The sequence below is a fragment of the Musca domestica genome, unplaced genomic scaffold, assembly GCF_030504385.1.
Source record: "Musca domestica strain aabys unplaced genomic scaffold, Musca_domestica.polishedcontigs.V.1.1 17, whole genome shotgun sequence".
In the NCBI taxonomy this organism is placed as follows: Eukaryota; Metazoa; Arthropoda; class Insecta; order Diptera; family Muscidae; genus Musca; species Musca domestica.
The window spans coordinates 12182160-12254248 of NW_026712230.1; the positions used below are offsets into that span (position 1 = coordinate 12182160).

At 37.0% G+C, this 72089-nt stretch overlaps 2 protein-coding genes across 6 annotated transcripts; one reads left to right on the forward strand and one right to left on the reverse strand.

Moving 5' to 3' along the window:
- The first annotated feature begins 3778 nt into the window (after positions 1-3778).
- On the forward strand, positions 3779-12859 carry LOC101896347 (vesicular inhibitory amino acid transporter). Of its 2 annotated transcripts, none has more exons than XM_005183263.4 (4): positions 3779-4342; positions 4503-5366; positions 5428-5572; positions 10838-12859. In XM_005183263.4, exons 2-4 carry the CDS (start codon positions 5165-5167, stop codon positions 12132-12134), a joined length of 1644 nt encoding a protein of 547 aa, XP_005183320.1. In that variant the 5' UTR covers positions 3779-4342; positions 4503-5164; the 3' UTR covers positions 12135-12859. The 2 variants fall into 2 exon arrangements, with proteins under 2 accessions (XP_005183320.1, XP_019892217.1); XM_020036658.2 differs by having other exon boundaries at positions 5229-5366.
- A 9070-nt stretch (positions 12860-21929) lies between these two features.
- On the reverse strand, positions 21930-45022 carry LOC131801655 (titin-like). 4 transcript variants are annotated; one of them, XM_059120546.1, is made up of 6 exons: positions 44761-45022; positions 42254-44059; positions 33662-33937; positions 33517-33584; positions 33376-33443; positions 21930-33304 (listed from the first exon to the last, which is right to left on the reverse strand). In XM_059120546.1, the coding sequence occupies exons 2-6, from the start codon at positions 43811-43813 to the stop codon at positions 22647-22649; spliced, it is 12630 nt and encodes a 4209-aa protein (XP_058976529.1). In that variant the 5' UTR covers positions 43814-44059; positions 44761-45022; the 3' UTR covers positions 21930-22646. The 4 variants fall into 4 exon arrangements, with proteins under 4 accessions (XP_058976529.1, XP_058976528.1, XP_058976527.1 ...); XM_059120545.1 differs by having other exon boundaries at positions 44711-45022; XM_059120544.1 differs by having other exon boundaries at positions 44701-45022.
- Between the last annotated feature and the right edge of the window lie 27067 nt (positions 45023-72089).

Consider the following 72089-nt stretch of genomic DNA (forward strand, 5'->3'; position numbering starts at 1 on the left):
TGGAAGCTACAGCCTGTGACAGAAAATTGTCTATACAGGTCCAGGTCTTCGTATAGCTCCGATATATACGTAATTTGATGACTTTACCTACATTATTCACCGTATATTTTAAGTTTCGAATTTGAATATAGTAATGGCTAATGGCAAACAATGCCTATGTAGGTCCACGTCGTACAGGCCCTAATATAACGGCTATATTCCGTATTTTTAAGATGTTAACAGAATTTTTGGCGAATGTTATCTGTTTCGAAAATTTCCAAATGGTCGAGGGTATTCAAAGTTCGCCCCGGCCGAACATACTGCTTTTTTACTTGTTTATTTTATTACTGTTTTTTTGCTTTGAATTCTGAATGAAATATGAAGAAAAATAAATTAGTGTACAATACAAAGTTAAATGGTGATATTTCCTGACTAAAATTGACATCTAGCTTTCCAACCCCAGGACCAACACAAAACAAGCAAAAATGGCCGACTCGGCTGTATGGAGCTTATATCAAAAAGTGGACTCTCTTCTTTCAATAATCCGTCCAATGTGAACTCAAAATCAGTGAAATGCCGAATATAAAGAGGCATTGCAATATGCGGACTATACAAAATGTTGAGCCAATTGAAAACTTAGTAAGGAACAGGTTTAATATCCCCCGAAAATTCTTCCGAAACCTTCAAGGTACTTACATAGCAGGGACTATGCGTTGGGAAATTCTAAGTGGATAGTATTCGGTTAGTAGATCAAAATCCCAAAAAGGGTTTTGGGTTCCCAGACCAAACTTAGGTAAGGGGTCCTAGCCATACACAAAGGGCCTGAAATATTTTGATCTATACTTCGATAAATGTATGGGTTAGATGTAATATTTTAACAAAATCTAGGTCATGCCGGGTATACCCCGATTTCAAGTATTTTAATATTTTAGCCATATTTTTAAAACTTTTTTTCGGCCTTCTTTGGTAATTAGAGGTTTAAGAAAGAAGAAAACATCATTTCAAGAATATTCCTACTTTTTAGTATAAACCTCATATGATGGTATTTCTTCATATCTTCATTCGATTTTACGGTTATTGTCCACCATATATGTAATATCAGCCCAAATTGGATACCTTTTTTTACCCTTCACCATACATAGTATAAAGGGTATATACAGGGTGAGATAAAAAAACTGCAACAAAGTTAAACGCCATAATTTTTACTTTTTTTTTAAATTTATTGAATGAAAGCTAGAAATGTCGACAATATCATCAAATTTTAGAATAAGTTTAGATTTGTTCGAATTGGTCACCTCTGGCACGAATTATGACCTTCAAACCGTCACACACTGCCCGAATGTTGCTCATCGGTATTTTGGCCCATTCCCGGCAAAGCGCTTGCTTGATGTGATCGACACTTTCGTATTTTTAGTGTCAACCTTGCTTTCCAAAATACTTCAGACACAATAGTCCAACGGATTGGTATCCGGAGATTTTTATGGCCATTGTGCGCTGGAAATGAAGCGAGAAAACTAATTTTGTAAACATTCTTGGGCGCGTGCTTAGTGCGATGGTGCTGAGTCATGTTGGAATGTCCAAGGTCTGCGGCCAAATGTTTGCGTGCCCAAGCCTTTAATATACCCCGCAGAATATTTTCGCGATAATATTCGTCATTTATTCTGAAGCCACGGTCGATTAATACGAGCGGAGAGCGACCATCGGCGGTCACCATTGCCGACGCTTGAGTTCTGCTGGCGACCGAATGTGCACATTTTGAGCTGACCTCTTTGGCAAGTAAACACGATCATTTTGTTTGTTTACAAACTGCTGGACAACGAATGTTTTCTCATCGGAGAAAACCAAATTCGGCAGTTCACCACTTTCGGCCAAGCGAATCAACTCTTAACTCTTCTGAGTCTATTTTCTTTCCGTTACGGTGTAAGTTTTTGCACTTTTTGGAATTTTAATGGCTTTGGCCCGAGCTCCTTTTTCAATATTTGCCGAATGGAATATTGCTTACGAATTCGAATAACTTTTTTGCTGGGAAATTCTCACCAAAATGCGCTTGTAAACCATATAATGTGCTGTCACTGAAATAATTTTACCAGCTGTCGGACGAGTGGCTTAGAAAAGCCATCAGTCTGAAGTTGGTTTAAGTTATTTCATCTCACCCTTTACTTCTGTGCTGTATACCTTTATACACCTTTGTCAAATTTTATCGAGATCGGTTCAGATTTTGATATAGCTCCTATATATATCTTTGTCCGATTTCAGGATTTTTGTGCAGCAAATGCTAATATCAGCCCAAATGTACTGAATTTTGGGACTTCCGACGGAGTTCAGACTAAAAGCAAGTGCTTCAAATTTTGAACTCGGTTCCGGGCATCAGAAACAGATCTAAAATACCTCTGCCAAATTTCATCGAGGTCGGTTCAGATTCTTATATACCTTCGTATACATCTTCATCCGATTTTACGGTTATTGTGCACCATATATGTAATATCAGCCCAAATTGGATAAATATTTATGCCCTCCACCATACATAGTATGGAGGGTATATAAGTTGGTCATTCCGTTTGTAACTCTTCGAAATTATAATTTTAGAACCAATAAAGTATATATATTCTTTATCAATGTAAAATTCTATGTCGATTTAACTGTCCGTCCGTCTGTTGTAATCACGCTCCAATCAAAACGTCTTCTGCCTGCAAGCAGGTCAAGTCACATTTTTCAATGGAATTGTCTGAAAATGCTCACAAAAGTTCCTTGTGAGTATTTTATCCCCTAGATTTATTTTATTCTATATAGATCCACGATGTCGTATAGCCCCCTTATAAAGGTACACCCGATATTCGGTATTTTGATGATTTCAGCCAAATTTTTCAATAGAAAAATCCACAAAAGGAGTTTCTTGTGAGTACATTACCCTCTGGAAGAGAATTGTATATATAGGTCCACCATATCATATATTCCCTACATAACGGTTTTCCCCGATATTCGGTATTTTGATGATTTTTGCGACGATATTCACTGGAACTGTTTCAAATTTCGTATATAAAGTTCGGAACAGTTACTACAGTCTATGACACAAATTACTTATGCAGGACCACGTCTTCGTATAACATCCATATAACGGTTTTCATTTGAGCGGTGTTTCCCGATGGGTTTTTTTTGAACATTTTCCAATTTATTTCAAGGGTTTAGAAAGTTTGGCACGGCCGAACTTAGCTTTTTTACTTGTTCAATATTCAACCGAATTTTTCCATTTTATGAAACTCAGTCCGGTATATCTATTGTGAAAGTAAAAACAAGTAAAAAAAAATAATTTCGGCCGGTCCGAACTTTTAGTACCCTCTACTTTAGGGTAAAGAAAACATTAGAACCCATTATGACCCACAAATACCAATTTTTAGACATATTCATGGGAAAATGTGACAAAAAATCGTCAAAATACCGAATATCGAGAGGTACCGCTATATGGGGCTATACAAAAGCGTGAACCTATACATACAATGTTTCGCCAAAGGAGCTAGAACCCATTAGGATCCACAAGTACCATTTTTATAACAAATCCGTTAAAAAATGTGACAAATCCCATCAAAATACCGAATATCGGGAGGTACTGTTATATGGGAGCTATACCTGTCTATCTGTTGAAATCACGATACTACCCACATTATTTGACGTAGAGCATCAAAATTTAGCAGAACAAGTTGTATTGTGTCTAGGATGATTGGTATTGAAAATGATGAGATATACCACGTCATCATTTTCAATACCAATCATCCTAGACACAATACAACTTGTTCTGCTAAATTTTGATGCTCTACGTCAAATAATGTGGGTTGTATCGTGATTTCAACAGATAAGCAGACGGACATCGACAAATAAACTTAGAATTCTATTCTGATTATGAATATATATACTTTATGGGGTCTACGACGAATATTTAGGGATGTTACACACGGAATGGCAAAGTTAATATACCCTCCTTTCCAAGTTGGAGGGTATCATGATATATCTATACATTTAAAAGTTAGAGAATTTTTTGCAAGAAAAATTATTTTGAATCATTAAACTCCAAAAAATACTCACCACCAGATGTTCACCAACACCCTGTTACATATTTAACCACCACCATTGTAACGGAATTTCAACGCAATCAAAACACTTATACATCCCTGTTGACAAATGCCATTGTGAATGGTGCATCCTTAACGTTTCCATTAGGGATGTTCAAAGAGGAATTTCGGGAGCATGCGTTCAACGACAACTATGAAAATTTTTTTGGCAATGTAAGGCAAAACGAAGGATAGAAATCCACATTTTACACTAAATTTTGTTGGCGTTAGTTACTTGTTATAACGTTACATAAAAAAGAGTAAATATTCCATTGAAACATTTTATATTTTCAATCAAAAAATTCATAAAAATGTAGTTCAAGTTATTATCCTATCGAAAATATTGAATATTTTGTGTAGCATTTGAATATAAGCCGTAATTTTGACAACCTAAAAAAAACAATTTTACTACCATTTCAGTTTTTAGTGTTCACCAACCAAATCTCAAAATCCAAAAGAAAAAAATTATAATTTGTATCGATTTCTATCTGTATGTCTGCCTGTCCATCTCAGCACTCATTGTTTGCTGGTTACGGTGCTACAACGGTCATTGTGTTGGAGAAAATGTCGTTTTTATTAATGGGCCAAATGTAAGCAGGAAAAAAGTGGATCAAAGCCATCATTGCAAAGGAGGAAAAAAATGTATAACATTAGAAAAAAAATTGAAAATTTTTCGAATTGGGGAAAATCAACGGAACCACGAAGTTATAATTGAAAAAAAATCAACTCCCCTGGTATTGGTTTTGGGGATAAAAAAGTATCCCTTGCATTTTATCCAAAGAGGTTTCCTTAAAAAAACCCCAAGAAAATTACTTAAATTTGGCAATACCCCCACCCACAAAATTGGCCCCCTTTTGAAAGCATTATTCAACGCAACACAGTTGTCAGCATCGTATTTGTAGTAGAGTAGAGCAGCAGTCAAACGCCAACGAAAGAAACATACAAAAGAGAACCAAAGCCACCTTCACCCCTGTTATCGCAACCCACCCTGCTTTACATCCTTTCATTGTTGTACATCGTCGCCGTCATCCATCCTTACATCCAACCATTCGAACTTCGTCTAGCATTGGAATTATTTAATCATGGCCTTTTTAAATAAATTGAAATCGGCACCCTTACCACCTTTGAAAAATATCCTCAATGTAGCCGTTCAGACTGCTCGCCAACATATGCCCGATAAGAAGGACTATGAACAACCAGGTGGTGGTAGACCGACAATGCCACAACAGCCCGACAGTACACAGGCCATGTTCCAGGGCGATGAGAATACCTATGGAACTACCGGTAAGTTTTAGAAAATTGAAATATTTTTTCGGAATTTTGTATTATTTTCGTATGTTTTTAGATGATAGACCGACAGAATTAAATCCCTTTCGCAATCCAAACGGTTGGATGGATGAAGGCGATGGCGGAGAGGCAAAAGGTGAAGGCTATCAAACGACCTCATTCAATGAATATGATGGACGATATCAGCAAGCAGATGCTATACGGTGAGTAAATGATTATAAAATTTGCACGAAGATCCCTTATTTTGATTACTTTTGGGGAACAGAAAAAACTAATTTTTCAATAACTTGAGAAACCGCATTTTATCCCATGTATAGTGGCAGATTTCCTTGGACAATAGTCTATGTCTATGCATATAAAAGTGTAGTGAAATAACTGACTGACTGAGAATCAACGCCCAGACGAAACGGCTGAAGCTAGAATCTTGAAATTTTCCACGAGGGTTAGTTGTGGTTCATAAATCTGTGTGATAAGTCTTTGTTTTTGTAGAAATTCGTACTAAAAGGGTACGGGGATAGAAATTTGACACTGAGGCACTGGTGGAGTACAGGATAGATGTACCGAAGGGTTTCTAGAAATTCGTACTTTAAGATAATGAAAGTCATAAAATGGTACTAAATCACAGGTTGGAAAGTAAGTTTGATATACAGGGTTGCCCATATCCGACGGACCTATCTGGCAACGGCATAACTTTTGACAGAGATGTCTCATTGCTTAATGACATACCGCGTTTGAAGCGTCAGTCCAAGCAGATTTTTACCATGAACCAATACACGCCACGTGAAATAGTTGAAATTTACATTCAACAGAAGAAGTCTATTGTGAAAACTCAACGTGCTTTTAAAACATTAAAAAATGTGAGAAGTGCGCCTTCTAAGAACACCATTAAGCGTTTATACGAAAAATTTTCGACTGGTCTGGCTCTTTCTAATCCGAAGAGATCATATAAAAGTCGACCAAGGCGATCGGCCGAGAATATCGCTGCCGTACGAGCCAGTGTTGAGAGGTCCCCAAGAACAGCCCAAAAACGCCGTTCTCAGCAGTTGGGCATGGCTCGGTCCACTTTACAACGGATTATTCGCATTGATTTGCATTTGTTCCCGTACAAAATTCAATTGACGCAAAGAATGTTGCCTGCGGATAAGCCTCGTCGATTGGAATGGGCCAAAAAACATGGATCCGTCGAATATGGGCAACCCTGTATATACTTATGGAGAGTACGACGAATATTTAGGGATGTTACAAACGGAATGATAAAGTTTATATACCCTCTTTTCAAGGTAAAGGGTATAATAAATAAAATTGGCGTGCATTTTTATGAAATCTAGCTTGGAAATGTACTTGTTAATAAAAAAAATCTAAATCTAAATATCAGAATTGTACCTCTAACGTAACGTGTAACGGTACCTCCCGATATTGGGTACTTTGTTGATTTTAACGACATTATTCACCGGAATTGTTTCAAATTTGGTATTTGAAGTTCGTAATAGATACTACAGCCTAAAACAGAAAATTGTCTGTCCAGGTTCACGTCGTCGTATAGCCTCCATTTAACGGTACATCCCGATATTCGGTACATTGATGATTTTAGCGACCATATTCACCGGAATTGTTTCAAATTTGGTATTTGAAGTTCGTAATAGATACTACAGCCTATGACAGAAAATTGTCTGTCCAGGTCCACGTCTTCGTATAGCTTCCATTTAACGGTATATCCCGATATTCGGTACTTTGATGATTTTAGCTACATTATTCACCGATTTTTTTTAAGTTTCGCATTTGAATATTGTAATTGCTTATGACAAAAGCTACCTATACAGATTCATGTCGTCGTATAGACTCTAATATAACAGCTATATTCGGTATTTGTAAGATTTTAATATAATTTTTAACGGATTTTATAGTTTTATAGTATGGAGGGTATTCAAAGTTCGACCCGACCGAACTTACAGCTTTTTTACTTGTTTTTTTTTCACTTGTAGTACACATTTCCAAAACCACCTCATTATAACAAACCTACCACCAACAGGGACCCCAATACAAAATTTCAAAATTACAGCTTCATCCGTTCACTCTAAACCAAACTGTTCCAAATTTAGTTCTATTTAGTACAGAACGCACATTAAGTACACATTTCCAAAATCACCATCTTTTGTCAAACATAGTTTTCAAAATTGTTTCCTAATACCACATTTCAAGTTTTAAGTTCTAGCCGTTGACACATTCCCAAATGGTACCATTTTAGAAGTTTAGTATATTTTTTGAATTTTCTAGCTTACTCCGTTTGTCCAAAACAAAGTATTAAATTTTTAGTACAGTTTGATACCTTTTGTGCACTTTTAGCACGAAATCCCAAAAACCCAGCCTTTTAACACGCCTGCGCACCAAGACGGACGTTCGTGCAAAATTTCAAGATTTAACTTCAGCCCGTTTGGCCGTTATTCTAGGTCAGTCAGACAGTTATTTCACTTCACCAAATATTGGAAAGTCTACTTATATTGGGGTTATGTATAAAGCTGGGACTGTATACAAAATTGCCTACCATCCAAAACGAACTTCAGTGCAAACAATTCTATTTAAATATGACTTAAATCATTAAAATACCGAGATTCGATCTCTTCTGTTATAAGAGGGCTATACGAAAGAATGGTCCAGAAAGTGCGACCTATTTCAAACTCAAAATACCAATTTGGGAAATATTGCGTAAAATAATGTGTCTAATAATAATGTCGAGGGTAACCTTGTATGGAGTGGACCTACATTAACAATTATCTGCCATAAAAATTTTATCTATTGAGAACTCAAAATACTAAATTTGGGAAATTCCATTGAAAAATGTGTCTGTGTCCAAGGCATTTATGGCATCCACACCACCTATATGGACAGTTCTTTGTAACGATTTTTTTGTCCTCTGGGAATATACACTGCCGATCTACAGCCAATTAGATTTAAAAATACAACTAAAATCCCGTTATATGGCAATGAAAAATCGTGGAAATATATATGCAATTTTTAATATCACAAATTATACATGACTAAAGTATATGCGTGTGAATAATACCCCTCATAGTGGTATAGGGCCTTTAAAATATCTATAGATGGTCGGAACCGCTTTAAAGGGCCTATGCTAAGCTACAGTTCCACAGGGAACTTTCTATTCCCTGAGAACTAAAAATGCCGTCACAAACCAAAAATGTCAAACTACAGGCCCAAAATATAAAATTACAGGAGGAATTTTGAAATCAAAATGGCGCTCAGATAGACCTTGTTTGAAATGATTGGTATTTATAATGGGCAACATAGATCAGCACAGAGCTGAATTCATATATGTGATTTTCAGATCTTCAGCAAAATTTCCAAGAGAATCAGGTGCATTTTTTCATTTCTGGCTCCCTTCCAGCCGGAAATGATCAATATTAGTCCTATGTAAAGGTATTTTTTTACTATCCACCATACATAGTATGGAGGGAATATAAAGTTCGTCATTCCGTTTGTAACTCATCGAAATAATAATTGTACAGGGTGAGATGGAAAATATGCAACCAACTTCAGACTGCTGTTATTTGTAGGCACTCGTCCGACAGCTGTTAAAATTATTCCAGTGACAGTTTACAAGCGAATAAAAAATATTGAAAAATGAGCTCGGGGCAAAGCCATTGTAATTCCAAAAAGTGGAAGAACTTAAACCGCAACAGGAAGAAAATAGACTCAAAACAGCTAAGGAGTTGCTTCACTTGGCCGAAACTGGGAAACTGCCGAATTTGGTTTTCTCCGATGAGAAAACATTCGTTGTCCAGCATTTTGTACACAAACAAAGTGATCGTGTTGACTTTTCAAAGAGGTCAGCTGAAAATGTGAACCTTCGGTTGGCCACCAGAACTCAAGCGCAGTCATGGTGATGGTGTGGGTCGCCATAACGACCGATGGTCACTCTCCGCTCGCATTAATCGACCGTGGCTTCAGAATAAATGCCGAATATTATCGCGAAAATATTCTGGAGGGTGTTTTAAAGCCTTGGGCACGCAGCATTTTGGCCGCAGAACTTGGACATTCCAACAGGACTCAGCACCATCGCACTCAGCACGCGCCATCCAAGAATGGTTACAAAATGAGGTTCGTCGCTTCATTTCCACCGCACAATGGCCACCAAAACCGAAATCGGTTCAGATATAGCTATAGCTCCCATATATATTGTTCATCCGATTTGTTATTTTTGTCCTCCGCAGCCATAATATGCACTCTGTAACAACAATATTTGGGGAAATATATCAAATACAGCTCAGAAATACATTTGCTAGATTTTATCGAGATCGGTTCAGATTTGGATATAGCTCCCATATAAAACTTCCTCCGATTTACCTTATATTGTGCACCAAACATCTAATATTTGGCCAAATGGGATGGAAGAAGAAGCTAGTATGTCGAATTTGGTAAAGATCGGTTCAGATATAGCTATAGCTCCCATATATATTGTTCATCCGATTTGTTGTTTTAGTCCTCCGCAGCCATAATATGCACTCTGTAACAACAATATTTGGGGAAATATATCAAATATAGCTCAGAAATATCTTTGCTAAATTTTATCGAGATCGGTTCAGATATGGATATAGCACCCATATATAACTTCGTCCGATTTACATTTTATTGTGCACCAAACGTCTAATAGTATAGTATTTTGGAAAACAAGCGCTTCACCGGGAATGGGCCAAAATACCGCAGAGCAACAATCGGGCAGCGTGATACGGTTTCATTGGCCGATTGAGAGCCATAATTCGTGCAAACGTGACCAATTCGAACAAATCTAAACTTTTTCTTAAACACATTTTTGCTTTCATTCAATAAACTTAAAAATTAAAATTAAATTAGAAAAAAAATTTATGGAATTGTCTGAAATAATGCACAAGGAGTTTTTGTAACTACTTTACCCCTTGATGAAGAATTGTCTATATAGGTCCACGGTATCGTATATTCCCCCATACAACGGTACCTCTCGACATTTGGAATTTTGATGATTTTAGCCACATTTTTCAATGGCATTGTCTGAAAGTCTACACAAGAAGTTCTCTGTGAGTATTTTACACCCTAAAAGAGAATAGTGAAGGGTATAAAAAGTTCGGCCCCGCCGAACATAGCTGCTTGTTTGAATTCAAAGTTACACCACAGTTTATTTTAGCAGCATACAATGGTACTAATGGATTTCGGTATGTTTGTATTTGATAATTTAAATTCTCCGGGAATACGTTCCTCACAAACGTAATATGGAAATATGCCAAAATATTGACTTAAATCTCTTGTAGCTGCATCGATCGGGTATTTTTAAATCTGAATGGATGGCACACTTCTTTCTCAAATATATATAATAAATGTCAAGGTCTTCAACTACATTGCCTGAATGTAACGTTGTTTTTACCTCTTTTTCCATGACAATATTTACCAAATTTCCATTTCTCTCTCCCTCCCTCTTTTAGACAAGGCAGCATCGCTTCCGAAGGCAGTTCATTTGTGTGCGAAGGTGAAGGTGGCGGTGGTTCAAAAATCGATGAAATGCAAGCGGCCTGGAATGTCACCAATGCTATACAGGGTATGTTCATTGTATCGCTGCCATTTGCTGTACTCCATGGTGGCTATTGGGCCATCATTGCCATGGTGGGCATTGCCTACATTTGCTGTTATACGGGAAAAGTGTTAGTGCAATGCCTGTACGAGCCGGATCCAGCCACAGGACAATTGGTACGAGTACGCGACAGTTATGTATCCATTGCAAAGGTGTGTTTTGGTCCGCAGTTGGGAGCAAGAGCTGTAAGTATTGCCCAACTGATTGAGCTGCTGATGACATGTATTTTGTATGTGGTGGTGTGTGGCGATTTGTTGGCGGGCACTTACCCCCAGGGTTCATTGGATTCTAGATCCTGGATGATGTTAGTTGGTATCTTTCTACTGCCAATGGGTTTCCTGAAGTCTTTGAAGATGGTATCGCTTCTTTCCTTTTGGTGTACCATGTCCCACATTGTCATAAATGTGGTTATTTTGGGTTATTGCATTTTACAAATTGGCGATTGGGGTTGGTCCAAGGTCCGTTGGAGCATTGATTTTGAGAATTTCCCCATTTCGCTGGGTGTCATTGTATTCTCGTATACATCACAGATTTTTTTGCCCACACTGGAGGGCAATATGATTGATCGTTCCAAATTCAATTGGATGTTAGATTGGTCACATATTGCCGCGGCTGCCTTTAAGGCCGGCTTCGGGTACATATGTTTTTTGACCTTTCAAAATGATACCCAGCAGGTTATCACCAACAATCTGCATTCCCAGGGTTTCAAGGGATTGGTGAATTTCTTCTTAGTCATCAAGGCTATATTGAGTTATCCCTTGCCATATTATGCTGCCTGTGAGCTGTTGGAACGCAACTTCTTTCGTGGTCCACCAAAAACGAAATTTCCCACCATTTGGCATTTGGATGGAGAGTTAAAAGTTTGGGGCTTAGGCTTTCGTGTAGGGGTTATTGTCTCTACCATAATGATGGCATGTTTCATACCTCACTTTTCGATTCTGATGGGTTTCATTGGCAGCTTCACCGGCACAATGTTGAGTTTCATTTGGCCATGTTATTTCCATTTGAAAATCAAGGGCCATCTATTGGATCAAAAGGAAATGGCCAAGGATTACATAATTATTGGTTTGGGGGTATTGTTCGGGGTAATAGGCATATATGATTCAGGTAATGCGTTGATAAATGCATTCGAAATCGGTCTTCCATTTTAAAGAAGATGAAAAGGAAACGAGCAGGAGAAAGAAAATACAAAGATATCATACAAATTTCAATTAGAACAAAAGAAAAACCGAAAATTTAGTTTTAATTCGAGAAAAATATTGAGCAACATATATTATTTATAGCGAAATATATACATTAACCATTATATAAACACAAACATAACAATACAAAACTAATGCAACAAATGTCTTCCAACAAGAAATCAAAATAACAAAATTAATTATAATTAAATTTAAAAATCGAAAATTGTCTTCCAATAAATTGTAGAAAAAATTAAATAGTTTTAAGTGCGAAACGATAACAATAAACATATAATTTATAAATATATAAAAAAAACTATTTAAAGATAAATCATGTCTTCCTAAACAATATTAATTGTAACTGTATTTATCTAATTATACTATACACAAATATTTATAAAATAATTCACAAATTTAACAAAAAGAAAAATGTATAACAAAATTATGAAAATACTAATAATCATAAACGTTTTTTATTGTTTTAATTTTTCATCAAACAACCCAAGAAAAAAGACATTATGGTTTTTCCATCAAACAATTGTTCATTTTTCCCCCATTCGACATCTACAACTAATAAATGGATGTTTTTTTTTTTTAACAAAATCATAGTTAGTTAGTTTCCCTTAAATCACAAATGATTATTTGCTAATTTTTAACAAAAACAAATATACGAATATTGAAAGTTAAAAAACGTATTTCTTTTTATGATTTTCTTGTTTGGTTAAGGTAAAGCCTAAAGGTATGCAATACTTATTTTTATAAATTTGTTCTCTTCAATATCAGAGATGTAAATAACCGTATTAACTCGAGTGTAATGGTGACAGAAACAGTGTACGACGAATAGACACGCCACTTATCAGGTATTTGCACATGCAGTGTGAGATGAAAAAACTGCAACCAATTTCAGACTGCTGTCATTTCTAAGCCACTCGCCCGACAGCTCTTAGAATTATTCTAGTGACAGTCATTATATTGTTTAAAAGCGTAGAAAAGCAGAGAAGGTGAGAATTTTCCAGAAAAAAAGTTATTCGTAATGGAATTCCAGCATGATAGTGTGATTCCTATATATTTGGCTGGAAAACCACAAGTGGCTGTCGTTAGAGCATAATTTTTTTGTGTCTCGTACCATCATGATACTGGTAGCGTAACCCGACGTCAAGGAAGTGGAATGAAAAATACTTCAACATCAGCAGAAATGGTCCGAAAAGTAAAGACGTGACTTTATCGAAATCCGCGTCGCAGTGGCCGAAAAATGGCTCGTGAGCTGAACATATCGCAATATTAAATTTGGCAAATATTGAAAAATAGGCTCGGGGTAAAGCCATTGAACTTCCAAAAAGTGCAAGAACTTACACCGCAACAGAAAGAAGATAGACTTAAAAGAGCTAAAGATTTGCTTCGCTTAGCCGAAAGTGGTGAACTGCCGAATTTGGTTTTCTCCGATGGGAAAACATTCGTTGTCGAGCAGTTTGTAAGCAAACCAAATGATCGTGTTTACTTGCCAAAGGTCGCTCTCCGCTCGTATTAATCGACCGTGCCATCAGAATAAATGCCGAATATTATCCTGAAAATATTCTGGAGGGTGTATTAAAGCCTTGGGCACGCAAACATTTTGGCCGCAGACCTTGGACATTCTAACAGGACTCAGCATCATCGCACTCAGCACGCGCCACCCAAGAACGGCCAAAAAATGGCTACCAAAATCTCGGGAAACCAATCCGTTGGACTATTGTGTCTGGAAAATATAGGAAACAAGGTTGGCACTAAAAATACCAAAGTGTCGATCACCTCAAGCAAGCGCTTCTCCGGGAATGGGCAATAATAATGAAGAGCAACATTCGGGCTGCGTTGGCCGTTTGAAGGCCATAATTCATGGCAAAGCTGACCAATTCGAACAAATCTAAACTTATTCCAAAATTTGATGCTATTTTCGACTTTTCTTGCTTTCATTCAATAAAATTAAAAATAAAAATTATTGCGTTTGACTTTTTGCAGTTTTGTTATCTCACCTTGTGTGTGCACTAGAAAAAAACTTAATATTGAATATTCAACCATTATGAACCACATATACCAATTTTTAGAAAAATCCGTTTAAAAATGTGGCAAAAATCATTAAAATAACGAATATCGGGAGGTACAACTATATGGCGGCAATACCAAAACGTGGACCAACAAATACAATATTCCGCCACCGAAGCTAGAATCTATTATGAACTACAAATACTAATTTTTAGACAAATTCCCCGTTTATGGGGTGTACGATGAATATTTAGGGATGTTACAAACGGAATGACAAAGTTATAATACACTCCTTTTCAAGGTGGAGGGTATCATTAATGGAATTATGTCTATATCACTTTCAAAACCTCGAAAATAGACAATTTACAATCTGGCATCAACTCAGGGCCTTATGCCGAATTGTCAAAGATGCCATACTTTCTTTTCACCATTTCTTAACATTTCAACATAATCAAACCTTATATTATTATTGGCTCCAAACAAAAACTGTGTGCAATATGTTAATAACAAAAAGTGGGAAAGAATGTCATTTAAGATTATGATTATCGAGAAAAATATTGGCTGGCGTCCCTCAGGGTAGTATTTTAGGACCAATTCTGTACGTGTTATTTACTGCCGATATGCCCACAACCAATGAAACTCTAACCTCAACGTTTGCTGATGATACTCCTTTCATTAGCATACACAAGGATCTTCTGATTGCGTCGGAAAAACTACAATACCATGTATATCTTCTCGAAAATTGGCTGACAAAATGGAGAATATCGGTAAATGCAAGCAAGTGCATACACGTTACTTTTGCTCTAAGACGTGAACTTTGCCCCACGATAAAAATCTTTAATACTCAAGTTCCACAGAAAGATACCGTAAAATATCTCGGAATGCACCTGGACCGAAGACTTACATGGAAGCAACACATCGATGCAAAAATCTTAAAACTAAAAACGGCCAATCTTGAGTGGTTAATTGGTATACGTTCTTCTATTAAATTAGAATACAAAGTCCTATTATATAAGACTGTAATAAAGCCAATTTGGACGTATGGCATACAGTTCTCGGGCACAGCTAGTGCCTCTAACGAAAGTAAACTACAAAGAAGACAGTCGAATATTCTTCGATCTATTACAGGTGGACCATGGTACATAAGGAACGCAAACATCCACAAGGACCTAAATATACTTACTGTTGAAGAAGAAATAAAGAAGCTTTGCCGAAAGTACTTAAACAAACTATCCGAGCACCCAAATAGCTTGGACCGCCAACTCCTACTATTCGGAGGACACGATAGACTGCGCAGACGTGACACTCTTTCTATCATATACTTTATTTTTTTGTCATACTCTCTCATTATTTTTAGCTCTTGTCTGGCCAATTGAACGTCGCCCACTTTTATACTTCTACAGGTAGTAGATTGCTAAATTGGAAGCTGCTTCTGTGAAGAAATCGAAAAGACTATTACTGTAGTCCGCGGGAAGATTAGTGAAGAAATCGATAAGACTATTACTGTAGTCCTCGGGATGATTAGATATAACTGTATCTAAACAAAGCAACATTATATCCGTAAGACTATTTCTGTAGTTCGCGATTCACTTAGATATAACTGTATCTAAACTAATCTTAACTACCACTCAATTAATTCACGGATATAACTGTATCCACAAGCCCACAAAATAACGCACATCTATATCATAAAAAATATCAATAATTAATAATTAAAGCATGAAAAAATCTAGGGTGATTGTATTGACAACCTCCCTATAAAAATATTAGTATATAAGATATGAAACCTTATTGTTATTTTCATTAAATATATGAAAGATTCAATAAATTAAACAATAAAAAAAAGATTATCATTAAAAATAAGTAGTATTGTTAGATGTTGTAAATTTTCTATTGGGCGAATGTGTGGGGTCTTTTAATCTAGTTTTTGTTTTCGTCCGTGTATCATTTGGAGAAGATCTTTCGGTTTTGGGGCGTATTTGTGAAACAATATACATGTGGTGAAAGGTATTAAATTGTTATATCATATTTAAAAAAAAAGTTTGCAACAATTTGCCCCTTATAAAAAATCCATTTTGAAGTAGCTTATGTAATAAACTAGATTTCAGCAATATGCTATTTAAATATTATCAATAAATATTTTACCCATGATAAAGCAAAGTAATAACATTTAGGTGCATACTAACCTGAAGTGGCTAAGAAACAATGGATCGAAAATCATTTTTTAAAACGTATAAAGATATTATTGGCTCAAGAGAGAATCTTTAAGTTGGTAGATTCGTCTGATCCGTCCTTATCACCTACATGTTTTAACAAGTATGAGAAGACAAAATAATACCCTACATCACTATGCATTTTTAGCAGAGCTTCCAGTAAAAATTTTCTTATATTGTGTATATGTTTAAAGTAAATAATGTCAACAATGGGCAATACGGCTTGAAATAAGAGCTATCAAAAGTATTTCTAGCTGTATATGATACCCCATAGCGAATATTATTGTTATAGAGTTCACATTATGACTCTGAGCGTCCTGACAGTTGACAGGATGACATTTATATGAGGGAGATATATCTATATTCTTGCCGATTCAAAAGAAATTGGCAGATGTTGTTCTCATCCTAACCAGTACCTAAAAACGATATTCAGATCCGTCTTTTGTCTGCATGCAGGTTAAGTTCAAAGAGGTGCTATATCGGTCCACGATATCGTATAGTCCCCGTATAAAGGTCCCCCGAAATTCGGTACTTTTGATGATTTTAGCTACATTTTTCAATGGAATTGTCTAAAAATTCACACTTAAAGTTCTTTCTAAGCACTTTACTCCCTGGAAGAGAAATGTCTACATAGGTCAACGATATCGTATAGCCCACATACACGGCAACCCCCCACCTATTTTCGATATTTTGACGATTTTAGGGACATTATTCACCGGAATTGCTTCAAAATTTGAAATTTCGTATTTGAAGTTTCTAATAGGTACAGAAAATTAATGTTAATGTAATTCTGTGACAGAAAATTAATGTCTTCCTAACAGATCCTCCTAATATTCGGTATTGTGATGATTTCAGCGACACTTTTTACCACACTTGTTTCAAATTTGGTAATTGAAGTTCGTAATGGATATTACAGTCTAAGACAGAAAATAGCCTATGCAGGTCCACGTCTTCGTTCAGGCCCCATATGACGGTACCTCCCGATATTCGGCATTTAATGATTTCGTATTTGTAAGATCGGAATCGGTACCACAGCCTATAACAAAAAACTACTTATGAAACAGGTTTCATTTGGGCGGTATTTTCTACGCATTTTTTTTTTTTTTTTTTTTTGAAAATTTCAAGTTCCTTCAAAATTGTTGAGGGTATTCAAAGTTCGCCCTGGCCGAACTTACTGCCTTTTTACTTGTTTTACCCTCCACTATACGATGGGGGATATATTCAATTTGTCATTCCGTTCGTAACTCATCGAAATACTCTGTTAAACCCTCAAAGATATTTTTATTTGTGATCAGCGTAAAGTTCTAAGTCGATTTAGTTCATCTATATCAGTGTTGTAATAGCGCTATCTTCTGGTCCCAACAGGGACCCCATTACGAAATTAAAAATTCCAGCTTCATCCGTTCACACAAATCCAAACTCTTCCAAATTAAATACCATTTGGTAAAGTTCGCACACATTTCCAAAACACCTTCAGGTATCAAACTTACTTTCCTAACTTGTTTCTCAAAAGAAATTTCGTTCTTTTAATAGTTTATAATCTCCTTTCCAAGGTGGACGGTATCTAAAAACGGCGAAAAGTCAATATTAAAGAAGTTATAGCCATTCTAAAATATATATATTTTTTTAATTTTTAAAAATTATTGGGAGAAACATGCTAGAACGCCGAAAAGTAAATATTTTCCAGTTATTATGACCCTTTTAATTAGTATTAAAAAAAATATGGAAAAAACTTGCCTAAAGGCAGTTAATAAAACTCTAGTTAAAAATATACTTAAACCCAGATGTGTCAATATCTAAGGACTAATAAGCACAATTAATAAAATTAAAAAGTTATAAAGTATTTTTTTCATTTTATTACTATAAAGTTACGGCTGTTTTCAAAAAGTAACGGCTTTTAAATCCTGTTTTAAGGCTGCTAAAAACAGAAAAAGTAAAAAAGCTATAAGTTCGGACGGCCCAAACTTTAAATACCTTTTTCATTTACAAATTTTCAAAAAAATAAATACCGTTAAAAATTCTCATTAAAATCTTAAAAATACCGAATGTAGCCGTTATATTGGGGTCTATACGACGACATGAACCTGCATAGGTAACATATGTCATAAGCCATTACAATATTCAAATGCGAAACTTGAAAAAAATCGGTGTATAATGTAGCTGTACCAAATCGTGGACCTACACAGATAATTCTCTTCCATAGTCTGTAGTATCCATTACGAACTTCAAATACCAAATTTGAAAAAATTCCGGTGGATAATGTCGCTAAAATCATTAAAATACCGAATATCGGGAGGTACCGTTATATGGGGGCTATGCGAAGGCGTGGACCTGCACTATCACTTTTCTGTCTTAAGGGCTAAGTACATAAGAAGCTTGAAGTCATGGCACGGCCTGTTTTGTGACATTTCACAAAGGAATTACAGAGCCGCACTAAAATCCTGCCGTCGTTTTTCATTATAATTTGGCATTAATATGCCTAGCCATGACTTCAAGCTTTTTATGTATTTGCAGCCTTAGACTGTAATATCAATTGCGAACTTCGAATACCGAATTTGAAACAACTCCGGTGAATAATGTCGCCAAACTCATAAAGTTATATGGGGCCTAGAAGAACATGTGGACCTGCACAGACAATATACTGTCATAGGCTGTAGTATTCATTGCGAACTTCAAATACCAAATTTGAAACAATTCCGGTGAATAATGTGGCTAAAATCATCAAAGTACCGAATATCGGGAGGTAACATTATATGGGGCTATACCAAAACGTGGACCTACAAGGCCCATTTCCAATACCAAAAGTCCTGCAGAAATAATATACATTTGAATAAAATTTTACCAACCTACTTCATTTCGTTCGGAAGATAGAGTGATTTCCACAGACGGATAGACGGACGGACATAGAATTTTATGCTGATCAAGAATATATATACTTTGTGAGGTCTAAAATGTATATTTCGACATGTTACAAACGGAATGACGGAATGATAATATACCCTCCGTACTATATTGGAGGGTATAATAATACCCTAAGATTAAAGTTATAATATACCGCCTAAAGATATGCTTCAATTTTAAAACAAGCGAGTGTCATACGTTCTACTGAAGAATCCATCTTAGTCTACCAAACAAAAAGGCTACACAATATCAGCAACTATCAAAGCCCAATTGTTATGCAGATTTTCCATTTGAAATATAGATACTTTAACTGAAATTTACAAATTCTATTTAAAATTTACATCTTTTATTTCAAATTCTCAAATTGTGTTTGATATTCAGCAACGTCATTTCAAAATACAGAAATTCTATTTGGAACTCACAATGTTGCAATTAAAATTCTGATATTCCGATTTAAATTAGAAAAATCTAATTGATGCTTAGAATTTGATATTAAAAATTTCAAAAAATTCAGACATTTTTCATTAAAATTCAAAATAAGTTAAGAAATCAGATTTGAGGTTTTGAAATTTGAATTCCAGAAAATAGACTATTTTTAAAATATGCTGAAGTTAATAGACCAACAGTAGCCTCTGCTAACCGATAATAAAAAAACTACGGAATTTCAAAAAAAATTTCTTGTAATTGACTAAAGAATAAAAAATACTTAAAAATTAAATTGAAAAAATTGAACGGATACAGCTTTAAATCTGAAATTTGGCATAAGGCTTACTGTTAGAGTGTAGGGTTGGGATTTGGAGGTGGTTTTGGAAATACGTACTAAAAGTACTAAATGGTACTAAATGTGGTATTTAGGTAAGGGATTGAGTTGGAATTCTAAAATTTGGCTTTAGGGTCAACTTTTTGGAAATACGTACTAAAAACTATCAAAAATGTTCAAATATTTGGTATTTGGCGAAATTGAAATAGAGCTGGAAATCTGAAATTCGGAGAGAGAGCCTTTGATGTTGTGTAGGATAGATAAACTAAGGTGTTTTGGGAATTCTAATTGATGTAATTAGATGGTTTCGGAAATGTGTATTAAGTGTAAAAACAGTACTAAATGGTACTAAATTGTGTACAATTGTGTTTTGGGTGAGCGGCAGAAGCTGGTAAATTGAAATGTTGATAGATTTGCGTTAAAGAGGTGGTTTTGGAAATGAGTACCATAATTATACAAAAAGTACTAAATGGTACTATATTTGGTAGTGAGTAATGGTATAGAGATACAATTCTGATGTCACCGTTGTAATATAGAGTGAGATAAAAAAAAACTGCAACAAAGTCAAACGCCATAATTTTTACATTTAAAAAAAAAATATTGAATGAAAGCAAACAATGTCGGAAACAGCATCATTTATAATAAGTTTAGATTTGTTCGAATTGGTAACCTTTAACACGAATTATGGGCTTGAAACGATCAATGAGACCATCACACTCTGCCCGAATGTTGCTCTGCGGTATTTTGGCTCATTTCCGGCAAAGCGTTTGCTTGAGTTGATCGACACTTTGGTATTTTTTAGTGCCAACCTTGCTTTCCAAAATTCTCCAGACACAATAGTCCAACGGAAGAAAACAGCAACATCAGCAGAAATGGTTCGAAAATTAAAGAAGCGACTTGATCGAAACCCGCGTCGCAGTGGCCAAAATGGGTCGTGAGCATGAGTGAGCACATATCGCAATATTCCATTCGTCAAATATTGAAAAATGAGCTCCGGGTAAAACCAATTAAATTCCCAAATGAGCTAATAATCCTCAAAAGAGCTAAAGAGTTGCTTCGCTTGGCCAAAAGTGCACCTTCGGTTGGATTGCTGTGGGTCGCCACAACAGCCGATGGTCGCTCTCCGCTCGTATTAATCGACCGTGCCATCAGAATAAATGCCGAATATTATCGCGAAAATTTTCTGGAGGGTGTATTAAAGCCTTGGGCATGCAAATATTTGGGCCGTAGACCTTGGACATTTCAACAGGACTCAACACCATCACACTCAGCACGCGCCACCCAAGAATGGTTACAAAATGAGGTTCCGCGCTTTATATCCAGCGCACAACGCTATTTCTATTTAGAAATTACGATCGAGTCATTAATAAAACAAAAAATGTGACAGGTACATGATCTGACTTATGTACGCGTCACATTTTTTGATTTATTACGCTTTAAAAAATAGGCATTAAAGACTAAAAGTACGGGCCGGCAAAGCGGAAATTTGTAGAATACTTGATTTAATAGGGAGTTTTGAACCATATTTAAAAAATAACCAAAAAGGCCCCTTTGGTGACCCGCTTGATGGTTACAAATTTTGAACAAAATAACCATGGTATCAGTATCCTCCACTATATAACTAAAATGAACGGATTCCAAAGAATCAAAATCCAAAAATTAAATGTGGAAGAGGTGGTAACTCGCCTCCTCCATTAAGGTTAGTTTGCAATGTAAACTTTCAAACAAACAGATACCCATGTCTTCTATTTTTAGCTCTTCTTTCATAATCTACCGAGTTTTTCTGTAAATATTTTTTTATGTCACCAAACGTCGTCGAAAGAAAAAACACTTCGTTTTCAATTTTATTTTCACATTTCAAAAAAAGGTTATTGTTATTTATTTTCGAGCAGTGGTTTTTGTTCATTATAATTAATACATAATAATTTCTTGTTTTGTTTGAATGTATAAAAATATATGTATGTAGTAAATATATATACGTATATTAAAAAATGTAGTTTTATTATGCGCTTGGTCAATTAGTAATAATATTGTGGAATAATAGATACAACATTAAAAACAATAAAGAATAAAATAAAATAAAAATTAAATCCCAGGGATAAAGACTCAGTAATGTTTGTTGTGATGTAAATACAAAAAAAATATGTAACAATTAAAAAAAAATATAAACGGATTGTATTGGCTTCATATCAATATATAATTGAATTTGTTATTGGAATGACTCATATTCTTTTTGGGTGCAAAAATATGAGAGAGAAATTTCAAACGGAAATACAAAATAAATGTAAATGATTAACCCTTAAATCACTATGGCAATAGAGAGAGACGATCCTGGGATTTCCTTTGTGGGAATTGAATATAAATTAAGATTTGTTTTTTACAAAATATCAAACATGTTTTTGTCTTTAATTAAATTTCTTATTAAATTGTTTTTTTTTTTCCTCTTTTACCGGTTTAAGGGTTAAACGGATCCTAAATATCTATATAATGTATACGTGTTCATTATTATTGTTTCTTTTTTAGATTATGTTACATGCTTATATAATTACAGATTATTATCATTAGTGGTTGTTGTTGTTGTTATTGCTGTTACTTGGTAGTTTTGAAAAATTTATGCTCTTGAGTAGTATCCCTAGATTGTTGGAATGCACCTTGTGTTATTTTATGCACAGTACAGGTTGTGACTGGAACTGTTTTATATTCCATTTTATAATTACTGGAAACGGAGGACGATGATTCGGAATCACCCAATGAGAATGTCGATTGATTGCCACGATGACGTGTCACAACACGTTCACTGGTCCGATACGAGGGAAAATCGACAGCACTTGTTGTTGTGTGATGCTGATGATGGGTATGATGTGCGTTCGAAGAGGCCGTCTTGTTGCTCTGTTGCAACTCCTTTGTTTCACGGTGTATGGCAGTGTGACTACGACGCTCCGAGGCATTGTGGACGGCACATGAACTGTTGCCACCCTCAGATTCTAACTTCTGACGATGCAGGCTGCTGTAGCTTTGTCTTTCACTGGGGAACCATGAACTCGATGGCTGTTCATTTAGATTCATGATGCTCTTACGATGAATTTTGGCATTGGAGGAGAGGCTACCAAATTGCTGCGATTCTGTGGGAGTCGACTTACGTTGCAAAATCGTATTGGCCACATTCGATTCGGAAGAGAACTCGGTCTTACGGTGATGGAATTGTTTACTTGTCGACATGCTGGTGGACGATGTGTTGGCATTGGTGCTTTCGGTGATGTTGGAACTGATATTGGATTTTGACGACGATTGGACCAGATGACCATTTTCTGCAGTGCCACCATTTCTGGTAATTTTGGTGGTGACATTATATGTATCACTTCCACCACCTCCACCACTTATCAGGCTCTTCATATCAGAGCCATTGCCATTACGTTGATTAACATTGGTAACCCGACGTGTGGTCGTTGTTGATCCCTCCGAGTGGATTTTATTACTGGAAGATGTCATTTTGCTGGCCAGGCATGTGGATTCCTTGTCGGTGTGCTGAGTAACCGTGGAGGTTACTGTACGACTTCCACCACCCTTAATTATGGTAGTGCCACTCACTCCATTTTGAGTAACGCTGCTGCCATCAGTGGTGGTCACATGTTTGGTATCACTACTGCTGCCACCGCTGGTGGTGTGGAGCAAATTCCTTTGGACCACCGGACAAGTTTCGTGATGCACAATATTCTTATGGACATGGGTATGATTACCACTGGCATCATGATGATGATGGTGGTGGTGGTGATGGTGATTATGTTGTTCGTGACTGTTAACGTCACTCTGCATAACCTTTCTGTTAACAACATTTGTGCTGCTAACATCGTTCACGTCATGTTGCTGGATGCTCTTCTTGGCGGTACTCACACGATTCTGGGTCATCGATACATCTTCATTGTAGACATTTTCCACGTTTTTAACATTCTTCACCTTGGTGGATTTCTCGACATTTTCAATGACATTGACCTTGCCCTGGCGACGAACATATTGAGTTTCGGGTTCCTTTTTGTTTTTGCTGCCAATAACGGTGGTCACCCGCTTAGTGGAGACTATCACCATGCCATCAGCCGGTTTTTGAGTATTCAAATCGGCCACGGGTACAGCGTTTTTACTCGAGGCATAACTCATCTGATTTGTGGTCTTCAGAATGGACGTGTCTGAACCCAAACTAATCGAGGAGCTGTTGTGGACTACCTTCTTTGTAGTTTGGCGTACCGTGGTTGCCGTGTGATCGGTCTTAGTTTGATTTTTGCGGGTAATTTCCATGGTTCCCTCCATTTTGAGATTATCCACCGGCCTCTTGGGTGTTACACGGTCCACAACATCTCTAGGACCGGCATCCTTTTCTTTCTTATAGAACTCTCCTTCAGGTTTGAGATTATCGCTTGGCTTAATTGGTGTTGGCCTCTTGACATATTGATAGGTGTCCTTTTGTTCGAAGGTCATTTCACCCTCGGTACGTAAATTATCTTTGCGCACAACACGTTGCACCCTTTCAGCCGGTTTGAAGCCTGGTTTTTCGGGGGTCACAAATTCTCCCTCCGGTTTCAAATTATCTACCGGTTTCTTGGCCACAGGTCTCTCACCAGGCTTAAAGCCAGGCTTCTCGGGAGTATAGAATTCTCCCTCCGGTTTGAGATTATCCGAAGGCTTCTTGGCAACTGGTCTTTCGCCAGGTTTGAAGCCCTGCTTCTCTGGAGTATAGAACTCGCCTTCTGGCTTGAGATTATCTTCATGGCGCACCTGTTTGGGCCTCTCGCCAGCTACATATTTGGTTTTCTCCACAAATGTCATTTCACCTTCTGTACGTAAGTTATCCTTACGTATGACCTTGGTGGTCCTTTCGGCGGGTTTGTATCCAGGCTTATCGGGTACCGTAAATTCTCCCTCTGGTTTCAAATTGTCCTGAGGTTTCTTTTGCACCGGTCTCTCGGCAGGCTTGAAACCCGGTTTCTCGGGTGCATAAAACTCTCCTTCTGGCTTCAGATTATCCTTGAACTTAACAGGCTCTGGACGTTTAACATGTTTGTATTCCTCCTTTTCCACAAATGTCATTTCACCCTCCGTGCGTAGATTATCCTTGCGCACAATTTTCTGAGTTCTTTCGCCCGGCTTATAACCTGGCTTTTCAGGTGTATAGAAATCGCCTTCAGGCTTTAGATTGTCTTTGGGTTTCTTAACCACCGGCTTTTCGGCGGGTCTAAAACCAGGCTTTTCGGGAGTATAGAAGTCGCCCTCGGTCTTGAGATTATCCTCAGGTTTCTTTTGCACGGGTCTCTCGGCTGGTTTGTAACCGGGCTTGTCGGGAGTGTAGAAGTCACCCTCCGGTTTCAAATTGTCTTCAGGTTTCTTTTGTACTGGTCTCTCGGCTGGTTTGTATCCGGGCTTGTCGGGAGTGTAGAAGTCACCCTCAGGTTTCAAATTGTCCTCGGGCCTTACAGGTTGAGGTCTCTTAACATACTTGTACTCCTCCTTCTCAACAAAGGTCATTTCACCTTCAGTGCGTAAATTATCCTTTCGTACAATGCGTTCGGTTTTCTCAGCCGGTTTGAATTGGGTCTTCTCGGGACGCACAAAGTCACCTTCGGTTTTCAAATTGTCCTTGGGTTTCTTTGGTATTACCTTTTCGGCGGGTTTGAAACCGGGTTTTTCGGGGGAATAAAATTCTCCCTCCGGTTTTAAATTATCCTCAGGACGTACCTGTGATGGCCTTTCGCCTGGACGGAATTTTGGTTTTTCCGGTGCATAGAATTCACCCTCTGGCTTCAGATTGTCCGTTTGCTTAACTGGTTCGGGACGTTTGACATATTTGTATTCTTCCTTTTCGACAAATGTCATTTCACCCTCGGTGCGCAAATTATCCTTGCGAATGACCTTTTGAGTTCTTTCGGCCGGTTTATAGCCTGGTTTTTCGGGAGTATAAAATTCACCCTCGGGTTTTAAGTTATCTTCAGGTTTCTTTTGTACTGGTCTTTCAGCAGGTTTATAACCAGGCTTTTCAGGAGTATAGAAATCACCTTCTGTCTTGAGATTATCTTCAGGTTTCTTCTGAACAGGTCTTTCGGCGGGCTTATAGCCAGGCTTCTCAGGAGTATAGAAATCGCCTTCGGGTTTGAGATTGTCTTCAGGTTTCTTTTGGACCGGCCTTTCAGCTGGACGATATCCTGGTTTTTCTGGAGCATAGAAATCACCTTCGGGTTTCAAATTATCCTCCGGTTTCTTTTGAACTGGTCTTTCGGCAGGACGATAACCCGGCTTTTCTGGGGCGTAAAAATCACCTTCTGGCTTCAGATTGTCTTCATGACGAATCTGACTAGGTCTTTCGCCAGGTCGGAATTTGGGCTTTTCAGGGGAATAGAAATCACCTTCTGGTTTGAGATTGTCTTCCGGTTTCTTCTGAACTGGTCTCTCGGCTGGACGATAGCCCGGCTTTTCGGGAGCATAGAAATCACCTTCGGGTTTCAAATTATCCTCAGGTTTCTTCTGTACTGGCCTTTCAGCTGGACGATAACCCGGCTTTTCGGGAGTATAGAAATCGCCTTCCGGCTTGAGATTATCTTCAGGACGCACCTGTTCTGGTCTCTTAACGTAGGTGTATTCGTCTTTCTCTACGAACGTCATTTCACCCTCAGTGCGGAGATTGTCTTTACGAATAATTCTCTCAACTCTTTCGGCAGGTTTATAGCTTGGCTTATCTGGCACAGTGAAATCACCCTCGGGCTTCAAATTATCCTCGGGTTTCTTGGCCACAGGTCTTTCGGCGGGTTTAAATCCAGGCTTCTCTGGTGCATAGAAATCACCTTCGGGTTTAAGATTGTCTTCGGGTTTCTTCTGAACAGGTCTTTCAGCCGGTTTGTAACCTGGTTTTTCGGGTGTATAGAAATCTCCCTCAGGTTTCAGATTGTCTTCCGGTTTCTTTTGAACTGGTCTCTCAGCTGGTCTGAAGCCAGGTTTCTCAGGTGTATAGAAATCTCCCTCTGGTTTCAAATTATCTTCAGGACGAACTTGACTCGGTCTCTCTCCAGGCATGAATTTGGGTTTCTCTGGAGTATAAAATTCACCTTCAGGCTTGAGATTATCCTCTGGTCTGACTTGTGACGGTCGTTCACCGGGCAAGAATTTTGGCTTCTCTGGAGTGTAAAATTCACCCTCGGGTTTTAGGTTGTCACCGGGCTTAACAGGTTCTGGTCTCTTAACGTATTTATATTCCTCCTTTTCTACGAATGTCATTTCACCCTCTGTGCGAAGGTTATCCTTCCTGACAATAATTTCAGTTCGTTCAGCAGGGCGATATCCTGGCTTTTCGGGAGTGTAAAAATCGCCTTCAGGCTTGAGGTTATCTTCAGGTCTCTTCTGAACGGGTCTTTCTGCTGGCCTATATTCTGGTTTATCAGGCACGGTGAACTCGCCCTCTGGTCTAAGATTATCTTCAGGACGAACTTGTGATGGTCTTTCGCCAGGCTTGTATTTCGGTTTCTCCGGAGCATAGAAATCACCTTCCGGCTTAAGATTATCTTCCGGTTTCTTCTGCACAGGTCTCTCAGCGGGACGATAACCTGGTTTTTCAGGTGTGTAGAAATCTCCCTCTGGTTTCAAATTATCTTCTGGTTTTTTCTGTACAGGTCTTTCAGCTGGCCTGAAACCTGGTTTCTCTGGTGTGTAAAATTCGCCTTCCGGTCTTAGGTTATCCTCGGGACGAACTTGAGATGGGCGTTCGCCGGGCATAAATTTAATCTGTTCTGGAACATAGAAACTGCCCTCTGGCTTAAGGTTGTCTTCAGGTTTCTTTTGTACTGGTCTCTCAGCTGGTCTATATTCAGGTTTATCTGGTACCGTAAAGTCACCCTCTGGTCGTAGGTTATCTTCTGGACGAACCTGAGATGGTCTTTCACCTGGCAAGAATTTGGGTTTTTCTGGAGTGTAAAATTCACCTTCTGGCTTCAGATTATCCTCCGGCTTCTTTTGAACAGGTCTCTCAGCTGGTTTAAAACCAGGTTTCTCTGGGGCATAGAAATCGCCTTCGGGTTTGAGATTGTCTTCAGGTTTCTTTTGTACTGGCCTCTCAGCTGGCCTGAAGCCAGGTTTCTCTGGAGTGTAGAAATCACCTTCAGGTTTCAGATTATCTTCTGGGCGAACCTGTTCCGGCCTCTTAACGTAGGTGTATTCTTCCTTTTCGACAAATGTCATTTCACCTTCGGTACGCAGATTATCCTTCCTTATAATGCGTTCAATCTTTTCAGCTGGCCTGAACTCCAGTTTCTCAGGTGCATAGAATTCACCCTCAGGTTTGAGATTATCTTCAGGTTTCTTTTGCACGGGTCTTTCAGCGGGACGATAACCTGGTTTTTCAGGAGTATAGAACTCACCTTCAGGTCGGAGATTATCTTCGGGACGGACCTGGCTGGGCCTTTCACCAGGCAAAAATTTAACCTGTTCAGGTACGTAAAAGTCACCTTCAGGCTTAAGATTATCCTCTGGTTTCTTTTGCACGGGCCTTTCGGCAGGTCTGTATTCAGGCTTATCTGGTACCGTGAAATCGCCCTCTGGTCGGAGATTATCTTCAGGGCGAACTTGAGACGGTCTTTCGCCTGGCATGAATTTGGGTTTCTCCGGTGTATAGAAATCACCTTCAGGCTTCAAGTTATCCTCAGGTTTCTTTTGAACAGGTCTCTCAGCCGGTCTGTAACCTGGCTTCTCTGGCGCATAAAAGTCGCCTTCTGGTTTGAGGTTATCTTCGGGTTTCTTTTGAATCGGTCTCTCAGCAGGTTTATAGCCGGGTTTCTCTGGTGTGTAGAAGTCTCCTTCAGGTTTAAGATTATCTTCAGGTTTCTTCTGCACTGGTCTTTCGGCAGGTCTATATTCAGGCTTATCGGGAACGGTAAATTCACCCTCTGGTCGGAGATTATCTTCAGGACGAACTTGGGACGGTCTTTCTCCTGGCATAAATTTGGGTTTTTCCGGTGTATAGAAATCACCTTCAGGCTTCAAGTTATCCTCAGGTTTCTTTTGAACAGGTCTCTCAGCCGGTCTGTAACCTGGCTTCTCTGGCGCATAAAATTCGCCTTCTGGTTTGAGATTATCCTCGGGTTTCTTTTGAACCGGCCTTTCGGCAGGTCTGTAACCAGGCTTTTCTGGGGTATAAAAATCACCTTCAGGTTTGAGATTATCCTCTGGTTTCTTTTGAACCGGTCTTTCGGCAGGTCTATATTCAGGCTTGTCGGGAACAGTAAACTCACCTTCAGGTCGGAGGTTATCTTCAGGACGAACTTGAGATGGTCTTTCGCCTGGCATGAATTTGGGCTTCTCAGGAGTGTAAAACTCGCCCTCTGGTTTCAAGTTGTCTTCGGGTTTCTTCTGAACAGGTCTTTCGGCTGGTTTGTAGCCAGGCTTTTCTGGCGTATAGAAATCCCCTTCAGGCTTCAGATTATCCTCAGGTTTCTTTTGCATGGGCCTTTCGGCAGGTCTATAGCCCGGCTTATCTGGTGTATAGAAATCTCCCTCTGGTCTAAGGTTATCTTCAGGACGTATTTGTTCGGGCCTCTTGACATATGTGTACTCTTCCTTTTCGACAAATGTCATCTCACCTTCGGTGCGTAAATTATCCTTTCGAATAATGCGTTCTGTCTTCTCAGCTGGTCTGTAACCTGGTTTCTCTGGAGTATAGAAGTCGCCTTCAGGTTTGAGATTATCCTCTGGCTTCTTTTGTTGTGGTCTTTCGGCAGGCCTATATTCAGGTTTATCGGGAGCATAGAAGTCACCTTCAGGTTTAAGGTTGTCCTCAGGTTTCTTTTGTTGTGGCCTTTCGGCTGGTCGATAGCCTGGTTTCTCCGGTGTGTAGAAGTCACCCTCGGGTTTCAGATTATCCTCTGGCCGTACTTGTTCTGGCCTTCGCACATATTGGTACTCTTCCTTTTCGACAAAGGTCATTTCACCTTCTGTGCGCAAATTGTCCTTCCTAATGATGCGCTCTGTCTTCTCAGCAGGTTTGTAGGTTGGCTTATCAGGAACAGTGAATTCACCTTCTGGTTTGAGGTTGTCCTGCGGTTTCTTTTGTTCTGGCCTTTCAGCTGGTCTATATCCCGGCTTCTCAGGTGTGTAAAATTCTCCTTCCGGTTTCAGATTATCCTCAGGTTTCTTTTGCACAGGTCTTTCGGCTGGTTTGTAACCTGGCTTCTCAGGAGTGTAGAAATCACCTTCAGGTTTGAGATTATCTTCAGGTTTCTTTTGAACTGGACGTTCGGCAGGACGGTAGCCTGGCTTCTCTGGAGCATAGAAATCACCCTCTGGCTTGAGATTATCTTCGGGACGCACTTGCTCTGGTCTCTTGACATATGTATATTCTTCCTTCTCTACAAAGGTCATTTCACCCTCTGTCCTTAGATTATCCTTACGGATAATACGTTCGGTTTTTTCGGCTGGTCTAAATGAGGGTTTATCGGGGACAGTGAACTCTCCCTCAGGTCGCAAGTTATCCTCTGGCCTCTTTGCAACTGGCCGTTCAGCTGGACGGTAGCCAGGCTTCTCTGGAGTATAGAAATCACCCTCGGGCTTCAAATTATCTTCGGGTTTCTTTTGCACAGGTCTTTCGGCTGGACGGTAACCAGGCTTTTCTGGGGTATAGAAATCACCCTCGGGCTTCAGATTATCTTCCGGTTTCTTTTGCACCGGTCTCTCAGCTGGACGATAACCAGGCTTCTCTGGGGCATAGAAATCTCCTTCGGGCTTCAAATTATCCTCAGGTTTCTTCTGCACCGGTCTCTCAGCTGGACGATAACCAGGCTTTTCTGGGGCGTAGAAATCTCCCTCGGGCCTCAAGTTATCCTCAGGACGAACTTGCGTTGGTCTAACAACGTACTGATATTCTTCTTTCTCCACAAATGTCATTTCACCTTCAGTGCGAAGATTATCTTTTTGGATGATCTTTTCAGTTCTCTCTGCTGGACGATATTGAGGTTTCTCGGGGGTTGTAAATTCTCCTTCGGGTTTAAGATTGTCTTGAGGTCTCTTTTGTACGGGCCTTTCTGCCGGTTTGAAGCCGGGCTTTTCTGGAGTGTAAAATTCACCTTCAGGGCGAAGATTATCTTCAGGGCGTACTTGCGAAGGTCTTTCGCCTGGCTTGTATTTTGGCTTTTCAGGAGCGTAGAAATCACCTTCAGGCTTAAGGTTATCTTCTGGTCGTTTCTGCTCGGGACGTTCGGCTGGACGATAACCTGGTTTCTCTGGAGTGTAAAATTCTCCTTCAGGACGAAGATTGTCTTCAGGACGTACTTGAGAAGGTCTTTCGCCTGGTTTGTACTTAGGTTTTTCCGGAGCATAGAAATCGCCTTCCGGTTTGAGGTTATCTTCTGGTCGCTTCTGTTCTGGCCTTTCGGCTGGGCGGTAACCGGGTTTTTCTGGAGTGTAGAAATCACCTTCAGGGCGGAGATTATCTTCGGGGCGTACTTGTGACGGTCTTTCTCCCGGCTTGTATTTGGGTTTTTCGGGCGCATAAAAATCACCTTCAGGACGAAGATTGTCTTCAGGACGAACTTGAGACGGTCTTTCACCTGGCTTGTATTTTGGCTTCTCAGGTGCATAAAAATCACCCTCAGGTTTAAGATTATCCTCTGGTCGCTTCTGTTCTGGCCTTTCGGCTGGACGATATCCAGGTTTTTCTGGTGTATAGAAATCACCTTCTGGACGAAGATTATCCTCTGGACGAACCTGAGAAGGTCTTTCGCCAGGCTTGTATTTCGGTTTTTCCGGAGCATAGAAATCACCTTCAGGTTTCAGATTATCTTCTGGTCTCTTTTGTTCTGGTCTTTCGGCTGGACGATATCCAGGTTTTTCGGGTGTATAGAAATCACCTTCCGGACGAAGATTATCTTCTGGTCGTTTCTGTTGAGGTCTTTCGGCAGGCCTGTAACCGGGCTTCTCAGGTGTGTAAAATTCGCCTTCTGGGCGTAAGTTATCTTCGTGACGAACCTGAGTTGGCCTCTCACCAGGTTTGTAATGGGGTTTATCTGGAGCATAGAAATCACCCTCTGGACGTAGATTGTCTTCTGGTCTTTTTTGTTGAGGTCTTTCTGCAGGCCTGTATCCCGGCTTCTCTGGGGTGTAGAAGTCACCTTCTGGCTTGAGATTGTCTTCTGGTTTCTTTTGCTGTGGTCTCTCTGCAGGTTTGAATCCTGGCTTTTCTGGTGCATAAAACTCACCTTCTGGCCTCAGATTATCCTCAGGTCGAACCTGGCTTGGACGTTCTCCTGGCTTGTATTGTAATTTTTCTGGTTTGTAGAAATCACCTTCCGGTTTGAGATTATCTTCTGGCCTCTTTTGCTGTGGCCTTTCTGCAGGACGGAAGCCTGGCTTTTCAGGTGTGTAAAAATCACCCTCCGGCTTGAGGTTGTCTTCTGGCTTCTTTTGTTGCGGTCTTTCAGCAGGCCTGAAGCCAGGTTTCTCTGGAGTATAGAATTCGCCCTCGGGACGTAGATTGTCCTCAGGACGTACCTGAGAAGGACGCTCACCGGGTTTATATTTCTCCTTTTCTGGGGTATAGAAATCACCTTCTGGTTTCAGGTTGTCTTCAGGCTTCTGTTGTTGGGGCCTCTCTGCAGGCTTGTAGCCCGGTTTTTCGGGAGTATAAAATTCACCCTCCGGTTTCAAATTATCTGGTCTCAAAACTGGTTCTGGTCTGGTTACATATTTATATTCTTCCTTCTCCACGAAGGTCATTTCACCTTCAGTACGAAGATTATCGGTATGAACTACTCGTTCGACACGATCAGCTGGACGATAACCTGGTTTGTCGGGTGCATAGAATTCTCCTTCCGGCTTGAGATTGTCTTCAGGCTTCTTCTGTTTGGGTCTTTCGGCTGGCCTAAAGCCCGGCTTTTCTGGTGTATAGAACTCACCTTCAGGCCTTAGGTTATCACCTGGCTTAATGGGAGCAGGCCTCTCGGATGGTCGGTATTCCTCTTTTTCCGGCTTGTAAAAGTCACCTTCAGGCTTCAGATTGTCATGTGGTCGCACTGGTTGAGTTCTAACGATATATTCGTATTCTTCATTCTCAAGAATAGTCGTATCCTGGGTCAAACGATCCGTATAGCGATCACGTGGTCCTTCTGGCAGTGGCTTGGGAGAGTCCTTGGGACCTTTTCTGATTGTGGTAAGAGATTCATTATTCTCATAGTCATCCTTTGACCATGTATTGGTGCGTATTCTGGTCTCAACATTGTCAACCATGTCTGAGAGCGATGGGAGAGAACATTATATTAGTAAAGAAAACTTTGTTGGGCGAATTAAGAGTTGAGCTTACCCAAAGATTCAGTTAGAGAATCGGTTTTGGTTGTTTTTGTTGTATCACTGGTTGTGCAATGATGACGCCTGTAACAATAACAAACATTACATTGTAGAGAGAATACAGTTGTGATAATCGTCTGCTCTTCTCCTTACTTACCCACAAGTACAGATCTCACAGATGCACATTTCAGTGTGTGTGCTTTTCCATGTTTTGTCGACTCCATCCTAAGAGAATAGAATAAATGAGAAATAAGATTAGCTTGTTCGTTTGTATTATGGTTTGAGTTGCCCTGCCAACTTACTTTTCGTGAATCGATTGTCTTCTTATTCTTATTGACGATCTGTAGCCTTTCGTCCGTTTCATCGTAGATATTCTCGGTAATATCCTTACGTTTGGAAGTCTTATTCAAATTGTACTCCATATTTTCATTTTCCTCCAAAATTTTAGAATTCTTTTCGATCTCCACAAATTCATCGATGTAAACGGTCTTTTTCGGTGCCTCAACAATCTTCTCAATGACATCTGTGCGTGTCTTCTCATCCAAAACGCGCCAGTCATTGATGCTTGCATCATAAATCTGAAATGAGCAAATGAAAACGCATTAGCAATAAAGGAATGGCTTGCCATTAAATATTAGATAGCATAAATTATTTTATATTTAAGATAGGATGCCAGATATTACTTGCAAGTAGAAGTACTTAAAGAGTACGAATTGTACAAGTTGTTCGAAATGGATTTAGAGATCATTCTAACAGTATATTTGTTTGTGAGTGTCCAACCAAACCATTATTGATTATGCTAAGCCAGTAGAGAACAATTCCCAGAGACTGAATATTGCTATGGACCGTGGGATATTGTGCATAAAACCAGCTACAGTTGGTACCAATTAGTGACAATGTTTTCCACATATTTGTATTTGTTCCTTTTCCAAAACATTTATTTATTTAAAAATAAAACAACGGCATTAAAAAATATAAAGCAGTAGAATCTACTAAAGGAGCAAAGCCTACCCGATCTTATTTCGTTTATTGAATATACCTGATATATTTTTAGAGTACCCGCTTGAATTTTTGGATGCTCAATTTTTTTGGGAGTTTTGCTACAAAATATCAAATTGAATCTTGTTTTGTTAAAACAGGCTAAAAGGCAGTCATTTTGGAATTTTTCAAAAAAAAATACAATCTGTTGAAATTCTGTTAAAATCTTAAAAATACCGAATATAGCCGTTATATTGGAGTCTATACAAAGACGTGGACCTGCATTGGCAACTGTTGTCATAGGCCATTACAATATTCTAATGCGAAATAATGTCGTTAAAATCATCAAAATACGGAATATTGGGAAGAGCGGTTATATGATGGCTATACAAAGACCTCTACCTGCATAGACAATTTCATGTCAGAGGATGTAGTATCCATTAGGAACTTCAAATACGAAATTTCAAATACTTTCGGTGAATATTGTAACTAAAATCGTCAAAATACCGAATATAGGGGGCCTATACGAAGACTTGAACCTCCATAGACAATTTTATGTCACAAGCTGTAGTGGCAATTAGGAATTTCAAATAATTTCAGTGTATATTGTACTTAAAGTCGTCAAAATTCTGAATATAGAGAGGTACCGATATATGGAGCCTATACGAAGACCAAGGCCTGCATAGACAATTCGTGTCATAAACTATAGATCCCATTACGAAATCTAAATACGAAATTTGAAACAACTGTGGTGTGTAATATCCCTAAAACCATCACAATACCAAATATTGGGAGTTACCGTTGTATGGAGGCTATACGAAGACGTGGGCCTGCATACGCAATTTTTTCATAGTCTCAAATTTAATGGTGATGGAGAGTATTGTTCCTACAGCCATCAAAATACCGAATATCGGGGGTACGGTTGTATGTGGGTTATACGATATCGTGGACCGATATAGTCCATCTTCGAACTTGACCTGCCTCCAAACAAAAGACTGACCTGTGCAAATTTTTAGCTTCCTATCTTTATTCGTTTTGACTCTACGTGCGTTTTGACTCAGGGCTAAATCGTCTTAAGTCTAACATTATTATTTCGATGAGTTGCAAACGGAATGACGAACTTAATATACCCTACATACTATGTATGGAGGGGGGTAACAAAATAAGGCTAGGACTCCTCTATGGAGCTTATGTCAAAATGTGAGAATTTTGTGGTGGGAAATATAGTATAGTACTATATTTGGTACAATTTGTTATTGGGTGTACAGATAGTGCTAGAAACTGAAATCTGGTTTTAGGGTAAATGTGTACTATAATTGTACAAAAAGTACGGAATGGTACTATTTTTGCTATTGAGTGAAGGAATAGTGATATAATTCTGAAGTTTATATTTGCAATTTGGCTGTGGTTTAGATATGCGTCCTTTATTTGCACGATGAGTTCTGGGATACGGCTGGAATCCTCAAATTAAATATTAAGGACTCTATTGGTATCTGGTATAATTATACGAAAAGTACTAAATGGTACAAAATATGGTATTAGGTAAAGGAATTGAGCTGAGATCGTTGAGAATTTGCGGTGGTTTGGAAATGTGTCCTAAATTTCAACGAAAAATACTAAATAGTACTAAATTTGATATTTGGTTGAACAGATAGTGCTTGCAATTTGTAATTTTGTATTAGGGTCGCTGTTCATGTGTAGCCTTGACATATGGAGGTGGTTTTGGAAGTGTGTATTGTACGAAAAGTAATAAATTGTACTAAATGTGGTCTTAGTTGAAGGGATAGAGATAAAATTCGGAAATTTGATATTTAGATTACTGGCGGTATCTGAGATTGAGGTGGGTACTCTATATTTGCTTGAAAAGGACGTTTAGATTACTGTTGGTTCTAGGATCGAGAGATGTTTTGGCTGTATTGGATATTCGTACTTAATGTTACTAAATTTGGTATTGGGAGAAGGGATAGAGCAATGGTTTTACTAATATCTTCTTTGGTTTAAAAGGTAAACATGTTTCCACTATTCTGTCTGCATTTTGAGTACTAAAACGGCCTAATACCAACTGTTAGAACAAATTTAAAATTTTAAGGTGGAATTTTTGCCGACGAAGTAGCTGCAAAAAAATACTGTATCCAATACCAATCATACTAAATATTTCAAAAAAAATTATATAAAAAGTGATAAAAATGAATACAAATTTAAATTTATTATACCCTCCAACTTGGGAGTAGTAGTTCCCGATATTCGGTATATTGATGTTTTATCCACATTTTTTCACCAACTTGTTTAAAAATTGGTATTTTCGGACCGTTATGGGTTCTAGCTCCAATGGCAGAACATTGTACATATAGATCCACGTTTTCGTATAGCCCCCAAATAACGGAACCCCCGATATATGGTGATTCAATGGTTCTAGCCACATTTTTCCATAGATTTGTCTAAAAATTGGTATTTGTAGTTTGTAATAGGTTCTAGCTCCGATGGCAGAACAAGGGTGATATAGGTTGTATGGAGTCCCCATATAACGGTAGTTTCCTATATTCGGTATTTTGATGATTTTTGGTCAAATTTTCCAAGGATTCATCTATAAATTAGTATTTGTGGTTCGTAATGGGTTCTAATTCCGGTGACAGAACAAGGGATATATAGGTCCACATTTTCGTATGGCACGCATTTAAGGGTACCTTACGATATTCGCTATTTTGATCATTTTTCTTCACATTTTCCACGTATTTGTTTAGAAAAAGATAATTGTAGTTCGTAATGAGTACGAGCCCCGGTAGGGGAACATTGAATATCTAGGTCCAAGTTTTCCTATAGTGCACATATAACGGTATATATGGCTTCTACGGCCGGTGTTAAAATATTGTCCATATTGGTCAACGGTTTCCATACAATGGATTGTTATTTAATATTGGATATATAGACCGAGTTTGATAATCCTAGTCAAACGTACCCACGAAATGACGTCAAATTTGGTCTTTAAGACTAGCAATATATTACAATCGTTGTAGTATACAATTGTATGGCCCTTATATAACGGCTCCAATCCTTATATAGGTTTTTGAAAAATCTCACTTTTTGTTCCTACCTATCTTACTGGAGTTTGTAGTTAAAAGTCGAACACGTTTGATTCCAGATAATTTTGGAAAAAAAAACGGTGGAGGATGTTAGAAGTTCGGCCCGGCCGAAATTAACGTCTTTTTACTTGTTCTTCTAGTACGTTTTTTACTGTTTTTATTGGCTTTTGGTGGTTATTTTGTAAGTACTTTCTTTCTATGACAGGTCCATGTAAAAATAAAGAGTTAGTCGCTGATGTCAAAATTTGCTGAGGAAGCTCATCAATTGGTAATGTGATGCTGGAAAATAAATGTGTTTACATTGTTTCTCCTGTCTAAAATGAAGATTTATTTTATTTAAACGAATCAACTCAGAGAAAGGCCAAAGAAAATCCAAAAAAAAAAACAAAATGGAATTATTTATATTTTTTTATCAGACAGCTCACAATGTTGCGATCTAGTTAAGATTTTTTTTGTAATTACCCTCTAAATATTACCGCAATTATATATTATAGTCAAAAAACACCATTTACATTTTCTGTTTAAATAAATCAATCAATTAGCATTTTTTTTTGTTTATGTAAGATGAGGGAAATGTTTATTTTATTTGGAAAACTTGTGTTTTGTTTTTGGCTACCAATTTTCATAAAATTTCCAAATTTTCACATCACTTGTTTCTAAACTAAACAAATGTTCAGAAATATTTTTATTGGATTTAAGTTAATTTATAGTTTATACCGGAAATATCGGTTAATCTTAAACTATGCGAGATGCGAAATAGTTACCTTCAAAATATACTTCATAATTTATTATGCTACTGTTTAGAGTAGGCACATTTTTAAATAATTTCTCAACAAGTATTTTTTCCTCAAATAACAACTTTAGGGGGGGGGGGGTCAAGAACGCCAAAGTTTCAAAAATACCAAGAAGTCATTAGACAATTAGAAAATAGACAAAAAAATTCTATGTCGACTTAACGATAGCCGTCTGTCTGTTGAAACCACGATAGCCCCATACAATGATACCTCCCGATGTTAGGTATATTGGTGATTTTTGATTTTTCTAAAAATTGGTAAAAATTTGTAAAAAAAAATAAAAATTTGTATGTCATAATGGATTCTATCTCCGGTGTCGAGATATTGCATGTATATGTTCACGTTTTTGTATAGCACCCATATAACGGCCTCACCCACTTTATGGTTTTTTGAAATGTTTAACAGCATTATCCAAACGATTTACAGGTATTTGTAGTTAGAAGTGGAAAACGTTTGAATTCAGATTTTTTTATATAAAAATGTTTTCTTTATCCAATTGTTGAGGGTATTAAAAGTTCGACCCGGCCTAACTAAATGTTTTTTTACTTGTTTTTTTATAAAAATGATACTCTGGCTTTTTTCGAGTTGATGCCTGAACATAACATAAAATTTCGTTTTAGGCAAAAAGAAGAAATATTCTATACAAAATTTCATTATAAATCTTAGTGTAAACAATATATCTAGCTATAATAGTTTACGTTGTTATACCCTCCATACAAGTTTGTCTTTCCATTTGTAACACCTCGAAATATACATTTTAGACCCCACAAAGTAGATATATATTCTTGATCAGCATAAAATTCTATGTCGATATAGCCTTGTCCGTCCGTCTGTCCATCTGTCGAAATCACTCTAGCTTCCGAACTAAAATTTTACTCAAATTTTTATTATTTCTATAGTACTGTTGGTATTAAAAATGTCCATGCAGCTCCACGTTTTGGAATAGCCCCCATATAATGGTACCTCCCGATATTCGGTATTTTGATGATTTTAGCAACATTATTCATCGGAAATGTTTCAAATTTGGTATTTGAAGTTCGTAATGAATACTACAGCCTATCACAGAAAATTGTCTGCGCAGGTCCACGTCTTCGTATAGCCCCATAAAACGGTACCTCCCAATATTGGGTATTTTGATAATTTTGGCGACATTATTCACCGAAAACATTTCAAATTTGGTATTTGAAGTTCACAATGGATACCACAGCCTAAGACAGAAAATTGTCTGTGCAGGTCCACGTTTTGTTATAGCCCCCATATAATGGTACCTCCCGATATTCGGTATTTTGATGATTTCAGCTACATTATTTACCCAATATCTTATTCAAGTTTCGAATTTGAATATTGCAATGGCTTATGACATAAGTTGCCTTTACAGGTTCATGTCGTCATATAGATCCTAATATAAGGGCTACATTTTGTATTTTTAAGATTTTTACAGAATTTTTAACGGATTTTATTTTTTGAAAATTGTCAAATTCGTTCCAAATGACCCTCCGCCATTTGGAACGAATTTGACAATTCAAAGTTCGGCCCGGCCAAACTTACAACTTTTTTACTTGTTAATAGGTATATGTTCTTTTTCAGGCGATTTAATACAAAATTTAGTATGGAGGTTAAGTTAGGGTCAGAAGACTGAAGGTGTTTGAAGATGTATATTAAGGGGTTCAACTGGACCAGACAATTAAAATTTTCCTGATTTTTTTGTAAGTCTTCCTACAGGTCACAATTAAAAACCAATCGACACGAAATTTTGCATAAGATTAGAAGATGACATTACTACTTCTTACATTAAAAATCGACTAAAATGGATTTGCACCTAAAGGCAGTTTTACAATATTTTATAGTAATGTGGGATATCACATGATCCACCCCGCACGACTTTAGCATTTGCTTATTTGTTTCAATTTGACTTTTTATGTGGAATTGCACATTTTGTAGTATTTTTTTTTTTTCAATTTATATGAAAAAAATCGAAGAAAATCAAATTAGTGCACAATTCTTTGATAGTTGTGAATTCGATCCTGAATCCAACATCACATGTATGGAAAGCTTAAATCTAAACGTGAACTTTTATCGAATAATACAAAAGTAAAATTGCAGACCATTTTGTCGGAAGATTGGATTGAGAACAGTGAAGTGTCGGATATTAGGATTTACGTTATGTAAGAGCAATATCAAATGGTAGATTTATATCCTCTATACTGAAATACATGAAAATGGTTCAAATCTGCAAATATCGTTGTATAGGGATTGTGCCGAAAAGAACCAAAACCAACACACCAAAGTAGTCTAGTAAGTTGTTAGACATTTTCTAAATAGTTGGCTTGAAAAATCAATTTTTATTTTCACTTGGACACCCCAAAATTGTCGCGGAAAATATTTCACAAATCTAAAAATTAAAACTTATTCGGTCGAAAAGTGAAAGAAACATGCAAAATGACGAGTGTCAGATAGTGGAATTATTTGTGGGCTACACCTGAAGGGGGAGTGATATACCTGCCGATGCAAAGATACAAACATATATCTTAAATCATGCGACCTCTATGATGACCTCAAGGGACGGGTGGGCAGACAGACGGACATCGTTTAATTGACGTAGAATTTTACTCTCTGAGTTTCCAAAGAAAAATTTGTGATGTTAGAAACGGATGACAAAATAATTTATACCTATCATATGATTATGGGCATAAAAAAGCACATAAGTTAAGTCGTCATGAATGCCTTTTGCCCTCAATCAAAACTATATATACAGGGTGAGATGAAAAAACTGCAACCAACTTAAGATTGCTGTCATTTCTAAGCCACTCGTCCGGCAGCTGTTAAAATTATTCCAGTAACAACTCATTATATTATTTACAAGCTTACAAAAGCATTTTCCAGAAAAAAAACTTATTCGTGATGGAATTCAAGCGTGATAGTGTGATTTATTTATATTTGGCTAGAAAACCACAAGTGGCTATCGTTAGAGCACTCCAGAAAAATGGCTCGTGAGCTGAACATATCGCAATATTCCATTCGGCAAATATTGAAAAATGAGCTCGGGGAAAAGCCATTGAAATTCCTAATAGTGTAAGAACTTACACCGCAACAGAAAGAAAATAGACTCAAAAGAGCTAGAGTGTTGCTTCGCTTGGCCGAATTTGGTTTTCTCCGATGAGAAAACAATCGTTTTCGAGCAGCTTGTAAACAAACAAAATGATCGTGTTTACTTGCCAAAGAGGTCAGCTGAAAATGTGCACCTTCGATTGGCCACCGGCGGGCCATGGTGAGGGCCGCCATAACAGCCGAAGGTCGCTCTCCGCTCGTATTAATCGACATTTGATCATTGTGTCTGGAGTATTTCGAAAAGCAAGGTTGGCACTAACAAATACCAAAGTGTCTATCACCTCAAGCAAGCGATTCGCCGAGAATGGGCCAAAATAACGCAGAGCCAAATTCGGGCAGCGTGTGACGGTTTCATTGGCCGCTTAAAGGCCGTAATTCATGCCAAAGGTGACCAATTCGAGCAAATCTAAACTTATTGTAAAAGTTGATGACAAACTAAATGTAAAAATTATGGGGTTTGACTTTGTTGCAGTTTTTTATCTCACCCTGTATTTCGCAATATTTAAGATAGAGTTTTTAAATTTGATAGAGATATTTAAATTACACGAATTTTGGTCCGTTTGCACAAAATCACAAAAGTATTGATTTAACCCTGAAATGTTTTTGATATATATGAATTCGAAGCGTTTAGGTAAGATTTAGACTTTTGGCGTGTAATAAATCCCTTTTGAAAAATTTTTGACATTATTATCTAGGACAAATATTTTATTTTAATTTATTTATTTATTTTATTGACGTATTTAATTTGGTAAAATCTCTGCCACTGTGACCCCTGTTGTTTTTAATTTAATTTTTTTATAGATTTCATTTCACTTCACACTTTGCCTAACTAAAATTTTATATTACCACACTTCTCTTAAAAAAAAAACTCGAAATTGCTCACCAATCTCTTAAAAACTAACTCTCTCTATCTCTCTCTCTCTCTTGCACTCACCTTGGTTATCTCCGTTGTTGTCGTAATATTGGCAACATCTGTATTATCTTTTTCAATTTCACGAGCAATATCTTGCGGTACATAAGCTTTGGTATCCACAAACGACTTCTCGTCGACCACCTTCCACTGACCGAGCTTAGAGTCGTAAACTTTGGTCGTGTATGTGGTACGTGTTGTATTAATGACATCATCGGCTATTTCGGGGAAACCAGTGTCGTGGGCATTATCCACGATTTTCTCTTCAACGACGCGCCACCGATTGTTGCGTTGATCGTAGATTTTCTTTTTGTAAGTCACCTTACAGGTGCCATCCTGGCCATGGCTGACGAAGCGTTCGTACGACGGTTGCTTCTTGTTGATGCCGGCCGTGCTCAGATCGTCGCTTATTTCAGTCCATGTTTTGGTTTTGATGTCGTATATCTCTTTCTTGTTGACGGAGGTGCTCTTCTTGCTCAAACTCTCTTGAGTGGTGGATTCGGTTATCTCCTTGCTGCTATAATTGTTGCTGTTGGTGTTAATTTGGTGATCAATTATATGTTGTTGTTGTATGTTGCTACTACTGCTGCTGCTGATAAATTCATTTGTGGAAGACTTGGTTGTGCTCTGTAAATCTTGTTGAGTTATCTTCGAATCCGAGGTAGTGGGTGTTATGGGCATGGTGACCTGATATGGCTGCTGCCCGCCGGTTGTGGGTGAATTTAAGAGCATTGTATTACCACCATCCATGGATGGCAGTTTGTTATAATTCGGTGTGGAATACGAAGAATATTCTGTGTTGGAGTGATTCTGTTCATTTATGGTCTGACCATTAACAGACTCGTTGGCCTTAAACTGGCTTGACAACATCGATGATGATGTCATTTCAGTAGCACCATTTATCGTTTTGGCAATTGACTGGTAAGCTTGTTTTGTGGCCATTGATTCATCTTTAATGATCACGGTTTCGGGTTGGAACTCAACCTCAACAATCTGACCGCCACCATCCCCCAAGCCATCGGCGGAGAGAATAGCCTTTGTGGAGCTTGAAGAAGAGGATATCTGTTGAGATTTGGAGGAGGACGAAGACATCATTTTCGATGAGCTGGAGAACATTTGTTGTTTGGTATTGGCCGCTGCCGTATTGTTGATTTCCACCACATCTATGGGTACCGAGAATACGGGCTCTTGGCTGGCACTCTCACTGACCAGATCAATGGATGAGATGATTTTTCCACTTGTGGAGGAAAATTCATCCATGGCCTCGGCGTGATACTGGGATGAGGAGAATGATGATGATTGGGTTAGGCCGGTTTCATTGATGACACTGGTTTCGCTGGTCATGGCAGATGATTTTTTACTGGACGATGCCTTGTAGGTTTTGCTGCCCGACGATATGCCGTAGAAATCGCCGGCCGTTGAGGCCTGCAAATCCTTGTGTGTCGACCTGCCACCCCTTGAGGTGGAGGATATGCCAGGATTTCCAACTGTCTGCACGGTTGTTGCTGATGTGGATGATGATGATGTTGAGGAGCCATTAGTTGTTTGCTGTTGCTGCTTCTTTTTGGCGTTTTTTGAGACCATTTCGTTATTGTTTTTCTGCTTTACTAATTTTCAAAACTTTTCCAACTGGGCAATTATTCTGTTTTAGTATTTTTTTTTTTTCTATTATTCTTTTTTATTATCAATATTATTCCAATACTTTTATTATGTTATTACTTTTTTATTGCTTTCTTAATTTGTTATTTTATTAAAATTTCTTCTTTTTTAAAAATATCACTTTTTCGTTTCAAGTTCGTTTAAAAAACTTTTTATATTTCGTTTAATTCTCTAAAGAATTTCGTTCGAAGAAAAAGAAAACACAAAAAAAATAAATCAAATTAATATTCTTAAATGCTTAGCTATTCGTTGGCCTGATGTTGCCTTTTGTCGTTTGAAGGTTTGTTTAAAATATAATTTCTTTTTATTGATTACTTTGAGGGAAATACACAAAAAAAACGCGAAAAAACACAGCCAAATGTCGGAATGCTTTATTTTTAAATATTATTCACTAGTCACAGCCGAACCGTATACAAACACACATACACGCATTCAAATGATACACATCATCACATACGAGACCCACGACGACGACAACGACGATGATGACAACAAAAAATAAGCGCTTAGCTAATAACGTACCCGGTCGGTCGGTCGTTGGAACCAAAACGCTATCAAGGTACAAAATACACTAATAATTTGGTTTTGTTAACTTAACAATCAGACACGAACGACCGACCGAATGAAAAATCAAATACACACACAAACCAACAAACACACAACCAAGCAACAACAAATGCTAACTTCTATCACACAAACAACACAGAAATTCGCTCAAAATACTCTTTTCTAAGATGGGCCATAATAATGTTAGCTTGATTTTTCCGCTCTCAAATGGGAATTTTCACTCTTATTTTTTCTCTCTCTCTCACTTTTTCTCACACTCTTGATTTAATTTCCAAAAGAAAACTATTTCAAATTTTCATTAATACTCTTTCAGTGCTGTTGTTGTTGTAGTAGTTGCCTTCACTTGGGTCATTAATTATAACTTTGAGTTGTTTTGTTTCTAATTCTCTTGTTTCTTCTTCCTCTTCTTTTTTTCTTTTCACAAAAAATTAGAATTCTTTTATTTTTTTTCTTCTTGTTTTTTTTTTTTCTTCTTGTTTCTTTCTTTTTTTTTACAAATTACTTAATATTCGGAAGAGTAATCGACCGTCGCGTACCAGCACTAAAATTGAACTGATCATTTTTGTTCAGCTGGAGCTATTTTCAACCTGTATTCTGTTAGCGTTTTCAGCAGCTATCATCGCCGCTGCAGATTCGCTGCGACTTCAGCTTGCAAGTGGGTTTTGAGCAGCAGCTCAGCTCAAATGAAAACAAAAAAAAAACAATCGAATTTGTTTGCCACCAATCCTCCTACTCTTCACTCCAGCTAAAAAATCATCATCCCCATCTAACACACAACTCAAGCCAGGTCTCCTCCAATAGAATAAGCGCCGGAATAATTACTTTCGACTAGAAGAGCGCGTGAGCGTATAAGCTAGCTTTAAATATTTGTAGTTCCATGAAAGCCAAAGAGAGGGAGTGTAATATGTTTGGGAAGATAGAAAATGCCAAGATCGGAGAAAAAATCTCAGAAAAATTGTCATCGAGTCAAAAGAATGAAAGGGCGTATGATTGATTTTTCTTATTTCCTTAAATTATCCCCCCCCCCGTATCATGTTGCGTATGAGCAATAAAGTTGAAAATATTTATCATACGTCTATATGCAATTAAAATCTTTTTCTGAACTTTGATAATGCTAAAACTTAAATAACAGCCAAATCAGAACTTCCTACAAAATTAAGATCCCATCGCATTGGTGCGTGGGCATGTGATAAGGCTTCCTTTTTGGAAACCCGTACTAAAAGGGTACGAAAAGTAATATATTACATATATATAAAAATTGAATACTTTGTAGTGGACAAACAAAATGAGCTAAATAGAATTTGAAATGAGAGTCACTGATTAAGTGCGGGATACCAATGGGGTTTTGGAAATTCGAACTTGAAGGTTACTAAAAGTTCTATAATAGTACTAAACAACTAAAACGGTACCATTTGGTATTATGTGAACGGATAGAGCTAAAAACTTGAAATTTGGTATGAGAATTAATGTTGGCATGTAAGTTTGACACATGAGTGTGGTCTTGGAAATGTGTACTAAGGGTTCGAAATGTCCTAAATGGTACTAAATTTCTGGAATTTTAAAATTTTGTATTGGGATCTCTATTGGTAGCAGGTTTGTGATAAAGAGTTGGTTTTGGAAATGAGAAATACAAGTGCACGGAAAGTACTAAATAGTACTTTATTTGGTACAATTTGATATTGGGTGAACAAATAGTGCTTGAAATCTGAAATTTAGTATCAGGGTAGCTGTTCATGTGTAGCCTGGACATGTGGAGGTGGTTTCGGAAATGTGTAATATTATTTATCTCAAAGTATTATGTGATACTAAATTGGGGATTAGGTGAAGGTATAGAGCTGAAATCCCCAAAATTTATATTAAGATCTCTATTGGTATCTGGTATTGAGATATAGAGGTGGTTTTGGAAATGTGTAAAATAATTGTACGATAAGTACTAAATGGTACTAAATTGGGTATCGGGTGAAGGGATAGAGTTGGAATCCTGAAATTGAATATGGATGTCACTGTTGATGTCCGTAGCTGAGTGTACTAAATGTTACTACATTTGGTACTGGGTAATGGGATAGAGTTGAAATTCTGAATTTTGTGTTCAGGTTACTGTTGGTATCTGGAATTTGGATATGGCGGTGGTTTTGCAAATGCGAACTATGATTGCAAATTACTAAATGGTGTTAATTTTGGATCACTGTAGGTGTTTAGGATGGAGAGATGTAGATTGAGGTCTCTGTTGGTATCTGGTATTGAGGTATGGAGACGGTTTTGGAAATGTGTACAATAATTGTACGATAAGTAGTAAATAGTACCAAATTGGGTATTGGGTGAAGAGATACAATTGGAATCCTGAAATTTAATACGTATGTCATTGTTGGCGTCCGTAGTTGTGTGAAATAGCTGGTTATGGAAATACGTACTATAATCGTACTTAATGTTAATACATTAATATTGGGTGAAGGAAAAAAGCTGAAATCCTGAAATTTGATCATATTTTATAAGATTAATTAATAAGATTAATAATTATTCAAACTTTTGATCTTTTGTGTTGGAGGTACATATTGGAGTGAACCGATTTCGCACCTCACCTAGCACTGATGAAAATATAGGATTTGCAAAGTTAGAGCAAAATGGGATTATCATTTCTCTTCCTGGGCAGAAAATATTTTTTTGTTTAAAAAATTTCGACCTTTTGTGGGGGAGGTATCATAAGGAGTGGACTGATATTGCCCATCTCCAAACTCGATCTAAGTTTGATAATCATATTACGATGTGCCATGTTTGGACCAAATCGGACACTCCCTTTAAGAGTTATCGTGCGCCCAGCCAGAGAGACAGACGGACGGACATCGCTAGATTGATTCCAAATGTCCTGAAACGGATTTGGTACAAAGAGACCTAGTAAAACCCGTAATTTCGCCTAGGCACGTTTTGACCATATAAAATGATGTATACCCTCTCTAGCCATATCACTGAGGGTATAATGATAGACTTCTACCCAGTCCTAGACTCTAGTCTCATCCTAAACTCCGCGTCGACTGGTCTATATTTGCGATCAAAATGCAAAATCAGTAAATGTTTCTGTTTTTGGTCCATTTCAATCCCTAAAACTTCTATAAACGCCTATTTTCATGCTAAATTTCGGGACGGCCCATAACTGCGACCTGTAGCTTGATTACAAATTAATATGGACATATGGACGGACATATATAGCTAGATCGGTTCAGCTCGACGAGATAAGAAGATCTATATATAACATCCTATATATAGGACCAATATTTCGAACAAACTTATCTAACACACAGTGTTGTAGGGTATAAAAAAGCTTCGATTGGAGATTTGTTAATTGGCATCAAGCTTTAAACTGGGAAGTTAAGACGTCATATTTACCGTCAAAGTTAGGAAGTATCGTCCCATGGTATGCTCCCGATTTCCCGATTTATCTTGGGATGTAACTGATCATCTTCGACGTTATACTAAATACCTTCAAATTAAAGGATAACCAGTGAAAAGATAGTCAAGCACTCCGTCTACGCAATCCGTGAAAATACTCCACAGCTGTAAATATATTCTTTGCAAATGTCTTTCTCCCTACCTTCTAAAATACACCCTCTGATCTTTCTCGCCACTCTAAAATGTCGCACGTTTTTCTGAAACCTTAACAGATTTCAAATTATCAAACCATCTCTAACACTTATCATACCAAACACCTCAACCCAACCACTTTGCTATACAAACTCACTCAACCACATACGTGTGTATGCAAACACACTAAAAGAAACAAAGACTCAAAACTTGTTTCAAACTTTAAAAGGCGAAAAACACATCAATAAAAATTTGAAAACCGATTGTGGCGACGAAACAAACTTTGTGTAGGTATTAGACAGAGCTGTGCGTAGGAAACAAAAATCGCTATGCGAGGCGATGCGACGCGTCACGACACGACACTCTAATGACGACGAGACAACAAAGCTGAGCTATTGTTGTGGTCGTTGTTAACGTTGGCGCTGAGCTCCGGCAGACAACAGAAAACATTTATCTCAAACTGGAGATTAAACCACTTTCCCCTGGCCCGTTGCCGGCATCCCTTTGGCCAGACAACAATGCATTAGACACAGGTTTGGAACAACGACCGGCCAACGCTGGCCAGTTTAATGGAGTGGGGAGGAGGCAGACAAAAAATCTCAGAACTGAAATCATTGCAGTGCGAGTATTAAAAATCTAAAAATTTCAAAACCATAAAAACAGAACGTATCCAGCCAACGGTTTTTGTTTCTGTATTCTCCCGGCCAAGAAGACAATGGCAGCTAAAATTTGGTTCAAAGCATCCGCGGCCAGGGCTTTTGTTGTTGTCTGTTTTTTCTACTATTTTGACCCTATTTAAAATTAAAACTAATTAGTTATTTTTTTGTGTTGTTTTCCGACTATTGTATGGTAATTAAATCCCCAGCTATGCCATTCCCAAATGTAGTGGCTGTAAACCGGACAGAGGCGGTATAATAGAAGAGTTGTAGATATTTTGATTTGAGTCTTGTCTAGTTTTGCAGAGTACTAAATTGAATTTGAATTTTTCGTAAATTCATTAATTAATTCGGTCGATTACTTTCACTTTGAAATGAAATTTTGCAAACTATCGAATTGAGCAAAATGCCCACACTCTTCTGCCTTTTGTCCAATTTTGGTGAAAAAATTGTTGTTGTTGGTGAGGTTATCGATAGTTTGGTTATTTGTTTTTTATTTGAAACAAAAAAGTGGGACTTCTTCTCATTTGTATTAAAATGAATTTTTTTAAAGAAAATGAAAAAATGATTTTTTAAAGAAAACTTCTATTGATAATAACCACAAAAGAACTCATTAAGGCAAACTTCCTTTTTTTGTAAATGTACTTACAGGTAAGGCAGTGTGTATTCAGTATTCGTTAATAGTAATGTGGAAAGTAGCACATGTGACTATTATATTTTTGGGGAGTATTGACTTGTAGGACCTAAATAAAGATGATATTAATATTGCGCCGTGCCAGGTTTTGACTATATTGGTTATTTCCTTCACCTTATATGGGATATGTGAGAATTTTTAGAAATTGTTAAAATATACTTCAGGTACAAGATATAGTCGACCGAAGTATTCCTTTTTCATTCATACTTAATTCAATACATTATAAGAAAAACCAACATTTATATCCATTTTATGGGAAATCATAAATTCCATCTTCATGAGGGAAATATTTAGATATAGCAAGTTGTAAAGAATCGCTGACTTGTATCGCAAGCTATGACCGATAAAAGTGTTAAAAACTGTGAAGAAGGGGTCCGCAGATATATATCATCCTCACAACAGATCTTGTGTTGGCAAAAATGTTTGCTTGTGTGAAATTTGAAGGCAGTTGGGTGCTTATTTCGCTTTCTATGAGCGTTTTGTTTTTCAAAATCTTGAACGCCATGTGAGGGAGACACCAGAAGAAATGGCCCGATCTCTATCATATTTCTAACAGATCTTGTGCTCATGGAAATATTGATATGGACCAAGTCTTAATGAAAATCATCTTGGTACAGTCTGAATGGAATCGGATTGTAATTTTGCGTTTTATGAGTTTCATTGATATTCAAAATGTTGATCCTTTGTGGTGGAGGTACCAGAACGGGGTTCGCAGATATATATCATCTTCACAACAGATCTTCCGTTAACCAAAATGTTTGTATGTGTGAAATTTGAAGTGAGTTGGATGTTTATTTCGCTTTTTTGAGCGTTTTGCTTTTCAAATTTGACACCTATATGGGGGAGATACAAGAAGAAATGGTCCGATCTCTACCATTTTTATAACAGATCTTGTGTTGATTGAAATATTGAGATGTACCAATTCTGAATTAAATCGGACGTTAATTTCGCGTTTTATGAACTTCGTGGATATTTTGATAATTTTGACCCTTTGTGTGGGAGGTAACAGAAGGAGTGGTCTTCACAGCAGATCTTGTGTTAGTTTAAATAATAGGATGTCTGAAGTATGAAGATAACCGGTTGCTTATTTATACAAATTATATATTATTTATAATCGTTTTGGACTTTTAAAACTTTGACCCTTTGTGGGGGAGGTACCAGAAGGAACGGTCCAATCTCTACCGTCTTTATAACAGCTATTGGGTTGATAAAAATATTGAGATGTACCAAGTCTGAATTGAATCGGATGTTAATTTCGCGTTTTAGGAGCTTCATGGATGTTCAACATTTTGAACTTTTGTGGGGGAGGTACGGACATCGCTAGATCGCTTACAAATGTCCTACCTCCCATACAACGGGTCAAAATTTTGAACAATTATGTATCTCATGAAACGCGAAATAAGCTTCTGATTCATTCTAAACTCCCCACATTTCAATATTTCTACTAACAGAATCTGATTTCAAGATGACAGATATTAGAATGTCTTAATATACAGGGTGAGATGAAAAAACTGCAACCAACTTCAGACTGCTGTCATTTCTAAGCCACTCGTCCGACAGCTGTTAAAATTATTCCAGTGACAACTCATTATATTGTTTACAAGCTTACAAAAGCATTTTTGAGAGAGTTTTCCAGAAGAAAAGTTATTCGTGTTGGAAATCAAGCGTGATAGTGTGATTTCTTTATGTTTGGCTGGAAAACTACAAGTGGCTATCGTTAGAGCACTCCAGCATTTAAATGTAAATAAATCTTTTGTGTCTCGTACCATCGCTAATTACCGTGAAACTGGTAGCGTAGCCCGACGTCAAGGAAGTGGACGGAACATCAGCGGAAATGGTTCGAAAAGTAAAGAAGCGACTTGATCGAAACCCGCGTCGCAGTGACCGTAAAATGGCTCGAGAGCTGAACATATCGCAATACTCCATCCGGTAAATATTAAAAAATGAGCTCGGGGTAAAACCATTTAAATTCCAAAAATGTGGAATCTGGTGTAAAATTAAATTTTGTCAAATTATATTGAAATCGGTTCAGATTGGGATATGGTTTTATTAAGAAGCATTGACCCACAACACCTTTGCATTGATACTAGTATTACGGGGAAGTATGTTGCTACCTCTATTCTCTAAAGCGAGAGAAATGCCACTCAACTTTAAAAGATTGCACTTTCCTGCATGCTTGGCATTTGCTATGAAATTAATAAATCCGTAGAACAAACCCTTTATGTACGCGGACTAAATTTCGCATGTTTCTGCTTTTCTCATAGTCAGCTGTTTCTGGCATGTTTACGCGTTGGTAAACCGAGCTATTTGTTTGTTACTACTACTTGTACTACAATAATTACTTTTTTTCCTAGTTTGACGTCAGGGAAGTGGACGGAAAAAAACGGCAACATCAGCGGAAATGGTTCGAAAAGTAAAGAATCGACTTGATCGAAACCCGCGTCGCAGTGGCCGAAAAATGGCTCGTGAGCTGAACATATCGCAATATTCCATTCCTCAAATATTAAAAAATGAGCTCGGGGTAAAGCCACTAAAATTTCAAAAAAAAAATACAAGAACTTATACCGCTGCAGAAAAAAATAGACTCAAAAGAGCTAAAGAGTTGCTTCGCTTGGCCGAAAGTGCAGAACTGCCGAATTTGGTTTTCTCCGATGATAAAACATTCGTTGTCCAGCAGTTTGTAAACAAACAAACAAAATAATCGTGTTTACTTGCCAAAGAAGTCAACTGAAAATGTGCACCTTCTGTGGGTCACCAGAAATCAAACGCCGGCCATGATGATGGTGTGGGCCGCCATAACAGTCGATGGCCGCTCTCCGATCGTATTAATCGACCGTGGCATCAGAATAAATGCCGAATATTATCGCGAAAATATTCTGGAGGGTGTATTAAAGCCTTGGACACGCAAACATTTTGGCCGCACACCTTGGACATTTCAATAGGATTCAGCACCATCGTACTTAGTACGCGCCACCCAAGAATGGTTACAAAATGAGGTTCCTCACTTCATTTCCAGCGTACAATGGCACGAAAATCTCTGGATACCAATCCGTTGGACTATTGTTTGTCGATCACCTCAAGCAAGCGCTTAGCCAGAAATGTGCCAAAATACCGCAAAGCAGCGTGTGACGGGCAGCGTGTGACGGTTTCATTGACCGTTTGAAGGCCATAATTCGTGCCAAAGGTGACCAATTCGAAAAAAAAAAAAATATATATATATATACATATACATATATATATATATATATATATATATATATATATATATATATATATATATATATATATATATATATATATATATATATATATGAAATAAACGGTGAATAATGTAGCTCAAATCATCAAAATATCGTATATAGGGAGGTACCGTTATATCGGAGCTGTACGAAGACCTGGACCAGCATAGACAATTTTCTGTCACAGGCTATAGCATCCATTACGAACGTCAAATACGACACCTCAAACAATTTCGAGGGTATTGTACCTAAACTCGTCAAAGTGACGAATATAGGGAGGTACTGATATATATATACGAAGACCTGGACATGCATAGACAATTTTCTGTCACTGACTTTAGTTCCCATTACGAACTCTAAATACGTAATTTGAAACAATTCCGGTGAATAATGACGCTAAAATCATCAAAATACCGAATTTTGGGAGGTACCGTTATATGGGGGCTATACGAAGACGTGGACCTGCACAGACAAATTTCTGTCTTAGACTGTAGTATCCATTTCGAACTTCAAATACCAAATTTGAAACGATTCCGGTGAATAATGTCGTTAAAATCGTCAAAATACCGAATATTGGGAGGTACTCGTATATGGGGGCTATACGAAGACATGGACCTGCACAGACAATTTTCTGTCTTAGACAGTAGTATCCATTTCGAACTTCAAATACCAAATTTGAAACGATTCCGGTGAATAATGTCGTTAAAATCGTCAAAATACCGAATATTGGGAGGTACTCTTATATGGGGGCTATACGAAGACATGGACCTGCACAGACAATTTTCTGTCATTGGCTAAAGTATCCATTACGAATCTCAAATACCAAATTTGAAACAATTCCGGCGATAATGTCGTTAAAATCGTCAAAATACCGAATATAGGGAGGTACCTTATATGGGGGCTATACGAAGACATGGACCTGCACAGACAATTTTCTATCTTAGACTTTAGTATCCATTTCGAACTTCAAATACCAAATTTGAAACAATTCCGGTGAATAATGTCGCTAAAATCATCATAATACCGAATATCGGGAGGTACCGTTATATGGGGGCTATATGAAAACGTAGACCTACATGGCCCATTTACGAACATAACCTGCCTACTGGAAAAATAAACATGTGTGCAAAATTTTAGCCTTTTATCTCAATTCGTTCGAAAGATAGCGTGACTACAACAGACAGACAGACGGACATGGCTAAATCGACTTAGAATTTTACGCTGATCATGAATATATATACTTTGTTGGGTCTGACATGAGTATTTCGAGGAGTTACAAACGGAATGACACAGTTAATATACCCTCCATAAAAGTTAAAATTCATTCACATCAAATTGGAATCCCATACCAGATTTTCCACTCGAAGTGGCTGTAATTTGAAATTCTGAAATCTTTATGGAAAACATATTCGATAAAATGTGTTCAATATGGATCCTTAATTTCGTTATTGACATTTTGATGGTCCTCGCCATATTTTAAAAGTGAAAAGGCGGCAATTTGCCCTTTTTAAATTTTAAAAATAACATATCTGCCCTACCGAACGTAACTCTATTTTTACACGTTTTTTCTTTGCGAAGAAATTATGATGACATAGTTTACCTGTTTCGGTTAAAAAATATCCAACTTCAAATTTTACTTGCTATTTGTAGAATAATCATAATATCTAAAATCAGAAACTCTGTGTATATTTGTATTCCCATGAAACTGAGAGACTGTCCACTGTAAATAATATGGGAGTACGATTTTTACAAGGCTATAATTTAATGCAAAGTTGATGCAACCATAAGTCACTGAATTACCTTTATTGTCAACTGACTTTAATTTAACCTCAAAAAAATTATTGTGAACGTGACTTCAAGCCACAGGATGACATCATGCACAAAATTTTGACCTTCCCAGGCCAGGAAGTCCAATATAACTTTTCCACACATACACACACAATCAACAAATCCTTGCAACGAGGATGACGCCATCTGCCACCTACAATGTTGACACACGCGCCATAAACGTAGCAACATGCTGTTCAATGCCTTTGGAGTAGCTCAAGATCAGTTATACTTCCAATTACACCAAAAGGTCGTCTTGACCATAATGCAACGATGGAATTTGGGCATTGTAAATATTTATTGCAGTTGAAGCAAAAAAAAAAAACAGACAAAAAACACATTATCATGCCTTGGCACCCATAAACCAAACAACAAATTTCGAATGCACCAAAAAAAGCCGATCGAACCAAAAATGTCCAACACTTGACAGATTGTGAAGTTGTGAACAAAAATGCAATAAAATTTAAAGACACAACAATTAAATGGAATTGAAATTGTATTGAATATTTGGAAATGATCACCAAAGTGAAATACAAAATAAATCACATTCAGATTCAGAGAAGTCACCAACCAAACCCCCCACCAGCCACCATTGCCGACATCACAGCTCAAACATGACGTAATGTTATATTTTCACTTGCATGGAGCAAAGCCAGCCAGTCAGCAATCACAGCAGCTACAGATACTGATGTATGTGCATTCGCCAACGAAAGCCAACATCGTAGTGCCGACTCTGACTTCAGGCAGCGACGCTGGATTCATGAATTTTAATTTCAAATTTCTGTCTCAATTCAAAGGTCTCCTTCAAAACAAAAACCAGCCAACGATCTTCTCATTAAATAAATTTATAAAAAAAAATAATTACAAAATAAAAAATTACGAAATATTCATAAACCCGATTGTCGCAGCCCATGCAGCACGCACTCACACAGACGCACACGCAATCCCAATGTCTATGCGATAGTGAAGGCAACAACGAAAAACCGCGATGACGTTATCCCCATTTTCTCAGCATTTAATTCAATTGACACTTAAGGGTAATTTATGTCAATTTCAATTGGGCCGTCCAAACGAACATCTGTCTCGAAATCTTTGTTTATTCTAAGAAAAAGTTATGAAGATTTATTAGAAGTAGCCAAATTTTCCAAAATGTTTTGATTCAATACCAAAATAAAATGTTTCGTATGTATGTATTTAAAGGCACACATGTTTCCTCTGGACTGGAAAAAGGCGTCTGATATTCGCTAGCCATTTGGATTCTGTCACCGGCGCGCCGGCTTACAGACACATTTTTCATAGCCTAGTTGATGTGGCCAATATCAAATGATCGATTCATAGACTACAGACATTAGAAAAACAAATAAACAGACCGAGTGATGTTTCATTTGACGTTGTTGTTATTATTTTGAAATATAATTTACAGTATGCGTTGGATGGCGGGACAGTGGTTTTGAAAACTGAAACTAAATACTCGAATTTTCAAGTTGGTTTTGAACCTGACCTGATAAGTAGGCTCGAATTTGTTTTAACACCTTTACAAGAATTTTGAACTCGCCTTTATTAGCGGGTTCGAAGTTATATTTACAGATCGACCGAAACTCGCCATGTATACCCCGACTCGAATTCACTCTTCCAAAGCCCTCTCGAACTTGGCTTTATAGGACAACTGGAGTTCGCCTTTGAAACCACTCGAGCTCCGCTTTATAAACGGGCCCAAACTCACCTTTACAAGAATTTTGTGTCCGCCTTGTAAGCGGATTGGAAGTCGCATTTACAGGTTTGCCTGAACTTGTCTTTACAAATTGGTTTGAACTCGTCTATACAGTCGGGCTAGGGATCGAATTTCTCTTTACAGTTTGTTACAGACGAGATCGAACTCTCCATTTTTATACCCTACACCACAAGGTGGTCAGGGTATTATGTCTTTGTGCATTTGTTTGTAACAGGCAAAAGGAAACGAGATAGACCCATAGTTCCTTTTGATGATCCGTCTGTCCATGTATTTTTGTAAACAAATAACAATAACAAACGCATTTATTGAAATTTTGCACAGATCATTTGTTTGGCCCAAGGACGAACCCTATTGAAATTGGAGATAATCAGTCAAATTGTTGGATATAGCTCCAATATATATCTTCGTCCGATTTGCCTTTTATTGTGCACCAAACGTGTAATATCAGTCCGAATAGTATGGAATTTTGCACGTACAATCAGATTGGACCTGAAAATAAATATGCCAAATTTGATCGAAATCGGTTCAAATATAGCTATAGCTCCCATATATATTGTTCATCCGATTTGTTACTTTTGTCCTCCGCAGCCGTAATATGCACTCTGTAACAACAATATTTGGGGAAATATATCAAATACAGCTCAGAAATACATTTGCTAAATTTTATCGAGATCGGTTCAGATTTGGATATACCTCCCATATATAACTTCGTCCGATTTACCTTGGATTGTGCACCAAACGTTTAATATTTGCCCAAATTGGATGAAATTGAGTCTAGAAGCTAGTATGTCAAATTTGGTGAAGATCGGTTCAGATATAGCTATAGCTCCCATATATACTGTTCATCCGATTTGTCATATTTGTTACCCACAGCCGTAATATGCACTCCATAACAACGATATTCAGGGAAATATATCAAATACAGCTCAGAAATATCTTTGCCAAATTTTATCGAGATCGGCTCCGATTTGGATATAGCTCCCATATGCCCAAATGGGCAATACAAGTCCGAATTTAAAAGATACAAATGCTTCGGCATATTTAGTTCTTTGAACCTTAAATTATAATTATAATCATAGCGTGAATGATTGAATTCTCCCATAAAAACTTTTAATTGTTATGCGCAGCTCTACTAAATTTGCAAAGTGGTGTAGGGTATCATAAAGTCGGCCCCGCACGACTTTAAGACTTTCTTTACTGGTTCAGATTGAATTGGAGGACTTTATAGGAGAGATTCAACTTCAATCTATAGGCGCCTTAAAACTTGTCTCTGGGCCGATAAAAAAAACCTCATAATCACTCTAGGTAAACTTTCTGTAGACTACCCTGAGCTCGTTGTGTAGGTGACCAGTCTGTTTGGTATTCAACTGGTAGTAGCGATGCTACGAAGCCTGACCGAAGGCTATATTCTGGTACTTCGATCCCCGGATCTAGCCTGGCAGATGGTGTTGGCCCCCTTGTGGGAGCATCGCGTTGGCTGTGGTTTAAACCCAAATGGCGGGGAGAGTGTGTTGCTCGAATGTAGAGTTGCATTACCAACCGCGTGCCTGATCCATAGAAAGGCAGGAGTCTAGATAGCCTCCGCTCATAACCAAGGAGGCAACCGAGTCCAAATAACGTGTGAGCGAATTGGTACTCAATTTTGTGGAGGCGTTGGTAGACGCATTGTATTCACCCGGTGCTAAGACCAATGTAAGAGAGACCGAAAGGTAGGTGCTCACATTAAACAACACACATGTATATATAAGAATCTATTGCATTTTTCTACCTTTAAAATACTCACTAAATGTTCGAAAATTCAAGTTGTTATCTATGACATTATTTTTAAAAATTATCTAAACATGAATCTGATAAAATTGTTGTTCTACAACAAATTTAACCCATATTAATGCCAGTCGTTTTAGTAATTATCTTATTTTGTTTATTGAATTTTAATTAAAGTGGACGGTTGTATTTTTTTTTTTTTTGTTCGGAGGAATGGCCGGAGATAATGTTGAGATAAAAACCAATTATTAATAATCTCTTGCCAAACAACTATCTAGCCAACTTGACTTTTATTTATTCAAATACTTGTTGGAACCGAACAGATGGTCTATTATTAAGATAATGCATCATCAATCGATCGATTGAAAAAAGATAACGATTAACAAACAAAAATAGGGGTGGTTGACAGGACAAACAAGCATTTGACAAAAAAAAATCCGGTAAGTGATTGTCATTAATGGCACATAACTCGGTAAATTTCGAAGAGACCTTTCCAAACATGAGCTGATGGTATAGTAGTACACCACTGTGCGCACGACTCAACTTACAGACAGGCGCCCACGTCTGTACGTGTTTAAAGCCGGTTTTAGTTTTTCTAACTGTGAGTGAATTTGTTCGATTGTTAATAATATCAACAGCATGTGTGTGCGTTTAAACCATTTTCGTAGTTATTCATTGTTCAAGTCATTAGAAACTTTGCATATTCCATTTTCGAAAAAAAAACCTGAAAAATATATACAAATGTCTGTCTGTCATAAGTTCATACACACGTTCATAGATATTTATTACTGCAAACAATGACTAATGTTATTGTTTTTTGGTGGCAGTAAAAATTCATTTAAATTAATCATTCTAAAACCATGACAAATTTTGTTCCCAAAACTAATGAGGGTTTGAAACGAAATCACAGCAGAGAGCCGGGCAGAGTCCACACTTTGTCTGATAGATTTCATAAAATTCAAAAAACGAAAATCGAAAATAAAAGCAAACTAAATTTTACACCAGAAACTTGTGCAACAGCGTAATGAACGAGGGTGTGAGCCGTCACAATGCGCATGAGCGTGGGCTGGTCTCATGTCACCCACTCAGAATTTCATTTCACAGCCAATTTTTTGGTTAAATGCAATAACTTAATCTTAAATGTTCAAGATTTTATGTGATTCTGTTGGATTCTAAAGAAATTTTGCAAATTAGGTAAAGTTAGAGATATTTTTTAAGATTTTGAAATTCAAAACAAAAAAAAAACATGATTCATCATAGTCATCTTTGTATTTCAAAAATTTAATCAGAGAATTTTAAAATAGATTTGTAATTATAAACAGGAAATTATCATTAGATACACAGTAATTTACAAAAAAAAAAAAAAAACGCTGTCTACAATGCCACAGTCACAGCAACAGGAAGTGTAAATCATTTGGCAAAGTGTTTGGAATATAATATTTTTATGCAATTTAGTGCTAGATTTCAAGGTAGATTGAAAAATATAAGAGACACAATTTGAATAAAACCCCAATGTTTCCAATTAACAAATTTTGATTTCTAGATATGAGATATTTTTATCAGATTTAGAACTGGATGATGGCGCCCAACATAACCTTATATTAAAAGGAGACCATCTTAGTTTTAACAAGTAAAAAGCAGCTAAGTTCAGTCGGGCCGAACATTTTATACCCTCCACCATTCGGAAGGTGTTTTAAATATTAATAATTTTCTGTCTTAGGCTGTAGTACAAATTCCGAACTTCAAATACGAAACAATTCCGTTGAATAATGTCTCTAAAATCATCAAAACACCGAATAAAGGGAGGTACTGTTGTATGGGGGCTATACTAAGACGTGGACCTGCATAGACAATTTTCCATCATTAGTTGTAATACCCATAACGAACTTTAAATACGAAACTTTACGCAATTCCGGTTAATAATGTTGCGAAAATCCTAGAGATACCGAATATCTCAGGGTAGCGTTATATGATTACTATACTAAAACGTAGATCGTTATATAAATAATTCTCTTCCAGGGGTTAAGTACTCAGAGAGAAATCCTTGTGTGGATTTTCAGACTTTTCCATTGAAAATTGTGGCTAAACTCATCAAAATATCGAATATCAGGACGTACCGGTGTATAGGGACTATACGATATCGTGGACCTAAATAGAAAATTCCCCTTCAGGGGGGTAAAGTACTCACAGAGAATTTCTTGTATAGAATTTCAGACAATGTCATTAAAAAATGTGACTAAAATCATCACAATTCCGAAAGTCGGGAGGTACAGTTATATGGGGGATATACGAGATCATAGACCTATATAGACAATTCTCTTTCAGGAATTTAAGTAGTTACAAAGAATTCCTTGTGTAGAATTTTAGACAATTCCATTGAAAAAATCATCAAAATACCCAATATTGGGGGTACCGTTATATGCGGGCTATACGATATCGTGGTCATATATAGACAATTCTCTTCCGGGGGGTAAAGTACTCAAAGAGAACTCTTTGTGTAGAATCTCAGACAATTCCTTGAAAATACCCAATATCGGGGGTACCGTTATATGGCGGCTATACGATATCGTAGACCTACATAGACAATTCTCTTCTAGGGCGTTAATCTCGGAGGGTTCCATTATATGGGGGCCATTCGATATCGTGGACCGAAATAACCCATCTGCGAACTTGGCCTGCCTGAATACAAAAGACTGATCAGTGCAAAATTTTGGCGTTCGATCTTAATTCGTTTTGACCCTACTGTAATTCCAAGAAACGGACGGACGGACGGACAGACACGGCTAAATCGTCCTAGAATTTTAACTTAATAAACACTCCATACTATGCATGGTGAAGGGTTTAAAAAAGAAGATAACTTCGGCCTTTCACCACTTGGAAGGAACTTGAAAAATTTCAACAAATTTCGAAAAATACCGTTTAAATGATGAGCTTCATGCGGGGGCTATACGGAGATCTTCATATACGAAATTTTAAACAGTTCCGGAGAATCATAAAAATACCGAATAAAGGGAGGTACCGTTATATGGGGGCTTTACGAAGACATGGACCGACATTTTTGCCTTCTATCTGAATTCGAAAGACAGCGTATGGTAAAATTTTAAAATTCTAGCTTTCTCTATTTCTTCGAAAGGGCCAAAGCAAGAATCTTTATATTTTGCCAGTCCTGATGCGTAGGAGTGTGGTATGGATGTTTTTTAGAAATTTGAACAAACGGAAAGAGCTAGAATTCTGAAATTTAAAATGTGACTCACTGATGGAGTGTAGGATACATGTATCAAAGGGTTTTCACGGTTACGATAAGATCTTAAATGGTAGGAAACTTCTAAAATAGTATCATTTGGTATTATGTGAACGGCTAGGTTTGAAATTTGATATGAGAATCGGGGTTGGAAAGTATCTATATCTATAAAAGAGGAAAATGTTTGTATGTTTGTTTGTTTGTTTGTTTGTTTGTTTGTTTGTAATTTATGGACTCGAAAACCGCTGAATAGATTTCCCTGAAAATTTCCATATATATTGCAACATCGCCTGAAAGTAACATAGGCTATATACATTTTTGAATTTCCACTTGGAACTGGAGATATAGCATCAGAATCGGAGGTACCTCCCAAAAATTTAGATATTATATGCACATATCTATTGATTGTTTGAAGATACAGTCTCCAAATTTGGAATACGTAACGGAATTTGTAACAAAAATAAGTTTGCCAAATTATATTGTAATCGGTTCAGATTTGGATATAGCTCCCATATATATTTTCGACCGATTTCGTTCATTTGATGCCTCAAACACAATATGAATGTTCGATTCCAATGAAATTTGGAATGTGTGACGGGATCTAATCCGAAAATAAATTTGTCAAATTATATTGAAATCGGTTCAGATTTGCATATAGCTCCCATATATATTTTCGACAGATTTCAAGCATTTGATGCACCAAACACGCTATGTTTCCAATCCATCCACGCCAATTTCAATGAAAGTTGAAACGTGTGATAGATTTTATCTAAAAAATTGATTTCCCAAATTATATTGAAATCGGTTCAGATTTGGATATAGCTCCCATATACATTTTCGGCCGATTTCATGTATTTGGTAGACCAAACATGATATGTATTTCCAATTGTAATGAAATTTAAAATAAGTAACGGAATTGGGAGCCAAAATGAATTTGTCAAATTAAATTGAAATCGGTTCAGATTTGGATATAGCTCCCATATATATTTTCGACCGATTTCATGTATTTGATGCACAAAACACGATACGTATTTCCGATTCCAATGAAATTCGCCATGAGTGGCTAAATTTGGTACAAAAATAAATTTGACAAATTATATTCAAATACGCTCAGATTTGATTATAGCTCCCATATATATACTCAGCCGATTTCACATATTTGATGCACCCAAAGCGAGAGAGACAAAATCTGGCACCAGAAAAAATTGCCAAATTATATTGAAATCAGTTGAGGTTTGGATAAAGCTAACATATATATTTCGGCCGATTTCATATATGTTATGCACCAAACATGATATATATGACCGATACCAAAGAAATTCAGAATGTGTGGCGGAATTTGGTTGCAATAATAAAAGTGACAAATTAATTGGAAATTAGTTAAGATTTGGATATAGCTCCCATATATATATTATCGGCCGATTTCACATATTTGACGCACCAATTTCAATGAAATATGAAAGGTGTGGCGGAGTTTGGTGTAAAAGTATTTTTTTTTAATTATATTTAAATCGGATCAGATTGGGATATGATTTTAATAAGAACCATTGACCCACAACGCCTTAGGCTAACACTAAAAAACAACACAACAATTAATTTGAAATACGCTTATTACGGCGAAGTATGTTGCTATCTCGAATTCATTAATTGCAACAGAAATGCCACTCAACTTCAAAAGGTTGCAGTTTACTGCACGCTTTGTATTTGCTATAATAAATAAATCCGAAGGACAAACCCTTCGTGTATATATGTCATTATACTGTTTTTCTAATGGTTTTGTATATTTACGCATTAAAGTAGTGCAATAATTTTTTTTTTTAATTATAAAATTTGTTTTTTTTTTAACCAACATATATTCGTAAATAAAATTTTGAATGCATATAAAATCAAAAGGGGTAGCGAAGCGCACCGGGTTCAGCTAGTGTTTAATATATAAAAGTGGCTTTGGAAATGTGCACTAAGTGTAAAATTCGAATCATTTTATTTGTAATTCAAAAAAGCAAATGTGAAACCAAGACAAAAAATGTTTGCGATGTTTTGTTTCGAATTTCAAATGGAATAATTCTAATTTCAAATAAAATAATTCGATATCGAATTACAAGTGACAAATGGAAATCTCGAATTACAATTGAAATATTACTAATTACAAAAGCAATTCTCGAATTTCAAATAAAATGTTTATAATTACATCTGAAAAAAGCTGTACAACTGAGTAATAGAAACTATATAAACTTTATATACAAAACCAGTAAAGAAAGTCCTAAAGTCAGGCGGTGCCGATTTTATGATACCCTACACCACTTTGCTAATTTAGTTGAGCTCCACATAACAAGTAAAAGTTTTTATGGCAGAATTCAATCATATACCCTATGATTATAATTATAATTTAAAATTTAAAGGACTAAATACGCCGAAGCATTTGTATCTTTTAAATTCGGACTTGTATTGCCCATTTGGTGCAAAATTAATTCTAAATCAGATAAAGATATATATGGCAGCTAAATCCAAATCTGAACCGATCTCGATAAAATTTGGCAAATATATTTCTGAGCTGTATTTGATATATTTCCCTGAATATCGTTGTTACGGAGTGCATATTACGGCTGTGGGTAACAAATATAACAAATCGGATGAACAATATAGCTATATCTGAACCGATCTTCACCAAATTTTGCATACTACCTTCTAGACTCAATTCGGTCATATGTGCCAAATTCCATCCCATTTGGGCAAATATTAGACGTTTGGTGCACAATAAAAGGTAAATCGGACGAAGTTATATATGGGAGCTATATCCAAATCGGAACCGATCTCGATCAAATTTGGCAAAGATATTTCTGACCTGTATTTGATATATTTCCCTGAATATCGTTGTTACGGAGTGCATATTACGGCTGTGGGTAACAAATACAACAAATCGGATGAACAATATATATGGGAGCTATAGCTATATCTGAACCGATCTTCACCAAATTTTGCATACTACCTTCTAGACTCAATTCGTATGTCGTATGTGCCAAATTCCATCCCATTTGGGCGAATATCAGACGTTTGGTGCACAATAAAAGGTAAATCGGACGAAGTTATATATGGGAGCTATATCCAAATCTGAACCGATCTCGATAAAATTTAGCAAAGGTATTTCTGAGCTGCATTTGATATATTTCCCCAAATATTGTTGTTACAGAGTGCATATTACGGTTGCGGAGGACAAAAATAACAAATCGGATGAACAATATTTATGGGAGCTATAGCTATATCTGAACCGATTTCCATCAAATTTGGCATGCTTATTTTCAGGCCTAATTTGGTTGCATGTGCAAAATTCCATACTATTCGGGCTGATATTACACGTTTGGTGCACAATAAAAGGTAAATCGAACGAAGATATATATATGGGAGCTATATCTAAATTTTTACTGATTATCTCCAATTTCAATAGAGCTCGTCCTTGTGCCAAACAAATGTTGTTTGGAAAATTTCATCTCAATCGGATAATAAATGCGATCTGCATTTTGTTCACAAAACTACATGGACAGACGGACGGATGGACGGACAGACGGACTGACATGCATAAATCAACTCAGAAAGTGATTCTATGCAGATCATCAAAAGGAACTATAGGTCTATCTCGTTTCCTTTTGCCTGTTACAAACAAATGCACAAAGACATAATACCCTGACCACCTTGTGGTGTAGGGTATAAAGATGGATTCGTATTCGGTATTGTATGAAAAAAAATCGGCTAAATCAAAAACATTTTTCTATAAAAACTCTACTCTCGTCATATATTTTCTATTAATTTATTCTGATCAGGGAAGACCCATTTTCGCCTCTTTCTTCTTTGCAGAAAAGTTATTGACCTTTTGCCATAAAAAATATCTTTCACGTCATCCGAAACGTCCAAACGTATCAACAACTTTATTTATAAGCCAAATCATAGCTGATGACCGCATCTTGCGATTTTTTTGCTTATTTACTCGAAATATTATCGTTTCAACCAGCAGCTGTTTATCCACAAAATAAAGCAGAACAGTAAAATTTACTCAGCTCCCAATCAGTAAAGCAAACAAATGCATTTAAAACTGAAATCGGAAGTCTATATAAAGAGTGACTCAATCGACGGTTATTTACAAATACCCACAAAACAAATATTTTGAAATTATTAAAATATAATATTTTGATAAAAGTAAAACAAGGGTAAATAATTCGATTTCTCTTCAATTTTAAATTCCCAAAACGAAACAAACATTTTGAAAAAAAAAATATAAGCAATAATAAAAATCGAAATTTTGATTTATCTTTACTTTTACTTATTGTACAATTTCAGACATTTTCTACTATTTTTTTTTTTTTTTTTTTGGCAGGGGTCATTCAACTTATTGATTGAACTCGCTTTCACACCTCACTCCCCTTCTCCATAGGTTTCTTGTTGCTGTACGAATGAAATCACGCAACAATACTTTCCATCAATCCATTGAAATTCCAATTGGAACACCGAAAACTTCGTCAATAGGTCGCAATACAGTTGAATTGTTCTAACCTATTTCGAAACAATGTCACACACATATATATATGCTACCTTATTATATATTTCAGTCTGTCTGTCTGTCTGTATGAAATACAGTTCGTTTGTAAATGAAATGAAATATTACCCCAAATTTGTTATGGCCCCCAAAACAAGTTATTACAACGTGTATCATTGGCTCAAAGGAAAAGCGGAAACCCAATACTGTTGTATTTCATTTGCAACCCACAACTATCACGACAAGGTCATTGCTTTATTTGGTATGCTAACGTAAACGCGAATCTACATACATAAGTTTGTATTTATTTCCAAATAGACTTGATGTCATTATGTGCATGAAAATGCCAAATTAGAGCTACAACCCATGGGAACATTGCAGTCAAGGACGTTTGAAAAAAAAATGACAAAGAGTTTTCAACAAACATTTAATTCGAAATTTCACACACAACTACTTTATGGTAATTACAATGATAGTTGTGTTCCAGTACTTTTTTAGTAGTAAAACTAGCAGAAGAGAGAACAGTTCGAAATGTCATTCTCAATTAGGTGTGCTCAAAAAGTAAGGGAACGGAAAACTAGCAGAAATGCGATAAAATGTCAAAATTCAAAATTCCAAGAGTAAACAGTCTGGTCGGACTGGTGAAACCTTACTGAAACGGACGCCAAAATTTAAAAAAATTAGTATTGAAGACGATACGTTAAAATTAATAATCTATAATAATAATTAATAATCTGATTCTTCATTCAGCCAGTCCTTTTCACTACTGGAATCATCCAAAAGTGCTCCATATTTTCCCTTTTTTTTTTTTTTTGCACTACAAATATTAGTTTTTCCTTTAGTTTTTAAGTTGATCATTTCTTTATTTTTGTTATGACGAGGGAACATTGAAATGTATCAATACATTTTTCAACCTTGTTAGCCCTGCCAATTAAATGTCAAATTCACAATTTGCACATTTCTGCTCGGTCAAATTCATGTAGCTAAAACAAGCAGAAATGTGCACCACTCAGCGCCATTTTTTTCTCGAGAGAGCTGCAAGTTTTGCTAGTTTTTGCAGTACGGGAACGCGTTGTAGCAGAATTAGTACTAATTTGTAGGTTCTGGAACACAACTGATAATTGACAACTTGTCGAGGTAAACTGAAAAAATGTCCTGCCAAAAGTTATATTCAGCTGGTTTACTATAAAAAATCCTTTTCAGCCAGGCTGAATAGAAGAAGCTTTCCCATGGAGAAACTCCTATTCTTTCTTACGGAAACCCCTATTTATGCCCTACACCACAAGGTGGTCAGGGTATTATGTCTTTGTGCATTTGTTTGTAACAGGCAAAAGGAAACGAGATAGACCCATAGTTCCTTTTGATGATCTGCATAGAATCACATTCTGAGTCAATTTATGCATGTCCGTTCGTCCGCCCGTCTGTCTGTCCGACCGTCTGTCCATGAATTTTTGTAAACAAAGTTCAGTTCGCATTTATTGCCCTATCCAGATGAAATTTTGCACAAATCATTTGTTTGGCCCAAGGACGAGCCCTATTGAAATAGGAGATTATCGGTCTAAATTTAGATATAGCTCCCATATATATCTTCGTCCGATTTGCCTTTTATTGTGCGCCAAACGTGTAATATCAGTCCGAATAGTATGAAATTTTGCACATACAACCAAATTAGGCCTGAAAATAAGTATGCCAAATTTGATCGAAATCGTTTCGGATATAGCTAGAGCTCCCAGATATATTGTTCATCCGATTTGTTATTTTTGTCTTCCGCAACCGTAATATGCAATCTGTAACAACAATATTTGGGGAAATATATCAAATACAGCTCAAAAATACATTTGCTAAATTTTATCGAGATCGGTTCAGATTTGGATATAGCTCCCATATATATTGTTCATCCGATTTGTTATTTTTGTCTTCCGCAACCGTAATATGCAATCTGTAACAACAATATTTGGGGAATATATCAAATACAACTCAAAAATACATTTGCTAAATTTTATCGAGATCGGTTCCGATTTGGATATAGCTCCCATAAATAACTTCGTCCGATTTATCTTTTATTGTGCACCAAGCGTCTAATATTTATCCAAATGGGATGGAATTAGGCACTAATTTGAGCTAAGAAGCTAGTATGTGAAATTTGGTGAAGATCGGTTCAGATATAGCTATAGCTCCCATATATACTGTTCATCCGATTTGTTATATTTGTTACCCACAGACGTAATATGCACTCCGTAACAACGATATTCAGGGAAATATAGCAAATACAGCTCAGAAATATCTTTGCCAAATTTGATCGAGATCGGTTCCGATTTGGATATAGCTCCCATATATATATATCTATATCCGATTTCAAATTAATTGTGCACCAAATGGGCAATACAAGTTCGAATTTAAAAGATACAAATGCTTCGGCATATTTAGTCCTTTGAACTTTAAATTATAATTATAATCATAGTGTGTATGATTGAATTCTCCCATAAAAAATATTAATTGTTATGCGCAGCTCTACAAAATTAGCAAAGTGGTGTAGGGTATCATCAAGTCGAACCCGCCCGACTTTAAGACTTTCTTTACTGGTGTTCCAATTTCCGGGCTGAATAGAAGAGAAAACCCTATTCAGCCAGGCTGAATATAAGTTTTCCAACAAGGAAAACTCTATTCAACCGGGCTGAATAGAAGTTTCCCAATGGAGAAAACACTATTCAGCCGGGCTGAATAGAAGATATTTTCTTATAGAAAGCCCTATTCAGACGGGCTGAATAGAAGATGCTTTGCTAGAGAAGACCCTATTCAGCCGGGTTGAATGGAAGATGTTTTCCTATAGGAAAACGTTTCCATATTCAAACTGCGACTGGATGAATCGCAAGGTTATCTATGGAAAATGTACAAGTCTCTGCATTCAAATTCCATCATTGTGTAATAAATTAATAATACTTTTGCCATATTTTTGTTGTCTATTTATTTTTCTCAATGAAACTAGACAATCTCATCATCATCATTCAAACTTCCACCATCATTATTATCATCACCATGGGGAGACAACAACTGAAAATGAGAAACAACAACAATCATTACAATGACAATTACGACAACGCTTGCCTACAACGAGCAATCTATGGAGGGAGTAGTTCAAGTTCAGCAAAAATACTCGAAGTATGATAATAGTTGCACAACAACAACAACTGCTACGCTAAAGCAACAAATAAAAATCTTAATAAAAATTGAAAACAGTGTTCTACATTCTATTTAGATAATGAAGAGAAGCCATAGGGGAAAAAGAGCAACCGCAAGCTTGATTGCTCTACTCTAGTGCATTTGTTTTATTTTTTTTTTATTTTCTTTGGACAAGGAAACGACCTTAAATACTCAAAGAATAGATAACGCCATATCTTACCGCCCTCTTCAAACCGCTGGCAAATAGAAACAAAATAAACGTAAGCAACCATCACCTTAGCCCCATACACGCTGTTTTTGGCATTTATACTGTTGTTGGTAACTGGCATTGTTGTTATCACAACAACAACAACAAAAACAAAATATTCACAATAAAATTTTTGCAAACAAACAAATCATAAATTGCAAACAAAAATGAATTCACTGGGTAAGAATTTTTCGCAAAACGAAACTTCTAAAAATACTACTATACCTTCCCCAACCCCTCAGTCAAAGTCCACATCGAACCCTAATTGAATGTTTGTTGGTTCGATTGCAAGTAGTGTGAAAAGCAATCAGGCGCTGGGTCTTAAGAGCTTAAAAAATTATTTGTTTTTCTTTTCATTTTATTTCTTTGTAGTTATCACCCAGGTCCGTCTGCGCCACTTGGCATACCCGGAACATTTTTAAACGTTTGTACTTAGTTGCGAAAAGCCGCTTTTATTTTGTACACATTTACACTAAAACATCTACCTTTCGCGCTGTTAGCGCGGATAATTATGTTTGTTCGCTGGATAGTTTGTTGCCACACTAAGGCTAATGGAATTGTCACACAAGTGCTTATTTTGGTCAAGGTCATTTAAGGTGGTTAAAAGTAAAAGCCGAAATGACCTACTTGGCAGAGGCAAAATACTGCCAGCATTATTGTGCTATTACAACGTTAACAATAACAAGTGAAAAGGCAGTAAGTTCTGCTGGGTCGAACTTTCAATATCCTTCACCATATTAATTTCGGCCGGGTAATGGAAACATTAGAACCAATTATGACCCACAAATACCAATTTTTAGACATATTCGTGGGAAAATGTGGCAAAAATCATCAAAATACCGAATATCGGGAGGTACCGTTATATAGGGCTATATAAATACCGAATATCGGGAGTTACCGTTATATAGGGCTATATAAAAACGTGGACCTATACATATAATGTTTCGCCAACAGAGCTACAACCTATTATGACCAACAAATTCCAATTTTTAGACAAATTCGTAAAAAAAATGTGACAAAAACCATCAAAATACCGAATATCGGGAGATACCGTTGTATGGGGGCTATACCAAAGCGTGGACCTATACATACAATGTTTCGCCACACGAACTAGGACCCATTATGATCAAAAATACCAATTATCGTACAAATCCGTGAAAAAATGTGGCAAAAATGATCAAAATACCGAATATGGGGAGTTACCGTTATATGGGGCTATACCAAAACGTGGACCGATATATCTCAGTTTTCAATACCAACCTTTCCAGACACAATACAAATTATTCTGTATCGTGATTTCAACAGACAGACATACAGACGGATATCGTTAAATCGACTTAGAATTTTATGCAGATTGTGATTATATACATAATCGGTTCTCGGCGAATATTGAGGGATGTTACAAACGGAATGACAAAGTTAATATACCCTCCTTTCAAAGGTGGAGGGTATAAAAACGGAATGACAAACTTAATATCCCCTTTATACTATGGTGGGGGTATAATAAGTAAACTCAGGAGGGGTTAAATATATTGTGGACCTATTTAGACTCTAGACCATTCTTCCAGAGGGATTAATCCATGTTAAAAATATTACATGTCAAATTCTGGATAATTCCTTTGAATGATAAGACTAAAAACAATTAAATACACATTATATTTTACCATTTCGTGTCAATTTTACATGGAAATTTTATTTTTCTGCCAGAGGGATAAATACTTATTGTTGCAAATTTAAAACAAATCTGTTCTAATAAATTTAACTAAATCATCAATATAGGTTAAATTACAAAAAATGCAGATGCATGGATAGTCTTTTTTGAAATGACTTTACCTCCTTAATTTTACCATTGGCTTATTCATCCATAGAATAGCTTTTAACTTCTAAATGTTTTATATCCATATTTATTTTTGGGGGTACTCGAAGAGTACGCGCTTAAAATAAATTTATTTATGTGAGAGCAATCACGAGTACATCGAAATAGAGGAAGAATTTACTCTCAGAGCCATATCGTGTGGAAAAATTAACATTAACATTCTTCTGCGGAATTGTTTCAAATTTTGTATTAGAAGATCTTAATGGGTACTTCAACCTATGACAAACAATTTCGTATGCAGGTCCACGTCTTCGTATAGCCCCCATATGGCGGTACCTCCCAAAATTCGGTATTTTCATGATTTTAGCGACATTATTTACCGGAATTATCTAAAATTTTGTATTTGAAGTTTGTAATGGGTACTACAGCCTATGACCAAAATTTCTGTATGCAGGTCCACGTCTTCGTATACCCCCCATATAACGGTGCATCCCTATAGTAGGTATTTTTTCAGCAATATTATTCACCAGAATCGTTTCAAATTGGAAGATTTTAATGAGTACTATAAACAATGGTAAAAAAAAATCGTATGCAGGTCCACGTCTTCGTATAGCCCCTATATGACGGTCCGCCCCTATACTCGGTATTTTGATGATTTTAGCGACATTATTTATCGGTATTATTTCAAATTTCGTATTTGAAGCTTCGTATATCCCCATATAACGGTACTTCACGATATTCGAGATTTTAATGATTTTAGCGACTTTATACATTTTAACCGTTTCAAATTTCGTTTTTGAAGTTCTTAATGGATACTACAGCATATGACAAAAATTTCGTATGCAGTTCCACGACTTCGTATAGTCCCCATATAACAATTTTCAATTAAGTGGTATTTTTCGATTTTTTTTTGAGGGAATTAAAATTTCGACCGAGCCAAACTTAGCTGCTTTTTTACTTATTTTGCTGATTTGCGTGTATTTTACTTTGATGTTGAATTGGGCTAGGGTGGGGGATGGATTTAAAGATGGTCGATTTCAAATATATTTTACACAACTCAGAGTCGCCCTGATTTTAATTGGCATAGAAAAATTATGTATAATTCGAGTGGATAATAAAACTCTGAGCTCTACTTAA

Bases quoted from the DNA above. Each gene is read 5' to 3' on its own strand.
- LOC101896347 (XM_005183263.4), top strand. From the start codon at position 5,165: ATGGCCTTTTTAAATAAATTGAAATCGGCACCCTTACCACCTTTGAAA. The intron at 5,367-5,427 runs GTAAGTTTTAGA...GTATGTTTTTAG, and splicing joins GAATACCTATGGAACTACCG to ATGATAGACCGACAGAATTA. The intron at 5,573-10,837 runs GTGAGTAAATGA...TCCCTCTTTTAG, and splicing joins CAGCAAGCAGATGCTATACG to ACAAGGCAGCATCGCTTCCG.
- LOC131801655 (XM_059120546.1), bottom strand. From the start codon at position 43,813: ATGGTCTCAAAAAACGCCAAAAAGAAGCAGCAACAGCAAACAACTAAT. The intron at 33,444-33,516 runs GTAAGTAAGGAG...TTATTGTTACAG, and splicing joins TGTGAGATCTGTACTTGTGG to GCGTCATCATTGCACAACCA. The intron at 33,305-33,375 runs GTAAGCTCAACT...CATCGCTCTCAG, and splicing joins TTCTCTAACTGAATCTTTGG to ACATGGTTGACAATGTTGAG.